At 44.6% G+C, this 70,868-nt stretch overlaps 4 protein-coding genes across 7 annotated transcripts in view; 3 read left to right on the top strand and 1 right to left on the bottom strand.

The window, feature by feature from the left end:
• LOC307033945 (C-type mannose receptor 2-like) overlaps nucleotides 1-4,502 on the top strand; it is a 6,995-nt gene extending 2,493 nt beyond the window's left edge. The window contains exons 2-5 of the mRNA XM_079672580.1: nucleotides 1,944-1,984; nucleotides 2,197-2,565; nucleotides 2,965-3,303; nucleotides 3,676-4,502. Coding sequence (XP_079528706.1) covers nucleotides 1,951-1,984; nucleotides 2,197-2,565; nucleotides 2,965-3,303; nucleotides 3,676-4,013 — 1,080 coding nt within the window. The 5' untranslated portion in view covers nucleotides 1,944-1,950 and the 3' untranslated portion in view covers nucleotides 4,014-4,502. The remainder of the gene's footprint in view (nucleotides 1-1,943; nucleotides 1,985-2,196; nucleotides 2,566-2,964; nucleotides 3,304-3,675) is intronic.
• Nucleotides 4,503-9,183: 4,681 nt separating this feature from the next.
• LOC307032053 (macrophage mannose receptor 1-like) lies at nucleotides 9,184-21,703 on the top strand. 3 transcript variants are annotated; one of them, XM_079669759.1, is made up of 6 exons: nucleotides 9,184-9,366; nucleotides 11,014-11,112; nucleotides 18,119-18,159; nucleotides 18,372-18,770; nucleotides 19,128-19,481; nucleotides 20,878-21,703. In XM_079669759.1, the coding sequence occupies exons 3-6, from the start codon at nucleotides 18,126-18,128 to the stop codon at nucleotides 21,213-21,215; spliced, it is 1,125 nt and encodes a 374-aa protein (XP_079525885.1). In that variant the 5' UTR covers nucleotides 9,184-9,366; nucleotides 11,014-11,112; nucleotides 18,119-18,125; the 3' UTR covers nucleotides 21,216-21,703. The 3 variants fall into 3 exon arrangements, with proteins under 3 accessions (XP_079525885.1, XP_079525886.1, XP_079525887.1); XM_079669760.1 differs by having other exon boundaries at nucleotides 18,086-18,159; XM_079669761.1 differs by lacking the exon at nucleotides 18,119-18,159.
• Nucleotides 21,704-24,566: 2,863 nt separating this feature from the next.
• On the bottom strand, nucleotides 24,567-35,039 carry LOC307032056 (C-type mannose receptor 2-like). The gene is made up of 5 exons (XM_079669765.1): nucleotides 35,009-35,039; nucleotides 29,787-29,885; nucleotides 28,268-28,663; nucleotides 25,510-25,854; nucleotides 24,567-25,096 (listed from the first exon to the last, which is right to left on the bottom strand). The coding sequence occupies exons 3-5, from the start codon at nucleotides 28,539-28,541 to the stop codon at nucleotides 24,762-24,764; spliced, it is 954 nt and encodes a 317-aa protein (XP_079525891.1). The 5' UTR covers nucleotides 28,542-28,663; nucleotides 29,787-29,885; nucleotides 35,009-35,039; the 3' UTR covers nucleotides 24,567-24,761.
• Nucleotides 35,040-38,421: 3,382 nt separating this feature from the next.
• On the top strand, nucleotides 38,422-43,031 carry LOC307032054 (macrophage mannose receptor 1-like). Of its 2 annotated transcripts, none has more exons than XM_079669762.1 (6): nucleotides 38,422-38,556; nucleotides 38,996-39,094; nucleotides 40,464-40,504; nucleotides 40,704-41,075; nucleotides 41,503-41,820; nucleotides 42,192-43,031. In XM_079669762.1, exons 3-6 carry the CDS (start codon nucleotides 40,471-40,473, stop codon nucleotides 42,527-42,529), a joined length of 1,062 nt encoding a protein of 353 aa, XP_079525888.1. In that variant the 5' UTR covers nucleotides 38,422-38,556; nucleotides 38,996-39,094; nucleotides 40,464-40,470; the 3' UTR covers nucleotides 42,530-43,031. The 2 variants fall into 2 exon arrangements, with proteins under 2 accessions (XP_079525888.1, XP_079525889.1); XM_079669763.1 differs by having other exon boundaries at nucleotides 38,497-38,622.
• Nucleotides 43,032-70,868: the final 27,837 nt, after the last annotated feature.

Genomic DNA, 70,868 nt, shown 5'->3' with positions numbered 1-70,868 from the left:
GTACTTTAAAGCGGCTCGGCATCGTTAACAATTTGCGAGTGATTTTTCAAATTGACCGTCTGTAGTAATAGTGCCGCGCACATATACCATCAGGACGTTACTGATGGGGTGCGGCTGCGAAGTGATACTGTTTGTATGCAAGTCCGCATCTAGGACGGATCTATGTATCACGGCTGTAGACCTGTTAAGTAATAAAGATACCTCATACAAAGGTCTACGGATACCTTATTACTCTCCATGACCTGCGGTCAACTATATAGCATACATTACTATTACACCGTCTTTCTTGAACAATCCGAAATGTTGCCAAACGTTTGATTTGTAGGTATTTTTCGGTGCGCTGTGTTTCTCTTTCTCCTCAACTTCTGTGTGTGTTGATAACTGAGACTCTCGTTCTCCGTAGTGGCGAAGCAAATATCAAAGATCGTCTGCTGAGCGTTGACAAGATGAGGGGATTTTATATGAATGAATCGGTTTTTTACCGATGCAAAGACGCTACGCAATCGATGCATCGCGAGTTCAACCCGGTTCAACCCAAACTGTAGCCGATGTGCACTCTTTCAACCGGTGCACTCGCATCTTGAACGTTTATGCCGGTGCACCGATGCGAATTGGTGAATCTTAACATCTCTAATCCCTACACAAATACAACAAAGAAATAAGGCATTGTCCCATATACTAGTTGTGTTATTAGAATGGACTGTATGAAATGAGGGATGATTCATAAAATAAGAACCATACAAAGTGGATATTGTGCCTTACCTCCAAGCGATGCTGGCGGAGAATTTGGCCCCCGTGAAGAGGGCTTCATTCTCCCAGCGCATCTGGATAAATTGCGTAGTCTGCTCCTTGCTCCCTATCAAAACAAAATTGTTGCAGTAAGATTTCTATAACAAAAGCAGTTAAATAAATAAATTAGCTTTATAATGAATCCCAACAATATAAAAACCAAACAGGGTTTAGAAATATTTTCACTTCATATTATTTTATGTATGTAATATAAAGAAGACATCTAACCCGTATATTTAAATACACAAATTAAATAGGTTTACTTTTCTTTCATGTCTTTTACTATTTGGGTGAGTTGAAACCCTATACTTACATTTAAAAACGAATCCAGCTGAAACCGTTGTAGCCGTTGATGGGACGTTACAAGCCATATTTTTTTTTTAAAACTCATTGGTCACCGTCACCCGTTGCATCCTGGGATATGGTAGACCGCGGAGTGTACATCAGATGTATCCTCTAAATCTGGGGAAAGAAGGGTGCATTTGCGGGCCGCATTCGGAGGAGTCTTGTCATTTTTTTGAATTGGGACAGCCTTCGTTTGGCGGAAGTCACGTATGCGGACTCCGAGTGCATGCTCAGGAGGATGCGGCCGCTGAATTGGGACACAGCTATTGTCTCAGCCAAGTACCCCCTGACCGACCCCGAACATTTTTGATCGAAAAAGCCTATATAAATAATTACAATATAGTGATTTTGCCTCAGTGTGGGATTTATTAACTCCTTCGTGCATGCATTTCAACAAACTAAGGATATTTTCATCTTCATGCATGAAAAAAAATAACATTACAACATTTTTATAAAACAGATTTTTTCAAGGAGTTGTACAATTGAAGTGATATTTTTAACAAACCAATTAACAAAATTATATATTGTGAAAAACTCTAAAATACAATACACACATTTGAAATGTTTCTTTGAGAGAGTTCATCCTCCTGACAGCCTGGTGGTGTGTGCCTGTTACTGCTGGTGCTGCTCAGAATTTGCATTTTCTTAACATTAACTTCCTCATTAAACTGCTGCACTGAAGGGAGTGGTGCAGTCTGTGTTTCTGGTCATTTGACTGACCCATTAGGTTTTTAAAATAATTTAATTTTAACTGACATAATTTATAAGATTTGTAAATGATCACTAACAATATTGGTTTCATCTAACAGAGCAAAGATGCAGTGGAGTCTCTTTGTGCTCATTCTGATGGGTAAGTGGATTCTAAATTAAATCATATCCGGAGTCATGAAACAGCTCACTCTCAATAACAATAAAAAGTGGAATAAGTGAACTCAGACCCTGTTAAGATGAAGGGGATGATGTAAGAGGTGGGGGTGATTCTAGTACTCATGAGTTTGATTTAATGATCAGATGCTTGTCATACTGTCAGCTCCATCACTGCAGAATTGTCTCTGTTTTTAGGTCAGTGTTCCTTCTTCACATGTCACCTCTATGAGTACCACTTCATTGAAGAGGAAATGCCCTGGGAGGAAGCCCAGAGGTATTGCAGAGAGAATTACACTGACCTGGCCATAGTGTTTGACATGAGAGACGTGGAGAGACTGACTAACTCTTCACAGACTACAGACGCCTGGATTGGACTGCACAGCATATCAAGTACCGAGAGGTCGTGGCACTGGTCTCTGCCGGGGGTGGAGTTCAGAGAATCTGAGACAGAATGGGAGACAGGTCAGCCGGATAATGGAACAAATGACGACTGTGTGATGATAAGAGGTCAACAATGGCACGATTACCCTTGTATGAATCACGTTGGGTTCATCTGCTACAATGGTGAGAACACATATCTAATGTTGATATTGTGTGTTAACCTCATGTCATACTGTGTAACAATTTTGAAAATTTAATCACATGTATTTTTCTGAATACATTGTTAAGACAAGAATATATTAAAAGTAAATGTTTGCTTTTCAGTTTTATATAACATTAATGGTAAATGTCATGATACAATTCTACACATTTGAAATACATTGTGTGTATACGACAGTGGTCAGGTACAGGCCTACTTGTAATGATGCAATGTAACATTATTAAACGTAACACTTTAATAGACTTTAAACTCAAATTGTGTTCATTTGTTCACATTTTTCCAACCAATTATTTTGTTTTATTTTTTATTGAGATTAATTCAATGTAAAATGTGTAATTAATTGTGTCTCTTTTTTCACACAGAACCAAATCAAACATACCACTGTATAACGGAGACCAAGAGCTGGCTTCAGGCTCAGAGCTACTGCAGAGAACATCACACTGACCTGGTCAGTGGAAGCAAACTGATCAATTCAACAGAATTCAAGGAAAACCTCAACAGATTGACAAATCCAGATGGCGAATTGTGGATCGGCCTGTTCAGAGACACCTGGAGTTGGTCAGATGGGAAGAATTTCTCTTTCAGACACTGGGAGGACTCATTTAAAGATGAAGCCTCAAAGAATTGTGCTATGACTACTTCAAATGGAAAATGGAGCTCCGACACCTGCACAAAGGAAAAACCCTTCTACTGCTATGACGGTGAGTTTTGAAGAATCTTTAAAAGTATTTTAGTTTTTAGTTATATATTTGTACACACATGTTAAATATCCTTTAGTGGAGACTGACAATTATAAAACCATGAAAGAGCAGAAAGTAATGGATATAATTTAGTCGTGTTTTTGTCCTCACATCTTTTTATCCTGGCTTTTACAAAAGGTGCTACGCCATGTGTTGCATTAGTTTTCTTCATCAATGGTTTTCATACTATTTCTATATATTGTACTTGTGTTTTTAGAGATTTCTATTTATAATAACAACAAATGATGATTGCATGGTGCTATGTGATTGAAATTCATTGTTTTTCAATAAATGATTAATCTAAGTAAAAAAAAAAATCCATTTCAATGACAGACAAAGTGATCCTGATCAATGAGAGTAAGACTTGGGATGAGGCCCTGACTTACTGCAGAACGAACCACCGTGACCTGGTCTCCATCACTGACCATCACCAGCAGAAATGGGTCAAGAAGAAAGCCAAGATGGCCGACACTGAGTTCGTCTGGCTGGGAATGCGCTACACCTGCACTATGGATCTGTGGTTCTGGGTCATTGATCGTCTGGTCTGCTTTGACAACTGGGCCCAACAAGGAATGGATGCGCAGTGTGGCATGGCTGCAGTCATGAAGAGAGATGGAAAGTGGTACAAAAAGGCTGACAATGAAAAGTTTCATTTCATCTGCGCTAAGTAAACCCATTGGTATATTTACTGCAACAAGCTCACTCTTCTCTAATATGTATCTGCTCTCTGGGTTTATTGAATGGCTCTAGTTCAAATATAGAAATCACAGCCTGAAGAGGGGAGACACTAAATTACTAACAGATTACTAACTGAGGTTGAGAAAAATGGGCAACACTAAATGTAACATGTGCCTCTGTGAACATCTGAATTACTTTATGATATGGACTTGTTGTAGTAGTTATTGATATAATTCATGTATATTTATCCTCTCAAAGTGTGAAACCTGTAATCATCATTTGAATTGTTGTCTTTTATGTTTATGAGAAAAAATATATAAAAAGACAAATCTATAATGTTTTGCTTTTCATAAATATTTTACGTTATGGTTGAAATGTGGTGATGGTTATAATATGTGTATCACTATTTTTGTCATATTTACCTAAATGGAGTTTTAACTGGATGTTTAATTGTCTAAAACTGAATAAACGATCTGACCCAGAAACAAGGTGTGGTTCTTTCGTCCACTGGCTTTAAATAGTCATATTTTACATTTACCTAAGAGGTGCTTATTGGACAGTAAACACATATATAATGTATGGTTATGTAATCGAAAACAAATCAAATGAGGACTGTGTTTGAGTTCACTGACAGATTAGATTATTGATTTAAGTAAACAGGAATTATTCATAGAAGTGGAAGATGTTTTTGTTGTTGTGGTTATCTTTCAACACTAGAGGACGCAGTTGAGCTCTTCTGTTGGTGCCTGCTGTCGTTGGGATTTGCCCACTATAAGAACACATGTATTTATATCTTCCAAACAATTTAAAAATAACTTTCAAATAAAACATTTGCTAAATAGAATTAATTAATTTGACAATAAAAATATGTTAATAACCATCTATGGCATGAGTTTTTATTTTTGGGGTAGAAATATCTGTGGTGATCTAGGGGGTCCCTAATGACATATCCATCAGTAGCGTGGCGTGGGGAAAAATTTAGGGGAAGCCAATTTTTTTGGAGGGGGGGGGGGGGTGGTCAATAACGTAACCAGATGAGTGATTTCAGCGCCCGGTAACATTTTACACACATTTGTATCATACAGATGCAGGACTTTTACACGCCTGTTATCTGACCGACAGGTCCGCACGCACTCTCCAGCTGAAACTCTCTCGTCTTATTAATTTAAGCATTTCTTATTAATGTATGCAGTCAAAATCCTCAAGTTTCTGCTTCAAGGAAGCACTCTGTGCAATGGTCTCTTTGTCCCATCCCTGCTCTGTCATTATCCTGTCAAAAGCGATACAGAGCGACCCGCGTCCTTCATGGATGGCCTGTACTGCGCGGCTTTTAAAGTTCCACCTCACAGCAGAACCCCCTGGTACACGCACAGCTCGATCAACTTCAGACAGTAGTGCTGATCTCTTACATGAACGTGAGAAAAAATTGTGGAAGGCATCGAGATTGGCCAAAAACAGTTTGGCTGCTTGAATGTTGTTTGTGCCTTAGCATAACAGTGGATGAATAGCGCATTGGGGCAGTGTGCTTTCACTAAAGCCTGAACGCCACCGTGCTGTCCGCTCATGCAGACATGAGCTCCGTCATAAGTCTGACAAATCAATTTGTTTGTTGGACTGTAGTTCCCGATGGCTCTCATGACAACTGATGTTACAGCTTTTGCGTCTCTTTCTAAGTCGACATCAAAAAAGCAGAGGAAACGTTCACACACACTGCCTTTTTCATTCACGTAGATTATGATAGTGAGTTGGCACTTATTGGAGATGTCTGATGTGTCATCCACTTGTACAGCAATGAAAGGACAAATCTTTATTTCTTTATCAGTCTCATCCTGGATACAACGAGCTATGCTCTCAATGATGTCATTTTGTATGGAGTTTCATCTGCTTTAATTTTTAGTTGCTGCTGTAGCGGAAGTTTAGTGAAGTTATGCTTAATTAAGTATGCCGAATCTCCTCCCTCCATCATGCTTCATTTGCTTGATCATTTCTAACGGCGGTGATGACAGTTACAGTACTACGTAGTAAAACTGATGTCGATGCGATTTGATTGGATTGTGAGGAAAGGGATTTTGCCTCACAATCCAATCAAATCGCCAGCCTCCAGGGGAAGCCGGAGGCGGCCTGCTTCCCTTGGCATGGCCCTGACCAATCACAGATTGGCAGGGGCATGACGTGGGCCTCATCTGATTGGTCAATCCCTCCATTTTTTTTCACCAAGGGAAGCCAGATTTGGCTGGCCTCCTCTCGCAACACTGAATGCAATCTACTGTTTCACCATAACATATAATCTAGAGGGGCGCTGTTTCACTCTTTGTAAAATACTCAATGAGAATGGGAGAGAGACGGAGAGACGGTCCGGCAGGAACACACAGCAAAGGAGAATTACCGAAACAAAACAAAGTGTTTTTATTTATTTATTTAAATTATAACTACAATCAGAAAAAACAGGGGAAGCCTGGCTTCCCTTGGCCTCCGGGAGAAAACGCCACTGATATCCATCATAATGTGTGGTCCTGTGGGTATCTGTGCAAGTGTGTGTGGTCATTCTAATTCAAGTGTTATCGTATGCTGAAGAATTTGGATTTCCTTTTATTTGAACTAGTGGACCAAAGCTGGCATTAGCGCATTCTCAAAGTTCAACTTTTCGTGAATATCAATGTAACAGTTGGGCTGCTTTTACGTGTTAGGAGAACACAGTGTCACGATTCTCATGTTATGTCACGTTTATAGTTTTTGCGGTTTTCCATGTCATGTTTTCCTTTGGGTTATTGTCTGGTCCTTTTCCCTGTGTTTTTCCTCTTGTCATTAGTTTCCCTGGTGTGTCTAATTGTCTGATTATGTTCACCTGGGCCCCTGAGGCACACCAGATGGCAATGGAGAAACCAGGTTTAGTTAAATTCTTACCTGGCTGGATTTTGGACTTCCTCTCAGTGTGTGATTCCCGGCCTGCTAGCCCCAGGCATGCTAGCTCCATGTCTCCCAATTCCCAACCTGGCACCATACGCCTTGGTGGGTTCCGTCTGAAGTCAACCCGTGCTTCTGCCCCAGTTCCTGCTCCTGTCCAGGAGTCATATTCTGGAACTCGTCTGGCTTATGGAGGTCCACGGAGTATTCAGGCGGCTGCTAAGAGGAGGAGTCGCAAGGCCAAGCTAGCAGCTCAAGCCCCAAGAGCCATGTTTCCGGCCCCAGAACCGGACCCTCCTGATGGATGTCCATCCGACGCCAGCTCCCCGTGTCTTATCGGCATACCGGCCGACGCCAGCTCCCCGGGTTCTGTTGGCGAACCAACCCACTCAAGTGTCGTTGGAGGTCCCGCAGACTACCCTTCTGCCGGGGGTCCTGCCAACCCCATGTCCTGAGCCGTTGGAGGTCCCGCAGATTACTCTTCTGCCGGGGGTCCTGCCAACCCCATGTCCTGTGCCGTTGGAGGTCCCGCAGACTACTCTTCTGCCGGGGGTCCTTCCAACCCCATGTCCTGTGCTGTTGGAGGTCCCGCAGACTACCCTTCTGCCGGGGGTCCTGCCAACCCCATGTCCTGAGCCGTTGGAGGTCCCGCAGACTACTCTTCTGCCGGGGGTCCTGCCAACCCCATGTCCTGTGCCGTTGGAGGTCCCGCAGACTACTCTTCTGCCGGGGGTCCTTCCAACCCCATGTCCTGTGCCGTTGGAGTTCCCGCAGACTACTCTTCTGCCGGGGGTCCTGCCAACCCCATGTCTTGTCACGTTGGAGGTCCCGCAGACTACTCTTCTGCCGGGGGTCCTTTCAACCCCATGTCCTGTGCCGTTGGAGGTCCCGCAGACTACTCTTCTGCCGGGGGTCCTTCCAACCCCAGGTCCTGAGCCGTTGGAGGTCCCGCAGACTACTCTTCTGCCGGGGGTCCTGCCAACTCCATGTCTTGTCACGTTGGAGGTCCTGCAGACTGCTCTTCTGCCGAGGGTCCTGCCAACCCCATGTCCTGTGCCGTTGGAGGTCCCGCAGACTACTCTTCTGCCGGGGGTCCTGCCAACCCCATGTCCTGTGCCGTTGGAGGTCCCGCAGACTACTCTTCTGCCGGGGGTCCTTCCAACCCCATGTCCTGTGCCGTTGGAGTTCCCGCAGACTACTCTTCTGCCGGGGGTCCTGCCAACTCCATGTCTTGTCACGTTGGAGGTCCCGCAGACTGCTCTTCTGCCGAGGGTCCTGCCAACCCCATGTCCTGTGCCGTTGGAGGCCCCGCAGACTACTCTTCTGCCGGGGGTCCTGCCAACTCCATGACTTGTCACGTTGGAGGTCCCGCAGACTACTCTTCTGCCGGGGGTCCTGCCAACTCCATGTCCTGAGCCGTTGGAGGTCCCGCAGACTGCTCTTCTGCCGGGGGTCCTGCCAACCCCAGGTCCTGAGCCGTTGGAGGTCCCGCAGACTGCTCTTCTGCCGGGGGTCCTGCCAACCCCAGGTCCTGTGCCGTTGGAGGTCCCGCAGACTACTCTTCTGCCGGGGGTCCTGCCAACCCCATGTCCTGAGCCGTTGGAGGTCCCGCAGACTGCTCTTCTGCCGGGGGTCCTGCCAACCCCAGGTCCTGTGCCGTTGGAGGTCCCGCAGACTGCTATTCTGCCGGGGGTCCTGCCAACTCCATGTCCTGAGCCGTTGGAGGTCCCGCAGACTGCTCTTCTGCCGGGTGTCCTGCCAACTCCATGTCTTGCCACGTTGGAGGTCCCGCCGACTACTCTTCCGCTGGGGGTCCTGCCAACTCCATGTCCTGTCGCGTTGGGGATTCCGCCGACTGCTCTCCTGCCGGGGGTCCTGCCGGTCCTGTGTCCTCTTCCATGGGGGATCTTGCCGACACCGGCTCCTGACCGGCCTCCGGAGCTGTCTGGTCTTCACCCCTCCTCGGACTCTGCCTTGCCCCCGGGCCGTCCGCCCGAGATTCTCTCCATGGACTCTGCCTTGCCTCCGGGCCGTCCGCCCGAATTCCCCTTTTTTGAACTCTGCCTTGCCCCCGGGCCGTTCGCCCTCCACCCGTCCTCCAGAACCCGTCCACCCACCCTGCTGGACTTTTGTTTTTTTGGGACGTCTGGAATCCGTCCCTTGAGGGGGGGGTTATGTCACGATTCTCATGTTATGTCACGTTTATAGTTTTGTAGGTTTGGGTGTTTTTGCGGTTTTCCATGTCATGTTTTCCTTTGGGTTATTGTCTTGTCATTAGTTTCCCTGGTGTGTCTAATTGTCTGATTATGTTCACCTGGGCCCCTGTGTTTTCTCCTCCCTCCTCACCTGTGTCTTGTTGTGTGATTGAGTCTTGTGTGTATTTAAGTTCTGGGTTGTCTGTCTGTCTTGGTCGGTTCGTCTTGTTCCCTGACTAGTTCTGCGGTGAGTGTTCTGTTTGTCATTGTACATAGATATCATAGCCTTGAAATAAAGGAAGTTTCAGTTTATATCTGCATTTGGGTCCTGCTTGTTTCACAAACCGTGACACACAGGAAGGAAGTTGTGAGTTATTTTGATCTTGCTCTCTTTAAGTTAAGTCAAAGGCTTTGTGTTATACATGAAATATACAGCAGGTGAAACATGTATTCAGGTCTCTTTATCAGAATAAGGACATGAAAACAGTGATGCCAGACTGTATTAAAAAGGTGGACACTGTGACGGTTGTCATGGCAGAGTTATTCAAATAGGAGAGAAATGTGGGATAGGTCTGTTTAGGTGTGCTGCAAACCATAGCGTGCACTCATTTGACTTGTGATGTGTTTGCTCCAAAGTCAATTGTGAGCAGTCTTTGTTCTTGTTGTGCAGTTTTGATATGTTCATGTAAATCTGATGTTAATATTCCGGGAGCCTTCCTGTGCCACACAGCGACTGCCCGAGTGCTCTGTACAATGCCTGGCTGGATCAGTCAGTAATCCCTACTGTATTATGTATATTTATATTTAATATTTTACTTTAAACCTGATCTGTGAAGCTAGATAATTACCAGTTAAATAAGTGGTTGTTATCACTATCTTTCTTGAAATCAGGCAATAGTTTCCAATTGTTCCATATCAAGTCTTCAGGTTTTTTATAAGGTGTCCCACACTGGCTTACACTTGGTCCTATTTGTTTAGAGAAATTGTTTCTCAAAAGTATCTTGTTTATGCACGATTATTGCTATTTATTGATCTTGACATATTTTAGGATAATACTATTGAATAGTTATTGGTGTATAAAATGCCTGCACATTTATTTGAATATTCAATAGTTCAATAACATGTATGCTATTAAGAGCACTAAACAGTTCTCCCATTGAAATGGAAACTGGAGTTACCGCCTGGAACTTGTAGCTTCTGCCAACCAGTCATGAAGCAGTTTACATCCATGTCTGTCCAACATGTCATCGATTCATAATTTCATCCCATCAGAAAGTTGAGTGACTTTGTTACAGTTAACATATTAATTATTGTTACGGCCACAAAATCGTGTTTTGTGAGGTCTCAGAGACTTTTGGCCTCTTGATCACAATCAAAGGTCAAACATGTGACAGAAATTGGTTCGTCCTTGAGTCCAAGTGGAAGATTGTGCAAGACTTGAATGAATTCCTCACGTTCTCCTGAGATATAGCATTCACAGGAATGAAATAGCTGGATGGACAGACTCATAAGAATAGAGACAACAAAGAGATAATGTTTTTGACTTGTGTTTCAGAATAAAGAAACTATGTGACTGAAATTAAAATAATATTGACACACTTGTAATATGAGGGGCTCAAAAACAGCCAGAATGGTCTCTTAAAGCTGTTTGACATACTGTATGTTAAAAAGCAATATCCTAACAAAAATATAAAAGTATTAACATTCAATAGTTATCATTATTGCATATTTTGGAATGGTACCTTTCTTTCCGCGTGTCAGACAGTCAACAAGTAAGTGTGTTTAACTTTTTCCTCTGTTACATGGAAATGATATTCTTCCCATCAATGGATCCTACATCCACCCGATACACCTCCTGACATCTGAATTTTAATATTCAAATGTTTGTCCAAAGGTGGCTCAAAGAGAGCAGCGACCTCGTGGATATCTGAGTCTTCACCAGCACATCGAGAGAGACAGAGAGAGAAGCAGCTGACAGGACGACTCAGGAGAAGTAAGTGTGATTCTGTTCAGTCATTTTCATATTTTGTTTATTTTTGAGAGAGATATTCTCCTTCAGAATATTTTCCAAAGGGGAGGAACATTTAATGAATCACATCTCAATCAGAAGCAATGACATCTAAAACCCTTTTATGTTCATTTATTCCCTTGAATCATTTGTTTCTCTTGAAATCACTTGGTATATTGTATGTATTTGTATTAAAATCTCAATGTTTCATTTTGAATAATAAACTTTATCAAATGTTCAATTTGAAAAAAAAACATTTTCACAAAAAAAAACATGTCCACTAGACTCAGACATTACTCAGGGCTGAAAAACCCACTATTGTCCTGTGTTACGACTGATTAAACGGGTATGAACTCAAATGCACAACTCACAGAATTTAACAAAAAAAAGGTTTTATTCAAACCAAAGCTCAACGATAGTGGTACAAAAACAAACTCACTCTTAAAGAGGAAAAACACTAGGAGCATGAACAACAAAAATACTTAAACAAGACGTGGCTCAAAGCTCTGCTTGGGGTTAATCCTGGATTGCTAATGCTGGTGGTAGTCACAAGGAACGAAACGAACTGGCACAGGACAAAGGGAGACGAGGACAATAAATACACCAGGTAATGGAGAACAGGTGGAAACAATCAGGGGCGGGGTCGACAATCACAGGAATGGGAGACACACAAGGAAGGGAGGTCAGAGTATCTGAAACGAGAGGGCAGGTTACTATTCAAAAATAAAGGGGAAAATCACTAGACCAAGACAAAAACTAACTAACATAATTTGCGAGACATGACAGTACTCCCCCCTCTAGGGACGACTCCTGACGGCCCAGGAACCTGAGGGTGCTGGCGAAAAAAGTCATTCATGAGAGTTTGATCCTCAACAAATCTTGATGGGATCCAGGAGCGTTCCTCTGGTCCATAACCCTCCCAGTCAACCAGGAACTGTCTCCCTTTGCCTCTGTTCCGGACCGCCAACAGGCGCTTGACCGTATAGACCAGGCCGCCGTCGAGCATTCGGGGGGGTGGAGGGGGTTTGGCCGCGGGAACCATGGGGCTTTCCTTTACCGGCTTCAGTCGTCCCACATGGAAGGTGGGATGAACCCTCAGAGACCTGGGGAGACGAAGGCGAACAGAGACAGGGTTAATTACTTTGGCCACTGGGAATGGGCCTACGAACCTAGGTGCCAATTTTCGTGACACCACATGAAGGGGAAGGTCCCTGGTAGAGAGCCAGACCCTCTGGCCGGGCCTGTACTCCGGAGCTGGCCGACGCTTCCGATCTGCCGCCACCTTCATGCGTTCCCCACTCCTTAGAAGAGCCCTGCGGGTGGCGGACCAGATCCGGTGACAACGCCGAACCAGGGCATGGGCGGACGGGACTGTGACTTCCTTCTCGAGGTCCGGGAAGGTAGGAGGTTGATACCCATAGGCAGCCTGGAAGGGAGTCAACCCAGTAGGGGCCGTGGGGAGCGTGTTGTGGGCATACTCTACCCATGTGAGATGCCTGCTCCAGGAGGAAGGGTTCTGGAAGCTGAGGCAGCGGAGCCCAGTTTCTAATTCCCGATTAAGGCGTTCGGTCTGGCCATTGGACTCCGGATGGTACCCGGATGACAGGCTCACCGACGCCCCGATGAGGTTGCAGAACTCCCTCCAGAAGCGTGAGATGAACTGCGGACCCCGGTCTGAGACAATATCTTTGGGGAAACCATGGATACGGAACACATGAGTCATCATGATCTCTGCCGTCTCTTTGGCAGATGGCAGCTTGGGTAAGGCAATATAATGAACCATCTTAGAAAAACGGTCCACCACCGTGAGTACGGTGGTGTTACCTTCTGACATTGGGAGCCCAGTGACGAAATCCACGGAAATCTCAGACCAGGGCCGGCTGGGAACCGGAAGCGGCTGGAGCAGCCCCATCTGTGCCCTGGAGGATGTCTTGTTGCGGGCGCAGACAGGACAGGCCTCCACATACTCCCGGACCTCACGCTCCATGGATCTCCACCAAAAACGTTGCTTGATAAAGAATATGGTCCTCTTGACGCCAGGATGGCAGGTGAGCAGCGATGAGTGAGCCCAATGGACGACCTGTGGACGTACAGTAACAGGCACAAACAGACGGTTTGGCGGACAACCACTAGGTGCTGGGCTCTCACCGTTAGCTTGCTTCACCACAGATTCTATTTGCCAAGTGACCGCCCCTACCACACGGTTCAGTGGCAGGATGGATTCAGGCTTCTTGGCAACCGGCTCGGGGTCAAACAAACGGGACAGGGCATCCGGCTTGGCATTCTGGGACCCCGGCCTGTAAGACAGAGTGAAGTTAAAACGGTTAAAAAACAGAGACCATCTTGATTGGCGAGAATTTAGTCTTTTAGCCTTCCTAATGTACTCGAGATTCTTGTGGTCGGTCCACACTATAAAAGGGAGCTGAGCCCCCTCCAACCAATGTCTCCATTCCTCCAGAGCAATCTTTACCGCCAACAACTCACGGTTCCCCACGTCGTAGTTCCGCTCTGCAGAGGAGAGTTTCTTGGAGAGAAAGGCACAGGGATGAAGTTTGTTGTCTTCCTTGGACCGCTGCGACAGGACAGCCCCCACCCCTTCATTTGAGGCGTCAACCTCTACAACGAAATGACGAGTTGGGTCGGGGATGATGAGGATGGGGGCTGAGGTGAACCTCTCCTTGAGACGGCGGAAAGCCTCCTCGGCCTGAGGAGACCATACAAAAGGCACCTGAGGGGACGTGAGAACATGAAGGGGAGAAGCAATGGCGCTGAAACTTCTGATGAAGCGCCTGTAAAAGTTAGCAAAGCCTAGAAAACGTTGCACCCCCTTGCGGTTGTCTGGCGTAGGCCACTTAGCCACCGCACTGATTTTGGCCGGGTCCATCTGGATCAGACCAGGAGCTATGATAAAGCCTAGGAAGGATACAGTCTTAGCATGAAACTCACATTTCTCTGCCTTCACATACAGTTTGTTCTCCAGGAGTTTTTGGAGGACCTGACGTACATGGTGAACATGAGAGTCTTTGTCAGGTGAGTATATTAAAATATCGTCAAGATATACAAACACAAAACGGTTTAAAAACTCCCTTAAAACATCGTTAATGAGTGCTTGAAAAACTCCTGGAGCATTGGTGAGACCAAATGGCATGACGAGATACTCATAGTGCCCTGTAGGTGTGTTAAAACCAGTCTTCCACTCATCCCCCTCACGAATTCTCACCAGATGGTAGGCATTACGCAAGTCTAACTTGGTAAAAATGTTAGAGTCTTGAAGTTGTTCAAAAGCAGTAGCCATGAGGGGGAGAGGATACCTGTTCTTTACCGTAATGTCATTTAAAGGAGAATAATCAATGCATGGCCTAAGGGACCCGTCCTTTTTTCCCACAAAGAAAAAACCCGCCCCAGCCGGGGAGGAAGACGGGCGGATCAGACCTGCACGAAGAGAGGTGTCAATGTACTCCTTCATAGCCTCCTTCTCCGGACCCGAGATGGAGTATAACCTACCCTTCGGAATTGGAGCCCCAGGTAACAGATTGATGGCACAATCATACGGCCTATGAGGAGGAAGGGAGGTGGCGCTCACTTTACAAAATACCTTGGCCAGGTCATCGTAACAGGGGGGAACAGATGTTAAATCTGGGGTTTGATTCTTGCGGTCCAGGCTATGTTGAGTATTAGTAACCCGATCGGTACTACATTCCCCAGAAACCCCTCCTACTGCCATGTTTCCCACACACTTAAAACAATCCTGTAAACACTCCTGCCCCCACCCCTTAATTTTACCTGACCGCCAATCAACATAGGGGTTATGCTTGGTTAGCCAGGGAAAACCTAGGATGAGAGGATGTTGAGCAGAATTAAACAGGTGAAACGACATGAGTTCACAATGATCATCAATCATGATAGTGACGGGTTCGGTCTTGTGTGTGACATGAAATAGAAGTTTGCCATCCAGAGCACTGGCTTTCAAAGGGGACGACAAAAGTTCAGTATTAAGTCTCAGTTCATGAGCTAATCCCCAATCCATCAGGCTTTCGTCAGCCCCAGAGTCAATTAACACTTTTTGAGAGTTACTTCTTTCATGGCAGATTACCTTTATGTTGGTCAACTTGCGGGGAGGAAAGTCTGCCGTGGAAAGACGGCTCACCAGTGCCCTCCCTTTCACTGGTGAGCCCCGTCTTTTACCGGGCATCCAGAGAGAAGATGACCTTGTTGACCGCAGTAAAAACATCTTCCCTCCAGCAGGCGGCGCCGCCGCTCCTCCGTGGACAGCTTGGCACGTCCCAGCTGCATTGGCTCCTCGGCCTTGTTGGGGGACGCTGATCTCTGGGATGGAAGGAAAGAGGAACGTGGCATGGCAGTCTCCTGAGAGTGAGAAGAGTAGGAGTGCCCTCTAGGGTGGAAATAGGGTAGTGCAGCCCTGTCCTTCTCCCGTTTCCTCTCAGCAAGTCTGTTATCAATCCTTATGGACATGGCAATGACAGAGTCTAGTTCCACTGGCAGATCCAAGGGTGCCAGCTGATCCTTAATAGGGTCAGAAAGCCCATTAATAAAGGCATCGAACAAAGCAGAAGAATTCCAGCCACTATCGGCCGCAATGGTGCGAAATTCCACTGCGTAGTCTGACACACTGCGTCTTCCTTGACTTAACTTGTAAAGAGCCCGAGCTGCTTCCCTGCCTGGGGACGTGTGGTCAAAAATGTTCGTCAGGGAGTCCGTAAACTGTCCCAAAGACTCGCATATCGGCGAGTCACGTGACCATTCAGCCGTAGCCCACGCCGCCGCTTGTCCGGTGAGATGGGAAATCATAAAAGCCACCTTGGATCTCTCCGTGGGAAAGGCTGTCGGTAGTTGGCTATAATGTAAGCTGCAATTCACCAGGAATGGACGGCAGTCATGGGATTCCCCGGAAAACTTCTCAGGCGGAGCCAGGCGGATTGACACGGTGTGGGAAGCGGGCGCCGGGTCCGCATTCGCTTCGGGTCCGGCCGGAGGTGGGTGTGAGGGCTCAGTCTTGAGGTGAGCGAGCAGGTGGTGGATCTGCCCCGCCAGGTGGTTAATCTGGTTTGTAACAGATGACTCGAACTCCCTCTGGCTGTCTGTGACGTGTGATACTCCCTGCTGGATGGCCGTTAACTGATCCTCCTGTTGAGCGAGGCGGCCTCCCTGAGAGCGAAGCGCTGCTCTCAGCTGTTCAGAGTCGGCTGGGTTCATGTTTAGGCCAGTTCGTACTGTTACGACTGATTAAACGGGTATGAACTCAAATGCACAACTCACAGAATTTAACAAAAAAAAGGTTTTATTCAAACCAAAGCTCAACGATAGTGGTACAAAAACAAAATCACTCTTAAAGAGGAAAAACACTAGGAGCATGAACAACAAAAATACTTAAACAAGACGTGGCTCAAAGCTCTGCTTGGGGTTAATCCTGGATTGCTAATGCTGGTGGTAGTCACAAGGAACGAAACGAACTGGCACAGGACAAAGGGAGACGAGGACAATAAATACACCAGGAAATGGAGAACAGGTGGAAACAATCAGGGGCGGGGTCGACAATCACAGGAATGGGAGACACACAAGGAAGGGAGGTCAGAGTATCTGAAACGAGAGGGAAGGTTACTATTCAAAAATAAAGGGGAAAATCACTAGACCAAGACAAAAACTAACTAACATAATTTGCGAGACATGACATCCTGCTTTAAAAAACGGTGGTAAATCTTAAATGTTTTATTGGAGACGATGTGTATACACAGCAATCTCACTCTCAGTTCAAATAAACACAATGTAATTTTCATTAGGGTAAATTCACCACTAATAAAATAATTAACACACATCTTTTAATCGGGCTTATAAAAGCAACAATACACAATTTAATTCAGCTAGGATTTCAGTGTATGTATCTGACAGTAGGAGTACATTCTAATGTGAATAAATAATCTACAAAATAAATCACCAGGAACATATTAATACTTATAGCTTCAACAAACAAACAAACATAACAAGTCAGTGTTGTTGTGTGGCACTAAACAGTTATTGTTAAGTTTTCAACTGGTGTTTCATTGAAATGAGACATTTCCATGTGCTACAAATAAATGTTATGGTCAAGTCAAAGTCAACTTTATTGTCAATATCAAAATATGTTTGTCCACACAGAAAGATCGAAATACTGTTTCCCACAGTCCCGAGGTATAAAATAATTAAAATACAAGAACACTCAATAATTACTAAAAAACACAAAATAACCGTTTACTTCAAGTAAGCAGGATATATATAAAAAAGATGATGAACATAGTGCAAATGAGAGTGCAACATATTTCCATAGCAGCGTAAAAGTGGCGTGTGTGTGTGTGTGTGTGTGTGTGTGTGTGTGTGTGTGTGTGTGTGTGTGTGTGTGTGTGTGTGGGTGTGTGTGTGGGTGTGGGTGTGGGTGTGGGTGGGTGTGGGTGGGTGTGTGTGTGAAAGTCCCGGTCCAGTGGGGGCAGGGTGGCGAGGGAGAGAGGTGGAAGGGAGAGAGGGGAGAGGTGGGAGGGAGGGAGGGAGAGAGTTCAGCCTCCTGACAGCCTGGTGGTGTGTGCCTGTTACTGCTGGTGCTGCTCAGAATTTGCATTTTCTTAGCATGAACTTCCTCATTAAACAGCTGCACTGAAGGGAGTGGTGCAGTCTGTGTTTCTGGTCATTTGACTGACCCATTTAAAAATAATTTAAATGTAACTGACATCATTTATAAGATTTGTAAATGATCACTGCACACTAACAATATTGGTTTCATCTAACAAGACAAATATCATCATTGTATTGCACTCTATTGTTAAGGTGTTATAGTTACTGTTGAAGTTTGATGCATCACATTGTTTGTGTTTTATTCAAATTAGATATTTTCATGTGCTAAAAAAAGAAATGTCACAATGTGAGGCTGTTTGTGCTGTTGATGCTCAACATTTGCATTTTTCCACTACAGATTTGCTCCCTCATTTGTTGTTTCATCTAACAGAGCAAAGATGCAGTGGAGTCTGTTTGTGCTCATTCTGATGGGTAAGTGGATTCTAAATTAAATCACATCTGGAGTCATGAAACAGCTCACTCCCAATAACATTACAAAGTTGAATAAGTGAACTCAGACCCCGTTAAGATGAAGGGGATGATGTAAGAGGTGGGGGTGATTCTAGTACTCATGAGTTTGATTTAATGATCAGATGCTTGTCATACTGTCAGCTCCATCACTGCAGAATTGTCTCTGTTTTTAGGTCAGTGTTCCTTCTTCACATGTGACCTCTATGAGTACCACTTCATTCCTGAGGGAAAGACCTGGGAGGAAGCCCAGAGGTACTGCAGAGAGCATTACACTGACCTGGCCACAGTGTCTGACATGAGAGGCGTGGAGAGACTGACTAACTCTCCACAGACTACAGACGCCTGGATTGGACTGAGGAGCATCAATGAAAGAGATATCAAAGAGTGGCACTGGTCTCTGCCGGGGGAGAAGTACAATCCTACAGAATGTGATCGAGGATGTGCGCCAGAATGGGTTCCAGGTGAGCCGAACAATGGAGGTGATGATCCTGAGAACTGTGTGGCGATTAAACCCTCCCAACAATGGTACGATGTCCATTGTTCTCGCAGCCAAAAGTTTATCTGCTACAATGGTGAGTATATGTCAATATTAACGCTATATACATTATATCATACTGTGTAACAATAGTTGAAAGATAACTCATGTTGTAGAGTTATATTTAATTAAAAGAAATGTTGCTTTTTACTTTTCACATAACATTATTGGTAACTTTGATGATACAATTCTACTTGTTTGAATACATGGTAATGGTAAAGTATAGGCCTATTTTTTGATTATGCAATCTACATTATTATACCCAACACTTTAATCAATCTGAAACGTAAGTGAGATCGTGTTCATATTTGTTTTACTTTTTTTTTTTTTAACATGATTTCAATAAGAGAAACTGATTTAAAAACGAGTAAAATGTGTATTTTTATTCTCACAGAAACAGGGGACCAGAAATACTTTGTAATTGATGAACCAAATCTGAACTGGCTTCAGGCTCAGAGCTACTGCAGAGAGCATCACACTGACCTGGTCAGTGGAATCACACAGATCAATTCAACAGAATTCAAGGAACGGGTCGAAGAATTCAACGATCAGGATGGCTCTTCTGACTTGTGGATCGGCCTGTTCAGAGACACCTGGAGTTGGTCAGATGGGAAGAATTTCTCTTTCAGACACTGGGATCCGGACTCATTTAAAGATAAAGACTCAAAGACTTGTGCTATGACTACGCCAAAGGGAAAATGGAGCTCCGACACCTGCACAGACAAAAAACCCTTCTACTGCTATGAAGGTGAGTTTTTCAAAAGTCTTTGAAAGTATTTATTATTATTATTTATATGTTTGTATATGTATGTTTAATATCCTTTTTTTCTTAATATAGATGAAAGCTCACCTGAGCCTCTCAGTCTGAGAGGCCTCTCTCTCTCTCTCTCACACACACACACACACACACACACACACACACACACACACACACACACACACACACACACACACACACACACACACACACACACACACACACACACACACACACACACACACACACACACACACACACACACACACACACACACACACACACACACACACACACACACACACACACACACAGCTGAGCTTGAGTGACACAAGCACACTTTTATTTCCATGCAACTCTCTGATTGGTCTGGTGTCTTGCCTCTGTTGCATTCACTGAACACGGGAAATTACACTCCTACCGTCCTCTCTAGTGTCTTGATGAGGTTCACGTAAAGCACGGTTCATGTATTATATTATTGAGGTAGAATATTATTTTACCAACAATGTGGAATTTATTGGCTACATATTACACAGATTATGCACAGCGGAAGCAGCAATAACCCTCAAATAATAATTCAGACAGGGGAGCTCCGCACCCCCTGCCTGCCGCTAGGGGGTGCTGCAGCGCCCTCAGCTCCCCCTTCCGGCGCCCATGCAGCGGAGCTGCAGGTTTCTGGGAGTTTTTTCCAGATATTTGTAGCATAATAACTGAACGCTGCTTTACCATGTTTAGTTCTGACTCTGGGGACAGAAAGCTGACCCGTCCCTGAAGACCTGAGAGATCTGGATGGTTCATAATTTAGCAGAAGATCAGAAATGTATTTTGGGCCTAAACCATTCATTGCTTTATAAACCAGCAGCAGTATTTTGAAATCAATTCTTTGACACACAGGAAGCCAGTGTAAAGACTTCAGAACAGGAGTGATGTGATCCACTTTCTTAGAGTTAGTGAGGACTCGAGCAGGAGCGTTCTGAATTAGGTGCAGCTTTCTAATAGATGTGTTAGTGAGACCTGTAAAGACACCATTACAGTAGTCCAGTCTACTGAAGATAAAAGCATGGACACGTTTTTCCAAATCCTGCTGTGACTTTAGTCTTTTAATCCTAGATATGATCTTTAGGTGATAGTAGGCTGATTTCGTCATTGTTTTAATGTGACTGTTGAAGCTCAGGTCAGAGTCCATGACTACACCTAGATTTCTACTTTTACCTGTTTTTTTTTAACATTGCACATATCATTGGTTTTCTAAATATATATGTATTTTTTTTTTTCGAGACTTTTATTCATTATAACAATGATTGCATGGTTCTATGTTATTGAAATTGAGTTGTTTTTCAATTAATGGTTAATCTACGTTTAAAAAAAATATCCATTTCAATTCCAGACAAAGTGATCCTGATCAATGAGAGTAAGACTTGGGATGAGGCCTTGGATTACTGCAGAGAGAACCACCATGACCTGGTCTCCATCACTGACAGACACCAGCAGAGATGGGTCCAAGAGAGAGCCAAGATGGCCGGCACTGAGTTCGTCTGGCTGGGAATGCGCTACACCTGCACTCTGGATCTGTGGTTCTGGGTCATTGATCGTCTGGTCTGCTATGACAACTGGGCCCAACAAGAAAAGACTGAGGGTTGCGACAGGGCTACAGCCATGAAGAGAGATGGAGAGTGGTACAAAAAGGCTGACAATGAAACGTTTTATTTCATCTGCGCTAAGTAAACCCATTGGTATATTTACTGCAACAAGCTCACTCTTCTCTAATATGTATCTGCTCTCTGGGCTTATTGAATGGCTCTAGTTCAAATATAGAAATCACAACCTGAAGAGGGGAGAAACTAAATTACTAACAGATTACTAACTGAGGTTGAGAAAAATGGGAAACACTAAATGTAACATTCGCCTCTGTGAACATCTGAATTACTTTATGATATGGACTTGTTGTAGTAGTTATTGATATAATTCATGTATATTTATCCTCTTAAAGTGTGAAACCTGTAATCTTCATTTGAATTTTTGTTGTGTCCTATTATATTTTTATGAGAAAAAATATATAAAAAGACAAATCTATAATGTTTTGCTTTTCATTAAATATTTTACGTTATGGTTGAAATGTGGTGATGGTTATAATATGTGTATCAATATTTTTGTCATATTAACCTTTATGGAGTTTTAACTGGATGTTTAAATGTCTAAAGCTGAATAAACGATCTGACCCAAAAACAAGGTGTGGTTCTTTCATCCACTGGCTTTAAATAGTCATGTTTTACATTTACCTAACAGGTGATTATTAGACAGTAAACACATATATAATCTATGGGTTTATAATTGTATAAACTTGTAAATTGATGGAGATATTTTTGTTGTTGTAGTTATCTTTTAACACTAGAGGGCGCTCTTTAACCTGATATTCTGTTGAAAATATGAGCCTGCTGTCAGTGAGATATGCCTATGAAAGTCACAGCAATGCTTGAATAAACATCTTACAAACTATTTCATTATGTCTTTTAAAATAGAAATGTGTTGAACATAAGTGTCTGGTGATATTAAAACGTGAGTCTCAATTTAACCCCATTAAATATGTTGGAAACTTTACTGCACACAGGTTCAGTTTTACACTATATTAAAATGTAAAAGTTTAATTAATATTAGCTATATAACACGTGGCAGAAAAATACCTAATAGTCCGCTTTTTTCAAAAAGTTCAGCAGAATATGAATCTTTCTACAGCTATAATAAAAATATATTATTTGCTGCCCTCTGGTGGACAAACCGTGTTCTGCTAGAGCAGCCTCCCTCGCTGACTTCCACCATCATGAAGTGTTGGTCCTCTGCTCCCCATCAAGGCTGCACCTACTTGGACACTAAAAACTCTCATGTTAGGATGCTATTCATAGAATTTAGTTCAGCGTTCAACATCATCACCCCCCAGCAGCTGGTTTGTAAACTAACAAACCTCGGCCTCAGCTGCTGGACTTCCTCACTGCCAGACCCCAATCTGTACGGGTCGGCAAAAAGACATCAGGCACCATCACACTCAGTACGGGGGCCCCCCAAGGATGTGTGCTCAGCCCCCTGCTCTTCACCCTGCTGACCCACGACTGCACACACACCCACAGCTCCAACCACGTCATCAAGTTTGCGTATGACACAACCGTAGTGGGTCTCATCAGCAACAACAATGAGACCCACTACAGGAGGGAGGTGAACCAACTGGCCACGTGGTGCATAGATAACGATCTCTTTCTCAATGTGGAGAAAACAAAGGAGATTGTTGACGACTTCAGGAGAACCTGCACCCAACACCCCCACACACTGACCATCGGTGGTGCTGCTGTGGAGCTGGTGAACAGCACCACATTCCTGGGGGTGCACATAACCGAGGACCTCTCCTGGACCAACAAGACCACGTCAATCAGCCAGAAAGCCCAGCAGCGCCTCTACTTCGTCCGTAAAGCCTCCCCGAACCATCATCATGCTCTCCTTCTACTGAGGCGCCACCGAGAGCATCCTCAGCATACCTCCACCTGCCTCTTCACTCTCCTGCCTTCAGAGAGGAAGTTCCGCAGCCTGCGGTCGAGCACCACCTGCCTAAAAAACTGTTTTTCTACCAGGCTGTCAGGAAGCTGAACTCTCTCCCCTCCCTCCCCCCTGCCCCCACTGGACTATAACACCCCACACACACAGACACTCAAATCCAGCACTGGACACTTTTTTTTACGTTGCTATGGACAGTCTTGCACTAATGCACATTTTCAAAGATATTGAAGTGACTGTTATTTTTGTATATATTGATTTTTGTGCTTTTATTTAGGTTGTAATATGTGCATATGTATAAATGTGTCTTTGATTATGTATATATAGGTATATACATATTTGCATACACATTTTTATATATATTTGTTTTTGTATTCGGGATTGTGGGAAACGGTATTTCGATCTCTCTGTCACACACAAACTGGAAGATTGACAATAAAGTTGACTTTTACTTTTTAACTTTGAAGGAGAACTGGTGGTTTGATGTCAACACTGAAAAAGGTTCAGAAGGATGAGGATGGAGGAGAGGGAGGCTGCTCTAGCAGAACACGGTTTGTCCACCAGAGAGCAGCAAAGAATACATTTTTAACTATGGAAAAATGTATATTAAGTTAAACTGTTTGAAAAAGGCGAACAATTATGTATGTTTCTGCCACGTGTTTTATAGCTCATATCCAATATACTTTTTTAATATCAATTTATATTCCAATTTTTCCATTGACAAGTATAAAACTCAACACATGTGCATTAAAGTTTCCAATACACTTATTGGGTTAAATTGACACTCATATTTAATTATCACGTGACATTTATTTTCAACAAAAAGTTATTATGAAATTGTTTGTAAGATGTTTATACATGCATTGCTTTCATAGGCATATCTCACTGACAGCAGGCACATCTTTTCAACAGAAAATCTGGTTCAAGTGCGCCTCCTAGTGCTGAAAGATAACTAGACCAACAAAAACATCACATTTTATGACTAATCAGCACATTTCCTGCTTTCTTAGTGTGCTTACTTTTTGGCAAGCACCTTCTTAGAAATCAAGAATTAAATCTATCAGTGACCTCAAACACAGTCCTTGTTATGTAGTTTGATTTGTAAGACTGACATCCATGGAGGAATCCCTTTACATTATAAACCCATACATTATATTATATATATGTTTTACTGTCAAACAATCACGTCTTAGGTAAATGTAAAACATTCATATTTAAAGCCAGTGGAAGAAAGCACCACATCCTGTTTTTTGGTCGAATCGTTTATTCAGCTTTAGACAATTAAAACTCAATGAAGGTAAATATGACGAAATAAGGTTTTACATATTTTACCCATCACCAAAAAGTTAAATATTTTATGAAAAGCAAAACATTATAGATTTAACACAACAACAATTAAAATGATGATTACAGGTTTCACACTTTAAGAGGATAAATATACACGCACGATATTAATAACTGCTACAACAAAAACATATCAAGTAATTCAGATGTTCACAGTGACAAAAACACGTTACATTCAGTGTGGCCCATTTTTCTCAATTTCTAATCCTCAGTTAGTAAAAATAAATGAATAATAATATGAATTAATAATAATTATTATGTTAGTAATTTAGTTTCTTCCCTCTTCAGGCTGTGATTTCTATATTTGAAATAGAGCCTTCAATAAACCCAGAGAGCAGATACATATTAGAGAAGAGTGAGCTTGTTGCAGTAAATATACCAATGGGTTTACTTAGCGCAGATGAAATGAAACTTTTCACGGTCAGCCTTTTTGTACCACTTTCCATCTCTCTTCATGACTCCAGCCATGCCACACATATCCATTTGGTCTGGGGCCCAGTTGTCATAGCAGACCATACGATCAATGACCCAGAACCACAGATCCAGAGTGCAGGTGTAGCGCATTCCCAGCCAGACGAACTCAGTGTCGGCCATCTTGGCTCTCTCTTGGACCCATCTCTGCTGGTGAGGGTCAGTGATGGAGACCAGGTCATGGTGGTTCTCTCTGCAGTAATCCAAGGCCTCATACCAAGTCTTACTCTCATTGACCAGGATCACTTTGTCTGTAATTGACATTTGTTTAGTTAGGGTTACCATGTATTGCAAAACAAATCTCAACTTCAATAATATAGCACCTTTCATATAAGGATCATTTTGTTAAAAATAAAAAATAGAGTTGCTTAAGTTAAAGAGATACAAATACAATGAAAACCAATGACAAGGAAAAATCAGGCCAGAAATGATGCGGCACCTTATGTAAAAGCCAGGTTTAAAAGATCTGTCAGATATTTAAAACTTCTCTTTCACGTTTTTAAGTAATTTTAAGTAAAATAATATTTTTTCCATAAGAATAAAAACATTATCCAGATCTGTAATTGTCTGTGTATTATACATATTTTCTCCACAAAAGGATATTCAATATACATGTATAAATATTTAAAAGAAAAAAACATTTAATGACTTTTCCAAAACTCACCGTCATAGCAGTAGAAGGGTTTTTCCTCTGTGCAGGTGTCGGAGATCCATGTTCCATTTGAAGTAGTCATAGCACAAGTCTTTGTGGCTATATCTTCAAATGAGTCCGGATCCCAGTGTCTGAAAGAGAAATTCTTCCCATCTGACCAACTCCAGATCTCTCTGAACAGGCCGATCCACAAGGAGCCATGCTGATCGTTGAATTCTTCGACCCGTTCCTTGAATTCTGTTGAACTGATCTGTGTGATTCCACTGACCAGGTCAGTGTGATGTTCTCTGCAGTAGCTCTGAGCCTGATGCCATTTCTTTGATTCATCAATTACTAAGTATTTATGTGGGCCTATTTCTGTGAGAATGAAAAGACACATTTTACAAGTTTCAAAAATAACTTTTTCTTACTTAAATCATGTTAAACAAAGATGTAAAAAAAAGTATACGAACACGATCTAAGTTTCAAATGGATGAAAGTGTTGGGTATAATAATGTAGATTGAATAATAAAAAAAATAGGCCTATACTTTACCATTACAATATATTTAAACAAGTAGAATTGTATCATCAAAGTTACCAATAATGTTATGTGAAAAGTAAAAAGCAAAAACTGTTTTCATTAAATGTAACTCTACAGTGTACAACTTGAGTTATCTTTCAACTATTGTTACACAGTAGTTCGGCCCGACGCGTGAGCTATTGCTTTTATAAAACGGTTACCGAGTGTGGCAATATGAAAGAAAAATACACACTCTAATTTAAAAAATGTTCATTAGTAAATAATGATGTTCAAAATAAAATAGTCCCTCCGTTGCCTTCTGCACAAAACATAGTGCAAGGTGGTTGCTATGCAACAACACTAACAGCAAGCGAACATAATTAGACAGAGAGCGTTGATCCATTATTTGGCTGTTTATTTACATTAATGTGTATGTTGCTGTTTATTGTGCTTCCACTGAAAAACTGTCCAGCATCAGTAGCATGGCTTACGTGGTCACTTGTATACAGGGCCGCCTTAATGCACGGGCTGACCTGGGCTGAAGCCCAGGGGCCTACGGAGATCGGGGGCCTATCATGAGCCAATTAAAAAAAAAAAAAAAAAATTCAATTTTTATTTTTTTTTATTTCGGGTGTTTTCAAAAAAAAAGTTAAATAAACAAAGTCTTGGCTTTCAGAATATGAAACTTTCATTTCCAAAATCACACGATAAATACATTTTTGAAGCTTGTAAAGGGAAGACGACAGCTCTCCCTCGCCACTCTGCTGTTCCACAGCGCCGCCCCCCTCCCTCCACTGAAATTATGAATGTAAGGTGTATAGTAATCATAGATAACACAGCAAGGTCCGTTACAGTTTGTCTTCATCTGATTTAAAAAAAACAAAGTCTTGGCTTTCAGAATATTAAACTTGTTTCGGCAAACTCAGATGATAAATACAACTTTGAAGTTTGTAACGACATAATTACAAGCGGAGAACGGAGTAACTTAACGTCACAGCAGGCATAACAACAGCCGGTGTTTCTCGTGAGGGTTTTCCCCGGGAAACAAACACAATACACACAAACGCAAATATACACAAACACACACACGTCAGAATGAGAATATGTTTCACATGTGACTTATTCAAATTGCGAGTGATTGAGTGAAGAAAAAGTTTGAGTGGCGCTCGGAAAAGGAAATTGTTGAGGGAAAAGGAGTTTCGAGACAAGCAGCTGTTACAAAAAATGCCGAAGCTTACAGGTTATTTTAAACCTGTAGGCCAGGATGAGGAGGAAGGACAGATGAGTTCTGTACCGAGCGGTAGCGGTGCCGGCCGCGGGGCCTCGGAGACAAGTAGGCCGTCTGGTTCTGATAGCGATGGAGTAGCGGGAAAGGAAAAACAGACAGGAGGGACATTATCTGTTGGAGGAGATGGAGAGGACGACGAGGACTTGCTACGTGGAGGGGAGCCAACGGCAACCGGACAAATACATGAGGGAGGCCTGATACGTCACTCATATGGAGGAGAGGACCAGGCGCGTGTAGAGCAGAGTGGAGAAGTGCGATCACAGAGCCTGCCGAGGCTATAAATGACTTTGATTTGTTGTTTAAATAGGGGGCCTACAAAAACTATCAGCCCCAGGGCCTGATGGCAGGTTAAGGCGGGCTTGCTTGTATAGGTTGAGGTTGTTCGAGGCTGTTGCTTGGCGTTGCGAGAATATTGCTCCACTTTCTCCGGTCCCCGAGATTGGGCTTCCAGTAGCTCTGGAGAGAGCTTTCGCACCTGTGGCCACGAACGGTCATAATTTCTCTGCTTTGTTTCAAGACCCGCATCAGAAAGCTTTTGAATGGCCGTACTTTTCCAGTTGGTCTACCTGCTCTTCACGTAGCTCTGCATGTCGTAGTTTAGGTGCTTTTTCGTTGCTTGCTTTAAAAGTATCACAATCCATTATGTTAAACCTTCAAAAGTATCTAGATATCCCTGCCCTAATGCCAAAGGAACTGCACACTGAATATGTTTTGCCGTTTGATATCTATTTCTGGACCGTTGCGTCAAAAAGGAGGGCTTCTGCCCCGTTACTTCTCCGCTGCTTTCTTGTTTTCAGCCCAACGGTAGGCCTATACTGTTTTTCTCAGACGCGGAGGGATACTGACTTGTTGTGAAAAGTAACTTACAATTCTACGTGGTATAGGCTCAGTATATCACGGCTAAGAACCAATCAGATTGCTTGATTTGACTTGTCCGTTTTATAATATAATTTATATAGCGTTAATAGTGACATATACTCACCATTGTAGCAGATAAACTTATGGCTTTCAGAACAATGGCCATCGTGCCATTTTCTTGAGGTTTTAATCTCCACACAGTTCTCAGGATTGTCATCTGCATTGTTCGGCTGATTTGTTTCCCATTCTGGTTCACATCCTGGTTCACATTCTGTAGGATTGTACTTCTCCCCCGGCAGAGACCAGTGCCACTCTTTGATATCTCTTTCATTGATGCTCCTCAGTCCAATCCAGGCGTCTGTCTGTGGAGAGTTAGTCAGTCTCTCCACGTCTCTCATGTCAGACACTGTAGCCAGGTCAGTGTAATGCTCTCTGCAGTAACTCTGGGCTTCCTCCCAGGTCTTTCTCTCAGGAATGAAGTGGTACTCATAGAGGTGACATGTGAAGAAGGAACACTGACCTAAAAACAGAGACAATTCTGCAGTGATGGAGCTGACAGTATGACAAGCATCTAATCATTAAATCAAACTCATGAGTACTAGAATCACCCCCACCTCTTACATAATCCCCTTCATCTTAACGGGGTCTGAGTTCACTTATTCCACTTTTTATTGTTATTGTTATACTTTTCTTTTTTTCTCTCTCTCTTTTTTTGTTGTCCCTTTAGGGGCTCCGTAATACACCAAAGGCACACACCGTAAAATGTATTTTTAGCAGATGAAAAGGTCTTATTTGAATGAAACATTCAAACACCAGTTAGAAACTAATCAATAACAGTATAGTGCCGTACAACAACACTGACTTTGTTTTGTTTTTATCAATGCCATTATATTTTTATGGTTCTGTATTTTTATGTTTATTTATTCACATGTACTCCTACTATCAGAAACATACACTATGTTTTAGGTGTTGGTGAGACTTTATGTGTTCTTTAACCGGAACTGAGAAGTAATCTGAAATAAAATCGTTGCTTTTATAAGCCCGATTTAAAGATGTGTGATAATTTATTTATTATAGTTAAACTAACCCTAATGAAAACGACATTGTGTTTAGTTGAACTGAGAGTGAGATTGCTGTGTATACACATCGTCTCCAATAAAATATTTAAGATTTACCACCGTTTTTTAAAGCAGGGAAATAGTGGGTTTTTCAGCCCTGAGTAATGTCTACGGGACAGGCTGCATACATCGCCCACAAAGCTCTAAAAACCTAACATGAACCTGAAAGGTAAAACTCAGGGCAACAAATGTCCACTAGACTCAGACTGTTTTCTTTTCATTATAAATGTCCAGCGTTCTTGGTAAAGTGCCAACTTTTTGTAAAAAAAATAGTTTCAAAGTGAACATTAGTTACATTTTATGATTCAAAATGAAACATTGAGATTTTAATACAAATACATAAAAGTGATTTCAAGAGAAAAAGATTTAATGGAATAAACGAACATAAAAGGGTTTTAGATTTCATTACTTCTGATTGAGATGTGATTCATTAAATGTTCCTCCCCTTTGGAAAATATTCTGAAGGAGAATATCTTTCTCAAGAATAAACAAAATATGAAAGTGACTGAACAGAATCACACTTACTTCTCCTGAGTCCTCCTGTCAGCTGCTTCTCTCTCCGTCTCTCTTGATGTGCTGGTGAAGACTCAGATATCCACAAGGTCGCTGCTCTCTTTGAGCCACCTTTGGGCAAACATTTGAATATTGAAATTCAGATGTCAAAGAGGTCTGTCATGGTGGATATAGGATCCATTGATGGAAAGAATATTAATTACACAATGTAACAGGGAAAACAGTTGTTGGCTTTTTTAGAGTTATTTGTGATTCAAGATGAATTATTTAATCAAATGGGGTACATAAGATTAAAAAAATAAAAAAACTTTGACTTGATAATTTGGTTCACAACATTAGGCCTGTCCTCTCATCTCTACTAGAATAAGATAAGTGTGCATGTTTGGATGTTTTAACACTCCTTTGATGTACCTAATCTTGATATCCTTTTCATTACAGAGCTGGGAAAATGGTGTATTGATTGGATTCTGATGCGTGTAAGTCCAATTTTGACTGACTTTAGTTCTAAAGTTAATGTTAATTTGACTTCAACCCATAAGTAATTATTTAAATTAACTCTAAATTTCACATGATGATGGATTAGTGTTCCAAATGTTTTCCACTAATTTGTTTTACAACCAGGCCAAAGGTAAAGAGAGACATTGATGAGCTTGTGTCCCTTTTGTTAGTACGTGGTTCCATTTTGTTTATGGCCTTGGATGGCTTCACTAAAAGTCACCCAGTTCTGCCCTGCTAAAGTCCGGCTGAGTGCAGTCACAGAGATGCTATGGCTAATGGCTGCTCTACATAACATTAATGGTCTGGTGAGAATGGACACCATGTCCTGCTCACAGAGAGAATGACACTCCTCAAACTGCCGCACCTCCTCCTCCAAAGACTCAGGAGGCACACGAACATTACAGCCGTTGATACTGTCTCACGTGGGTCTGCTCCCCCCACTGAGCCATGAACTGAAAGCATGACATCTGCTTTAAACACTTGGAAGCCTCCCTGTCACACCAGCACCAACCCTTGGGTCAGTCAGATGACAATAACGGCTTCACCAACCTGGTCTCACCAGAATACGTGACTCCACCACGACTCCTTAACACCGCACGTACGTGGTGGAGTCACGGACTCTGCTACATTTACGTGTCTGCACCACGGAAACATCCCCAATGTAAAGTGAATGAGGCTCCTTTGTCGTGGTGCACACACGCATTTCTACAACGTCCCGCAGTGAGCTTTTATTCTATAAAACGTTTTTAAAATCTACTTTATAGCCATAGGCGGATTTTGCGGGCAAACATCCCCAATGTAAAGTGGATAGGCATTGTGCCCCCTCGTGGCTGAAATATGTTACTACATCTAAAACTGTTCCAATACAAATATTTCGTATATCATATTGTAATAAGGTAAGAAGACACTGGTTAATAATATTGTAGCATGTTCAAGTAACCAAGGGATATAGTAGTTATCAAATAAGTATAAGATGTGCACAGTTATGATACGTTGACATTATGGCAGATAATGTTAATATCCTTAATCATCCAGCAATCAGGATTAATTACACTACTCTTTAATGTATTACCCATGCACAGACAGACCTACAATTATGTTTCAAGGACTGGATTAATTTCAGTTTTGGCCCAAAACAAATATGTATAATAATTCGTATAACAATTATGTTGCATATTTGATCCTCAAATTAGAGAAGTATAGTTTAAAGAAATTGATATTCTATATTCAACATTAGATAAACACAGAAAAAATCTTTCCAAGTACCATAAGTAGATTTTCAGGTAAGCATGGCTAGAATAATTAATTGAGTTAAGTTGGTACAGATCAGTTGTAGCATTTACAAATGTATGAATTTAAGTTTTAAGAATGTTTAATCCTTCCTAGGTTTTTACAAAAGTCTTTGAATATTTGCATAACTTTTCCTTTTCAGATTGTTAAACATTTTGAGGATTGTTTAGGCCAGGGGTCCCCAAACTTTTTCCTGTGAGGGCCACATAAGTTTTCCCTTCTCTGATGGGGGCCAGGGTCAGTTTGTAACAGAAAAAGTGTGACGATCGCAGGGGTGCCTAAACGTAAACATTTATTGTTTTCTAGAAAGCCACACATTACCAAATATTAATAACCCTTTCCGGGATCTTCACAGAAAAAAAAGTCAGGAAATAAATAATAACACTATAATGAAATAAAAAACACTATTTATGAAATAAATAATAACCAAATAACCCTCTCTGGGATCTTCACAGAAAAAGTTAGGAAATAAATACCACTATTTGTGAAATAAATAATAACCAAATAACCCTCTCTGGGATCTTCACAGAAAAAGTTAGGAAATAAATACCACTATTTGTGAAATAAATAATAACCAAATAACCCTCTCTGGGTTCTTCACAGAAAAAAAGTCCATTGAACATTAACTTTCTGTTGTGCCGTGCACAATCTTAACAGGTAAAAGTTTAGCTTAGTTGTCAGAGCAGAATCTCTTACTCAAATGACTCATATGAGCAGTCTCTCAAAGTTCTTGTGTTCCTTCCTTATAATCCTTTTGTAGGTTCCAGTAGGCTTGTAGACACCGCTGTTTGCAGCTCTCTCTCATCAACTTCCCAGTGAAAACCACAAAGCAAGCAGGCTAAGAAACCAAACTAAGTGATACAGCACCTACACAGCACAATACATTTCACTAACAGTATGGTTGTGGAGATGGATTTTATCGCAGTAGATTTTATTATGATTACATTTGTTTATACTCAGAATGACTCATTCAAGTCAGAAAAGTGAGCTTACCTATGTATGTTCATCAGTGTGAACCGTGGGCCTGCATCTGGCTGGTGAGAAGTTGAATGTCAGTTTCCATTCTAGTCACAGCCAGTCTCAAACACTGATGCAGATGTTCATCTGTCAATCTTGATCAAATCTGAGTTTTCAGGTGTTTCATGTGTGAAAAGGTTTGCTCGCAAATATACGTGCTGCCAAAAAGTGTAAACATCTTCATTGCGTGTTTTTTTATGTTAGGGTATGTGTCGTTTGGGAGGGCGGCATAGAAGTCAATGAGACTGTTGGGCTTGAATGCGTCTTTCAGAACATCACAGTTCTGTAACTCGGCCAACTCAAACTGATAAGAAGGCTGGGCTTCATCGATGTCGGCAAGAAAGGGGTTCTGGAAAAGACGGATTTCTTTTGCATTAACATGTAGTATCCGGAATCGCACACCGAACTCCGCCTTCAGCATTTCCAGTGCTTCCACACAATTTTCAGCTGGGAACGGGACCGCTGGGTTCTCTGCAGAGAGGTTTTGGGTAGCAGGGAGATGGATGAAGTTGTGCTTTTTCACTTGTTCCAAAAGCAGCTCAAGTTTCACCTCAAATGCTTTTATGTGAGAATACATGTCGCAAATTAGTTTCCCCTGGCCTTGTAGCTGCAAGTTAAGGCTGTTCAGCATTTCTGTCACGTCTGTTAAAAATGCGAGGTGCCATTTCCATTCTGGGTCGATCAGCTCTGGGACCGTTTTGTCTTTTGAATGAAGAAATGCGTTAATTTCGGGAAGCAGCTCGTAAAAACGCCTCAAAACTCTGTCCACCATCGGAACCATCGGACTTCTGTGTAGTACAGCACATCGCCGTGCGCAGACTCCAGTTCAGACAGGAATTGTTGGAACTGCCTGTGTTTAAGTCCCTTTGCTCTGATGAAGTTTATGCATGACAGCACAACCTTCATAACAGAATCCCACTTCAACACTTTGCAGCACAGTGCTTGCTGGTGAATTAGGCAGTGGACTTGTAGCGGGGCGGTGAGACCCCGTTCTTCCATCTCCCGGTTCATGCGTCCTATTAGACCCAGAGACGCGCCCACCATACTAGGGGCCCCGTCAGTCGTGATGCTGGCAAGCTTTGACAAGTCTAGGTCCAACTCTTCCATAGTTTGGCATACTTTGCCGAAAATATCCTCCCCCGTTGTAGTCCCTTTGAGACTTTGGAGGGCTGCCAGCTCCTCGCACATCTCAAAGTTTGCGCTAACTCCACGAATAAAAATGAGCAGCTGCGCTGTGTCTTGCACGTCCGTGCTCTCATCAAGTGCTAATGAAAAAAAGTCAAATTCTTTCGTCTTCTGCTGCAACTGGGCATATACATTATCGCCGATTTCTTCAATGCGTCTGGTGATTGTACTTGCGGTGTTAAAGACATCTTTCTTCTCGTCACACACCTCTTCCACGACAGCATTCAAACATTTCTTGACAAACTCTCCATCAGTGAAAGATTTACCGCTGCTTGCTATCAGTTGAGCAACCCGAAAGCTGGGCCGAACGGATGACTGGTTCAGCTGAGCTTGGCGTACAAATGTATTCTGCTGATCTAACAGTCCACTTTTTAGCTTTGAGAGTTTGTCTGCTCGCATTTGGCCTTGCAAGTTATCATACTTGTCTTTGTGACGGGATTCATAGTGTCGGCGCAGATTGTATTCTTTAAATACCGCCACCGCCTCTTGACAGATGAGACAAACCGCCTTTTGTTTGCATTGAACAAAAAAATAATTGTTTGACCACTGCAGGTTAAATACCCTTCATTCTGAATCAATTTTTCTCTTACCTAACCTTTTTGCCATTATTCTGTTCTATTTGACAGGGGCTAGTCTAGGATTCGCATGGCCTGACTGAAAAAAAATCATAATGCGTCTCTGGTATTGTTCAGGGGGCCGGGCCAAATGTGGAGGCGGGCCGTATCCGGCCTTAGTTTGGGGACCACTGGTTTAGGCTGTCTCAATCATTGTGATTGAATGTTTCAGTCTTATTATGTTGTTCTTAATGTGATGTGGTGTTATGATTCTATCTTGTTATGCACAATGTTGATTAGTCTCTCTGAACTAGCTCAATACACGGGTCTGGGGTAGAGTTCTTCAGAATTGACGTGGCAACAGAAGTTTCCCCCGCATATGCAATATATATATATGAGAGGAACCAGTTACAATACGCAAGTGTGAATCAGTCAGTTCCTGCCACACAAGGGTATGGCAACCTAAACATTTATTATAAAGAGTTTCTGTAACTCTGTACACCCTTCGTGAAAGCTATAGAGGATTAAATGATAAGAAAGTATTAGAAATTAGAAATACTGAAGGAAAAAAGATACATTCACAATATAATGTGTACTCCCTTTAAAATGTTAAACCCATGTAACGTACAATAAATATCTCTGACCAATAAACTCTATCAAAATAAGAGACATAACAGAGGTTAAACTTACGCTGGTTTCTTCTCTCCTCGCTTCTCTCTCTGCGTCGTACTGGTTTAGACTTCTCCCAATACACGTTTAGTATGTAGCTAATTTACTGCCAGCATTTGAATATTACAACACAACATAGTATGATCTCTTTCCCGACCATTGATCCAAAGGAGAAGTCCATATCAGTTATGACAGGACATTTACATAAAGTAATGTAATGGAAAAAACCCAGAGATGGGACCCGGAAAGCTGACTGTCCAACACACGTGGTTTAGAAAAGGCTGAAAGCTACACTGATGAAAAGTTCGGAAATAATGGTTTTATCCACAAATTAAATACAATTCATATTAAGCTGATGTCCCGACGGTGTTTAACAACAGGGAAAATACAAAGTGTTTGTTTTGACCAATGGCAAAATATGAACCGAGTAATTGCTTTGTAATCAGCTTCATTTTACTCTTCTTTTTATATATTTATTTATGGTTTGTTCAGTTGTATTTTAGTTTTTTCTTCTTTCTTTGTTTACTTACCTATACTTCATATAATAATATGAGTTTTACATTCTGAGAAAAATACATCTGTTAATTAAATAAGCAGACAGGTACAACAAAATTAAAAAGAATGATGTAAGTGACCCTTCTTACAAATCAAACTACTTAATGAGGACTGTTTCTAAGTTCACTGACTGACTTAATTATTTATTTTTGAGTGAATGTGCAGCTTGTCAAAATGCATGCACCCTAAAAAGGAATTAGTCATAGAAGTGGAAGATGTTTTTGTTGTTGTGGTTATCTGTCAACACTAGAGGACGCAGTTGAGTGTGTGTGTGTGTGTGTGTGTGTGTGTGTGTGTGTGTGTGTGTGTGTGTGTGTGTGTGTGTGTGTGTGTGTGTGTGTGTGTGTGTGTGTGTGTGTGTGTGTGTTTGCCAACGTAGCCAGAATCTCTTTAACCTGATTTGTCCAGCCGGCACCTATCATTTCCTTATGTACCATTCATTTGCAATTGTAAAAAAAGTATAACAATTCACCAATATTCACGTAGGCATTTACATATCTAATCAACACGCGTGACATTTATCAAAAATATAATTTTTTTAAATGTGTCACAACGTCACCTTTTAACATTGAAATCTTTGACTTAAAGTAGGCTACTTAAAATGTTAAACGCATGTAACGTACAATAAATATCTCTGACCAATAAACTCAAAAAAAAAAAAAATCAAATTAAGAGACATAAAAGAGGTTACATTTACGCTGGTTTCTTCTCTCCTCGCTTTACTCTCTGCGTCATACTGGTTTAGACTTCTCCCAATACACGTTTAGTATGTAGCAGTGACGTGCGATGAGGTTCATAGCTGGTGAGGCTCTGACTCTTTCAGAGTCAGATTTACAAATATTATATTTTGACCTTAATCGAAATATTTGGTTATTTTCAAAACCTTTTTTAGTCTGATGCTTCGATTCATTTTAAACAGACCGTTCAACAAAAGGATACCCACAATCTAAATATTGGACTGTTCTCTCTTAGTAAATTCCCATTTTCATTACAATGGTGATCTTACCTTGACTTGAAGATGAAGTCTATGCTATCCTTCTGGACAACAATCTTTATTACTGTTTTTGTAAAAGTCCTCCTTATCTTCCTGTAGTTTCAAAAGTCTAGTTTGTTGTTTGCATGTGTCCTCGGGATTGAGAAACAGCGAGCGTCTACCGTCTCTGCGTAGAATAACAGTAGCGACAAGAACCTGTGGGCTCACGTGCGCCCCCTTCAGTGCGGCAGAGATTATGGCTGCCTCCCCTTGTGCTTTTTTCATTGCCGTTGTATGATGAGATGAGCCCAGGGAGCCTAAATATCATATATACGTGAAATAAGTTATTTAGAGACTATGGATGGCGAGGATAAATGTAATAAAGGGATCTGCAAACATTGCATTGGGGACATACAGTGAGATGGTAACAGGCATGCGCTTATGGCCCGCTTTCCAGCCAGTTTCTGTGGGTTGACGCAATCTGAGATGCCAGTCACCACACCTTACCTGGCTTTAGCGCACTCACAAAATAAGTGCCCGTGCTAAATTAGTGCCCGCGCTCCAGCCAGTTACTGTGGGGTTACGTGAGGCAGAGCACGTCACTGCCTCACTTCTCATCGCTCCCCGTAGTTGTAGCGGAGTTCGGCCAATTTGCTGATTTTGACTATAAAAAGCGATTGGAATCATACATAAATCACACTTACAACACAGATCAGTGGAGACATTTTATTATTATTACTATTTAGTTTTTCTTTAGTTGTTTTTCCTTTACATTGGAGTATGAGAGGTGAGACTCTGCCTCCCCTGACTGCACGTCGCTGATATTTAGCTAATTTACTGCCAGCATTTGAATATTACAACACAAAATATTATGATCTCTTCCACGACCATCGATCCAAAGGGGAAGTCCATATCAGTTATGACAGGACCTTTACATACAGTAATGTAATGGAAAAAACCCAGAGATGGGACCCGGAAAGCTGACTGTCCAACACACATGGTTTAAAACATGCTGAAAGCTACACTGATGAAAAGTTTGGAAATAATGGTTTTATCCTCAAAATAAATACAATTCATTTTTTGTTTACTTACCTTATGTACAAATATGAGGTTTAAATTCTGAGAAAAATGCCTCTGTTAATTAAATAAGCAGATACATAAAGAAGAATAGTGGAAGTGACCCTGGAGCTGCATTTTATACGGTGTTTTTCCAGTATTTTATGAGCCCTCAAAGCGTTTTACATAAACAAGTCAGCATTCACTCGTTGACACCCATTCATACAGAGGCAGATATTAACATTCAAGCACCGTTCAGTCTTACGTCCCAGAGGGGTTTCTTGGGGGAGAACGGAGACAATAACATACAACAACCAATACATTGAGGCAGTCGGAATAGAAGTAGCTGCAGTGGTGGTTCTAGATTGATTTGACTGGCGGGGCCGTGATGGGGCCAATCATTTAATGAGAGGCACATTTAATGCAGGAAGAAGGAGATTTAAAATGTTTTTGTTTAAAGTCATGTTATAATTTTTATTTTATAGTTTTAGTTACTTTGGACCAAGATACAGGACAATAAAATAAGTTTGGGATAATAAATACATTATTTATGCAGCCAAACTTAGGTTTTATTTAATTTATTGATACTTGTTGGTAATTGTTTTAGTCACAACATTTGTTCCAGTAACTTACTTATTAAATTATATTACTGAAAAAAAGCACAGTAACTTAGTATTTTACATTAATTGCATTATTATAGATTTATTATTTTGGAGTCAGGCCACAGGGGGGTCCAAGCTCCGCGTCACAGCCCCCTGTTGCCCCGCCCCCACTCGAAGTGCCAATGCCTACACACAATACAAGTTTTAACCAAACACTCCTGCACGTGCGCTTCACTTTGCATCAACCAATCGGCTCGCTCCTTCCCCAGTGTGAGTGGGACCCAGGTACCCGTCTACAGAAACGAGCCTGTTTGCGATCGTCACTCCAAATTGGTGCAACGAGCTCCCTGCTGATATCAGGACAAGGGTTTTCAGCGCTTACAGTACTTTAATACTTATCGGCCTTTTGTTCATGTATAGATACAAAAATTGAAACTGACCATGTGAAGGTTTAAAAAAATTCAGTAAAACTTGTGCACATTTTTTATATTTGACTAGAAACCCTTTCTCTTGTTGCTATATAAAATGTTAATTAAATGTTTGTTATCACTATCCTTCTTGTAGAACTTGGCAGTAATAACTCATCTTTTCAGATAAAGTGTTCTGAAACAATTAGAAATATAGACATTATAATGAATATATAAATATAATTAATATTATTAGTGGATATTTTTGCCGGACAAGTTTCTCTCATTTGTTAGAAAGTCAACAGGGCAGTGTGTATTTGCTGTGTATATGATATGCTTAGCAACAACGGATCCTGTCTCCACCATGATAGAAATCTTGACATCTGAATTTTAATATTCAAATGTTTGTCCAAAGGTGGCTCAAAGAGAGCAGCGACCTCGTGGATATCTGAGTCTTCACCAGCACATCGAGAGAGACAGAGAGAGAAGCAGCTGACAGGACGACTCAGGAGAAGTAAGTGTGATTCTGTTCAGTCACTTTCATATTTTGTTTATTTTTGAGAAAGATATTCTCCTTCAGAGTATTTTCCAAAGGGGAGGAACATTTAATGAATCACATCTCAATCAGAAGCAATGAAATCTAAAACCCTTTTATGTTCATTTATTCCCTTAAATCATTTGTTTCTCTTGAAATCACTTGGAATATTTATGTATTTGTATTAAAATCTCAATGTTTCATTTTGAATCATAAAATGTAACTAATGTTCACTTTAAAAAAAATTGGCACTCTACCAAGAACGCTGGACATTTATAATGAAAACTAAATATTTAGTCTGAGTCTAGTGGATTTTTTGTTCACCTTCCAGGTTCATTTAGGTTTTTAGAGCTTTGTGGGCGATGTATGCAGCCTGTCCCGTAGACATTACTCAGGGCTGAAAACCCCACTATTGTCCTGCTTTAAAAAACGGTGGTAAATCTTAAATGTTTTATTGGAGACGATGTCTATACACAGCAATCTCACTCTCAGTTCAAATAAACACAATGTAATTTTCATTAGGGTAAGTTCACCCCTAATAAAATAATGAACACACATCTTTTAATCGGGCTTATAAAAGCAACAATACACAATTTAATTCAGCTAGGATTTCAGTTGATGTCTCTGATGTAATATGAATGAATAATCTACAAAATATATCACAACCAACATATTAATACTTATAGCCTCGCCAAAAAAAAAGAACAAAAAGTCAGTTTTGTTGTGTGGCACTAGACAGTTATTGTTTAGTTTGCAACTGATCTTTCATTGAAATGAGACATTTTCATCTTCTAAAAATACATTTTACGGTCAAGTCAAGTCAAAGTCAACTTTATTGTCAATCTCAAAATATGGTGGGAGGGGGGAGAGGGGAGAGGTGGGAGAGAGGTGGGAGTTTAGCCTCCTGACAGCCTGGTGGTGTGTGCCTGTTACTGCTGGTGCTGCTCAGAATTTGCATGTTCTTAACATGGACTTCCTCATTAAACTGCTGCACTGAAGGGAGTGGTGCAGTCTGTGTTTCTGGTAATTGGACTGACCCATTAGGTTTTTAAAATAATTTAAATGTAACTGACATCATTTATAAGATTAGTAAATGATCACTGCACACAAACAATATTGGTTTCATCTAACAAGACAAATGTCATCACTGTATTGCACTCTATTGTTAAGGTGTTATAGTTACTGTTGAAGTTTGATGCATCACATTGTTTGTGTTTTATTCAAATTAGATATTTTCATGTGCTAAAAAAAGAAATGTCACAATGTGAGCCTGTTCGTGCTGTTGATGCTCAACATTTGCATTTTTCCACTCCATATTTGCTCCCTCATTTGTTGTTTCATCTAACAGAGCAAAGATGCAGTGGAGTCTGTTTGTGCTCATTCTGATGGGTAAGTGGATTCTAAATTAAATCACATCTGGAGTCATGAAACAGCTCACTCTCAATAACATTACAAAGTTAAGACCCCGTTAAGATGAAGGGGATGATGTTAGAGGTGGGGGTGATTCTAGTACTCATGAGTTTGATTTAATGATCAGATGCTTGTCATACTGTCAGCTCCATCAATGCAGAATTGTCTCTGCTTTTAGGTCAGTGTTCCTTCTTCACATGTCACCTCTCTGAGTACCACTTCATTCAAGAGAGAAAGACCTGGGATGAAGCCCAGAGTTACTGCAGAGAGAATTACACTGACCTGGCCACAGTGTCTGACATGAGAGACGTGGAGAGACTGATTAACTCTTCACAGACTACAGACGCCTGGATTGGACTGCACAGCATATCAAGTACCGAGAGGTCGTGGCACTGGTCTCTGCCGGGGGTGGAGTTCAAAAAATCTGAGACAGCATGGGGGACACGTCAGCCAGATAATGGTGCTACTGAGGAGAACTGTGTGGTGATAAAAGGTCAACAATGGTACGATTACCCTTGTGATAAGGAATGTGGGTTCATCTGCTACAATGGTGAGAACACATATCTAATGTTGATATTGTGTGTTAACCTCATGTCATACTGTGGAACGATTTTGAAAATATAATCACATGTATTTTTCTGAATACATTGTTAAGACAACAATATATTTAAAATAAATGTTTGCTTTTCAGTTTTATATAACATTAATGGTAAATGTCATGATACAATTCTACACATTTGAAATACATTGTGTGTACACGACAGTGGTCAGGTACAGGCCTACTTGTAATGATGCAATGTAACATTATTAAACGTAACACTTTAATAGACTTTAAACTCAAATTGTGTTCATTTGTTCACATTTTTCCAACCAATTATTTCAAATTTTTCCACACATTTTTTTGTCGGAAAACACATTTATTGAGACTAATTCACTTGTGAAAATGTGTAATTAATTGTGTCTCTTTTTTCACACAGAACCAAATCAAACATATATATGTGGATATGAGACCAAGAGCTGGCTTCAGGCTCAGAGCTACTGCAGAGAACATCACACTGACCTGGTCAGTGGATTCAAACTGATCAATGATATCGAATATCGGTGTGGCTCTTCTGACTTGTGGATCGGCCTGTTCAGAGACACCTGGGGTTGGTCAGATGGGAAGAATTTCTCTTGCAGACACTGGGAGAACTCATTTGAAGATGAAGCCTCAAAGACTTGTGCTAAGACTACTTCAAATGGAAAATGGAGCTCCGACACCTGCACAGACAAAAAACCCTTCTACTGCTATGACGGTGAGTTTTGAAAGAATCTTTAAAAGTATTTTAGTTTTTAGTTATATATTTGTACACACATGTTAAATATCCTTTAGTGGAGACTGACAATTATAAAACCATGAAAGAGCAGAAAGTAATGAATATAATTTAGTCGTGTTTTTGTCCTCACCTTTTTTATCCTGGCTTTTACAAAAGGTGCCACGCCATGTGTTGCCTTAGTTTTCTTTATAAATGGTTTTCAAACTATTTATATATATTGTACTTGTGTTTTTAGAGATTTCTATTTATTATAACAACAAATGATGATTGCATGGTGCTATGTGATTGAAATTCATTGTTTTTCAATAAATTATTAATCTAAGTTAAAAAAATATTAATTTCAATTACAGACAAACTGATCCTGATCAAAGAGAGTAAGACTTGGGATGAGGCCCTGACTTACTGCAGAGAGAACCACCGTGACCTGGTCTCCATAACTGACCCTCACCAGCAGAGATGGGTCGAAAAGAAAGCCAAGATGGCCGACACTGAGTTCGTCTGGCTGGGAATGCGCTACACCTGCACTCTGGATCTGTGGTTCTGGGTCATTGATCGTCTGGTCTGCTTTGACAACTGGGCCCAACAAGAAAAGGATGAGCAGTGTGGCATGGCTGCAGTCATGAAGAGAGATGGGGAGTGGTACGAAAAGGCTGACAATGAAAAGTTTCATTTCATCTGCGCTCTATAAACCCATTGGTATATTTACTGCAACAAGCTCACTCTTCTCTAATATGTATCTGCTCTCTGGGTTTATTGAATGGCTCTAGTTCAAATATAGAAATCACAGCCTGAAGAGGGGAGACACTAAATTACTAACAGATTACTAACTGAAATTGAGTAAAAGGGGCAACACTAAAGTTAACATACATTTGCCTCTGTGAACATCGGAATTACTTTATGATATGGACTTGTTGTAGTAGTTATTGATATAATTCATGTTTATTTATCCTCTCAAATTGTGAAACCTGTAATCATCATTTGAATTGTTGTTGTGTCCTATTATATGTTTATGAGAAAAAATATATAAAAAGACAAATCTATAATGTTTTGCTTTTCATAAATATGTTACGTTTTGGTTGAAATGTGGTGATGGTTATAATATGTGTATCACTATTTTTGGTATATTTACCTTTTGTGGAGTTTTAACTGGATGTTTAAATGTCTAAAACTGAATAAACGATCTGACCCAAAAACAAGGTGTGGTTCTTTCTTCCACTGGCTTTAAATAGTCATTTTTTACATTTACATAAGAGCTGATTATTGGACAGTAAACACATATATAATGTATGGGTATGTAATCGAAAACAAATCAAATGAGGACTGTGTTTGAGTTCACTGACAGATTAGATTCTTGATCGTTTAGAGTGAATGTGCAGTTTGTCAAGATGCACCCCAAGTAAAAAGGAATTAGTCATAGAAGTAGAAGATGTTTTTGTTGTTGTGGTTATCTTTCAACACTAGAGGACGCAGTTGAGCTCACCTGTTGGTGCCTGCTGTCGTTAGGATTTGCTCACTATAAGAACACATGTATTTATATCTTCCAAACAATTTAAAAATAACTTTCTAATAAAACATTTGCTAAATAGAATTTATTAATTTGACAATACAAATATTTTAATGACTATCTATGGCATGAGTTGTTATTTTTGGGGTAGAAATATCTGTGGTGATCTGGGGGGTCCCTAATGACATATAGAAGAAGAAGAATGAAGAATTCCTTTATTGTCATTGCACCAGGTACAACGAAATTTAAAAAGCAATCTTCGCAGTGCATTTCCACATAAAACGAATAAATATATATCTATATAAACTAGTGGTGGGCCGTTATCGGCGTTAACGTGCTGCGTTAACGTGAGACTCTTGTCGGCGATAAAAAAAAATATCGCCGTTAATCTATTCTCAAAGTTGGGTTGGGAGCTGGGTCTATACTACGCAAGCTATGATGACTTTCACCTTGATAATTTAGCGCGGATGTATACCTAGCCGAATTGCACTGTAGGGGGCGAGATCGAGTCTTTGACCTGTGTTTCTTCTACGGTCTATGGATCTGACCCCGGTCAAATCAGCCACATTAAACGTGACATGCTAACATGGATACAGCAGGTATGAAGCCGCCGGGTTTGCTTCAGGGGAAATTTATTTTTAAGAAGCTTCCCGATGGAAACCTCGACAAAAATAAGGTTGTTTGCACCTTGTGCAATGCGGAATTAGTTTACTGTAGGAGTTCATCCAGTCTCAAGTACCACCTAAACGCAAAGCATTCCTTAGCTAATGCGGAAGATGCCGGGCCGAGCACTGATGTAGCGCGGGGGAAGACTCGTCTTCAAACAACTATGTTTGAGTGCAACCGAGGCAAGCCCGTCAGCACAGCTCTATCAGCCAAGCTAACTAGTCTCCTCGCTCAGTGGATTGCCACCAGCTGCAGGCCCATTAGCGTGGTTGAAGATGACGGGCTCGAGCTTGTTCTCCAGGCGGCCACAGGTGACCCATCTTACAAACTACCTGCGAGGCGAACTATCATGAGGAGAATACATGACCAGCACGCAGAAGAGAAAGCTACGAAAGTTGAGAAGATGGTAGAGGCGAGGTCTGTAGCACTGACTGGGGACCATTGGACGTCCGTTAACAACGACAACTACATCGGCGTTACAGTACACCTCATCGATGCTAGCTGGGAACTTCACTCCTTCGCTTTAGGTATGCTACTGTTAGAAATTAAAATCAATGTTTTAATGGGGAAATGTAGTTTAAACATGCCGTCAGTTTTAATGCTCTTTTATACTGAAAAAACAGAAATTCTTGTGCACAAGCAGTTAAGCTTTTATTCTGAAAATCCCTCATCTACGGTTAGCATTTAGCATGTGGCTAATATACGATTTCCTGAAGAGGTGAATTTAGTAGCGAAATGATATAGAGTGGTGCAAACCGAAGCCTACTGACTTAACACTACAACTATAGATGTCGAGATACTACCATGCTGAATATTAAATGAAGGTACAGTTTATTTGAATACATTATTGTTTACAGACGAGAGTAGCATGTGACAACATCCGGAATGACCGGAAATCAAACGAGCCGAGAAGTATTGTTTAGAGTATTAATTACAGCGTTTAGAATGTGTTAAATGAAAAGTGATGAAAGAGAATATGGGGAGAAACGGCGTGTTAAGCATATAGTGAATGTGAAAAGAACCAATCCTCTGTTTAAATGCAACAACGGACATTGGAGACGAGGCGAGCCGGCTGGCGGGGAGGAGCCAGCAGAGGATATATAACAGCACCGGAGGAGAGATCCATTCTCTTCTCTTCCCTATCGAGAGCCAGATCACAGCTGTTTGTCTGACTGAACAATATCATGCTTGTGAGTGTGACCAACCCGCGCCTTTTTTAATTAAAGTACCCAATTGAACTTTCACAGAGACTCCATTTAGTCTCCTTTTAAAGCTTCTCTCCTGGACGGGAGAATAACGAACACAGTTAACACTACGTTATGTCATTTTAAATTACATAATTTAATTTCGTAGCCTTTTAATTACCACCACGTTATGTTTGGAATTAATCTAGATTAATCTAGATTAATTCCAAGAATACAGTGAGATTAATCTAGATTAAAAAAATTAATCTATGCCCACCACTAATATAAACATATAGCCTACACACACAAACATATGCTCACACATCCAAACCAACATGCATACATGCCCGCACATAATTTAAATACAGTTTACAATATAAAAAACACAGGGATGATATTTTGCATCTCTGATGTCGATCAGCCATGGGCGTAATTTCCACTGGGGACAGAGGGGACATGTCCCCCCCAGTTTTCAAAATCCCGTTTGTCCCCCCCCCCAGTTTTCAAATGTTTTTTTGTTTTTTTTTACGCAAGTAAAAGTGGTCATGGAGGAGCGTCTGTTTGTGCGTGGCAGGAGCGCATTTTTTGTGAGAGAGAGAGACAGAGAGAGACGGAGAGAGACAGAGAGAGTTACGGGGGTTGTTGTTAGCATCTGGTGCTAGCTCGGAGCTAACGGAGATGACAAGCTGTTTCAACAATAAGGAGAGGAAGAGTGCACAGGTGTGCCTTAGGCTGGCTACAATAAAAGGCCACTCTGAAACGTGGAGTTTTGCTTTATTGGGGGGGTCTGGGGGGGTCCGAAAACCAGTCAGTATTTGGTGTGAGGGTTAGGATTAGGGTTAGGGAATGTTCCGGTATTTGGACAAAATTAACATGGGATCACTCCGGTCAATGTACGTACTTCGTCTCACTGGAATATTAATGGCCAGATTGAATACAACATCGACCCAAATTCTCCGGTCAATGACAGGAGAGTTTTGAAAGTGACAAAACACTGTTCCACACATTTAAAAATACTTAATCAATGTTTACCCAGGATCCATGCACCTTTCCTGGCTTGTAAAATGTGGTGATGCGCCCTGGAGGTAGCGGGCAGGCTCTGTGCGTGGTGCTGAACCCCAGCCTGTCTATGTGGAATACAAAAACAAACAAAGACAAACACCTTTAAGGTCACCAGGGTCGTGAGGTTCTGGTTCTGGCGGTGTGCATGGAGGGGTTTAGTCCGAGTGAGGAGTGCTCGAGCGTGGGAGGATGTGTAAGGCAGAGGAGGGGAACAAAAAAAACCGAATACAAATAAGTTAAAGTGTGAACCTCCAGCAGGGCAGGTGCTGCTGCTGCTGCTGCTGCTGCTGCTGCTGCTGCTGCTGCTGCTGTGAAGGAGGACGAATATCGATGCTTGTGTTCGGACGGTAAAGCACCGCAAAATCCACCCCCCCTTAAAGGTTACCAGGGGCATGAGATTCTGCAGGGTGTGAACATCTGGGTTTAGTCCGTGGGGGAGTGCTTAAGTCCGGGGGCCCGGGGTCTCACGGTGCACGAGGTTATGGAAGTGCCACTGTTGCCGGAGGTCCTTAGTCCGTCCTTTGGGGCTCTGTCAGGGGCTACAGAGAGGTGGTTTTCCCGGTCCCTCTCCTGGAGGTATGAAATAACCTGAGCTCCATGTGAGGGAGCCATGCTGGAGCTGCTTAGTCCGTCCTTTGGTGGTCTGTGAGGGGCTAATGAGAGGTGTTTTCCCCGGTCTATTTGATGGAAGTCTGACACGAGCAGAGTGTGCGTGCTTTGAAACTAATCCACCCACACTTAGCATGCTATTTTAGGGTATAAATCGTACCTTGTCACCATGCATGTAGCTGCATTTAAAAAAAGCTTACAGCACCGGGTATTCCCAGGCGGTCTCCCATCCAAGTACTGACCCGGCCCGACCCTGCTTAGCTTCCGAGATCGGACGAGATCGGGCGTGATCAGAGTGGTATGGCCGTAAGCAAAGAGTTTGGAGGCATAGTTGCTTCTTGTAGATTGGCTTCAGAGAGGATATGCGGGTGCCAGGGCCGAGTGTGGGTGCTGAAAGGCGGACTGCCCACCTCCAATGTCGATGCCCAGCAGCTGTGGGCTCTGCAGGGGCCCCCAGGCCTGCCTGTGAGCCACATGTCTCCCCCTCTCCAGCCCCTGGGAGCTGCTCCCCGGGGTCCTGGAGAGGCATTTTCAGGCTCCTCTCTGCACTTGCACTTTCCCCCCCTTACACATGGCTTTTAAATGGATCATTTTGGATGCAAATGGTCCATGGTATCCTTACTCTCTGAAACAATCTGGCTCTTACCACACTGTGAGCAGGGTTTAATCCGATTTTCAGCACTCTTTCCCCCGCATAAACTAGTTTAAATCACCGTGGTCACTATGGTGGGGATTTAGGAATGTACCTGTGTGTGGTGCGGAGCTTCCCTGCGCTTTAAATCCATCGATTTGCCCTTTTTTGGGTTGTATTTTTGACTGTGAAAGCACTGTGCTCCCTGGGACGAGGCGCCCTCCTGTGGGGACACATGAGAACTGCACTCAAATCACTTTGTGCTTTTTAAACAGATTGAAATATTTTTGGGCCACTTTTAAAAACCGCTTTCTGACCTGGAAATCATTTCTAATCATCACCACCGTGATGGAGGGGCTGCAGGAATACTTTCCCCGCCTTGCAAACACTTAATCCTGGGTAAAATTATCGGATTAAAACAGTTTAACGCACTTTTAACACTCGTGTGCCCAGGATTCCTGCTCCTGGATCTCTGCATGTGTGTGTGTGTGTGTGTGTGTGTGTGTGTGTGTGTGTGTGTGTGTGTGTGTGTGTGTGTGTGTGTGTGTGTGTGTGTGTGTGTGTGTGTGTGTGTGTGTGTGTGTGTGTGCCTGTGAGTCTGAGGGCCTGAGAGCAGCGGCTCGGCCGTTTTCACACTTTTGTCCATCAGTTTGTTAACGAAGTGGACAGAGGCTGTTTTTTGCCCCTAAAAGTGACTTTTAATGGTGTTTTTTGTATTTAAATGATGGGTCTTATCGTTCTCCAGGGTCCCCGACACAATGCAACTAGTCTGGAGCTCGCTGGGGTCCCGCAAATGCTTTAATCACACTTTTGTCCATTTGCCTATCAGTTTGTTAACGAAGTGGACAGAGGCTGTTTTTTGCCCTTAAAAGTGACTTTTAATGGTGTTTTTTGTATTTAAATGATGGGTCTTATCGTTCTCCGGGGTCCCCGACACAATGCAACTAGTCTGGAGCTCGCTGGTGTCCCGCAAAATGCTTTAATCACACTTTTGTCCATTTTCCTATCAGTTTGTTAACGAAGTGGACAGAGGCTGTTTTTTGCCCCTAAAAGTGACTTTTAATGGTGTTTTTGGCATTTAAATGATGGGTCTTATCATTGCGGAGGGTCCCCGACACAATGCAACTAGTCTGGAGCTCGCTGGGGTCCCGCAAATGCTTTAATCACGATTTTGTCCATTTGCCTATCAGTTTGTTAACGAAGTGGACAGAGGCTGTTTTTTGCCCCTAAAAGTGACTTTTAATGGTGTTTTTGGCATTTAAATGATGGGTCTTATCATTCTCCAGGGTCCCCGACACAATGCACATAGTCTGGAGCTCGCGGGGGTCCCGCAAATGCTTTAATCACACTTTTGTCCATTTGCCTATCAGTTTGTTAACGAAGTGGACAGAGGCTGTTTTTCGCCCCTAAAAGTGACTTTTAATGGTGTTTTTGGCATTTAAATGATGGGTCTTATCATTGCGGAGGGTCCCCGACACAATGCAACTAGTCTGGAGCTCGCTGGGTTCCCGCAAATGCTTTAATCACACTTTTGTCCATTTGCCTATCAGTTTGTTAACGAAGTGGACAGAGGCTGTTTTTTGCCCTTAAAAGTGACTTTTAATGGTGTTTTTGGCATTTAAATGATGGGTCTTATCGTTCTCCAGGGTCCCCGAGACAATGCAACTAGTCTGGAGCTCGCTGGGGTCCCGCAAATGCTTTAATCACGATTTTGTCCATTTGCCTATCAGTTTGTTAACGAAGTGGACAGAGGCTGTTTTTTGCCCTTAAAAGTGACTTTTAATGGTGTTTTTTGTATTTAAATGATTGGTCTTATCATTGCGGAGGGTCCCCGACACAATGCAACTAGTCTGGAGCTCGCTGGGGTCCCGCAAATGCTTTAATCACACTTTTGTCCATTTGCCTATCAGTTTGTTAACGAAGTGGACAGAGGCTGTTCTTTGCCCTTAAAAGTGACTTTTAATGGTGTTTTGTGTATTTAAATGATTGGTCTTATCATTGCGGAGGGTCCCCGACACAATGCAACTAGTCTGGAGCTCGCTGGGGTCCCGCAAATGCTTTAATCACACTTTTGTCCATTTGCCTATCAGTTTGTTAACGAAGTGGACAGAGGCTGTTTTTTGCCCCTAAAAGTGACTTTTAATGGTGTTTTTGGCATTTAAATGATGGGTCTTATCATTCTCCAGGGTCCCCGAGACAATGCAACTAGTCTGGAGCTCGCTGGGGTCCCGCAAATGCTTTAATCACGATTTTGTCCATTTGCCTATCAGTTTGTTAACGAAGTGGACAGAGGCTGTTTTTTGCCCTTAAAAGTGACTTTTAATGGTGTTTTTTGTATTTAAATGATGGGTCTTATCGTTCTCCAGGGTCCCCGACACAATGCAACTAGTCTGGAGCTCTCTGGGGTCCCGCAAATGCTTTAATCACACTTTTGTCCATTTGCCTATCAGTTTGTTAACGAAGTGGACAGAGGCTGTTTTTTGCCCTTAAAAGTGACTTTTAATGGTGTTTTTTGTATTTAAATGATTGGTCTTATCATTGCGGAGGGTCCCCGACACAATGCAACTAGTCTGGAGCTCGCTGGGGTCCCGCAAATGCTTTAATCACACTTTTGTCCATTTGCCTATCAGTTTGCTAACGAAGTGGACAGAGGCTGTTTTTTGCCCCTAAAAGTGACTTTTAATGGTGTTTTTGGCATTTAAATGATGGGTCTTATCATTCTCCAGGGTCCCCGAGACAATGCAACTAGTCTGGAGCTCGCTGGGGTCCCGCAAATGCTTTAATCACGATTTTGTCCATTTGCCTATCAGTTTGTTAACGAAGTGGACAGAGGCTGTTTTTTGCCCTTAAAAGTGACTTTTAATGGTGTTTTTTGTATTTAAATGATGGGTCTTATCGTTCTCCAGGGTCCCCGACACAATGCAACTAGTCTGGAGCTCGCTGGGGTCCCACAAATGCTTTAATCACCCTTTTGTCCATTTGCCTATCAGTTTGTTAACGAAGTGGACAGAGGCTGTTTTTTGCCCCTAAAAGTGACTTTTAATGGTGTTTTTTGTATTTAAATGATGGGTCTTATCATTGTGGAGGGTCCCCAAGACAATGCAACTAGTCTGGAGCTCGCTGGGGTCCCGCAAATGCTTTAATCACACTTTTGTCCATTTGCCTATCAGTTTGTTAAAGAAGTGGACAGAGGCTGTTTTTTGCCCTTAAAAGTGACTTTTAATGGTGTTTTTTGTATTTAAATGATGGGTCTTATCATTCTCCAGGGTCCCCGACACAATGCACATAGTCTGGAGCTCGCGGGGGTCCCGCAAATGCTTTAATCAGGCGTTTTAACACTTTTCCCCACGAAAATGATTTTTAATCATTTTTTGGGGGCTATATAAATCAAATTCCGGTTAATGCCGAGCACAATCGTACCTTTTACTATTTTAATGTATTTGCATGATATATCTTTGGGCTATAAAAGTGACATATTTGGATGACTTTGTCAGTTTATGGAGCTTATCCCACAAATCCCGGATGATCCGGGCCAAATTTGGGAGCTCATAGGCAGCCTGCCATAGGCCCCCACCCGTGGAAAGAAAAAAAAATGAAAGAAAACGGTCAATTATATGTTAAAATAATCAAAAAATGAACTTTTAAAATTACATGGGAGAGGGGATCTGAGAATTGGAGAAGGGGAAAAGTGTTCGGCGCTTCGGGACGAAGCGCCGAACACTTTTCCCCTCCCCCGTTGCAAGGTACAACGGAGAGGGGAATCCAGACTTCCCCTCCTCCGTTGTAAAAAACCGTTCATGTTTTACAAGCTACCTTCTGCACGAAATCGGAAACCCGGTTTTTGAGAGGACTCAGAAAAAAAACGGGTGTGTAACTTCATGGAGGAATTCATCCGCTGTATGTGCACTTTGGCTTGGATACATTTTGTTGCCTGGAGACCCCCCTCCATGGTTCTTACCAAACTTAACGTTTTTGAACTGGGCTCTGGAGGAAGGTAAGGGGAGTTGACAGGGGACTCAATCCGCCTCATGAGGCACTATTTTCGGATACATTTCAACACTTTTAGCCCTTTTTCATGGTTCTCCAAAAAATAACTCTGACTTTTTCAGAGTGTGGAGGAAGGTGATGGGAGTTGACAGGGGACTTTACCTGCCTTATGGGGCACTATTCTCGGATACATTTCAACACTTTTAGCCCTTTTTGATGGTTCTCCAAAAAATAACTCTGACTTTTTCAGAGTGTGGAGGAAGGTGAGGGGAGTTGACAGGGGACTTTACCTGCCTTATGGGGCACTATTCTCGGATACATTTCAACACTTTTAGCCCTTTTTGATGGTTCTCCAAAAAATAACTCTGACTTTTTCAGAGTGTGGAGGAAGGTGAGGGGAGTTGACAGGGGACTTTACCTGCCTTATGGGGCACTATTCTCGGATACATTTCAACACTTTTAGCCCTTTTTGATGGTTCTCCAAAAAATAACTCTGACTTTTTCAGAGTGTGGAGGAAGGTGAGGGGAGTTGACAGGGGACTTTACCTGCCTTATGGGGCACTATTCTCGGATACATTTCAACACTTTTAGCCCTTTTTGATGGTTCTCCAAAAAATAACTCTGACTTTTTCAGAGTGTGGAGGAAGGTGAGGGGAGTTGACAGGGGACTCAATCCGCCTTATGGGGCACTATTCTCGTATACTTTTTTTCATTTTCACCCATTTTTTATGGAACTCCAAAAAGACAAGTTAGTCTTTTTTTTCCCCCTTCCTCTTCTGATTTCTCACTGATTGAATGGCAAACGTGACCCGCCATCGGAGGGCCTCCGCCGGCCCGGCCTCGTGCCGGTGCTCTGGCGGTCGGTTCCTCCGAACTGCGGGTTCAACTCTGATGGCCGGGAGGGACGAGGGAAACGTCGGGGGGGTCTGCTGGAGGCTCCTGCTGGAGGCTCCTGCTGGAGTCTTGCGTTCACTGGGACCTGGCTCGAAAAACTCGAAACCCTGACTCCAGTGCGGTGTTGCGGCCATGCGCCTCCGGGTACCAGACTCCCCTGCCTCCTCCGTGTTGCGTGGGCTGCGTGGGGGTAACCCTGCGTGTCCGTTACCCTAAGTGTCTCTTACCTCCCAGGCCGACCGATATGAAGCGTTTCCAAGACGAACCGTCTGACTCAGGGGTCCCACCACAGGTTCCGTAGCGGGGTGGAAGTTCCACCTCCCCACTTCGCCGCGGAATGCAAGACAAACACCTGTTTCTCTCATCCTCCACTGTGGCATAGCGGCCTTAGTTGGCTGCGGCATTCAGCAATTGGCCTTGCTCCGGGCACAGGACCCTACTTCATCAAACTACCTGTTTGATCCTGCGTAACAACCACATATATGCTTGTCTGCAAAGACATTGATCGAATGGCAAACGTGACCCGCCATCGGAGGGCCTCCGCCGGCCCGGCCTCGTGCCGGTGCTCTGGCGGTCGGTTCCTCCGAACTGCGGGTTCGACTCTGATGGCCGGGAGGGACGAGGGAAACGTCGGGGGGGTCTGCTGGAGGCTCCTGCTGGAGTCTTGCGTTCACTGGGACCTGGCTCGAAAAACTCGAAACCCTGACTCCAGTGCGGTGTTGCGGCCATGCGCCTCCGGGTACCAGACTCCCCTGCCTCCTCCGTGTTGCGTGGGCTGCGTGGGGGTAACCCTGCGTGTCCGTTACCCTGCGTGTCTCTTACCTCCCAGGCCGACCGATATGAAGCGTTTCCAAGACGAACCGTCTGACTTCCGGGGTCCCACCACAGGTTCCGTAGCGGGGTGGAAGTTCCACCTCCCCACTTCGCCACGGAATGCAAGACAAACACCTGTTTCTCTCATCCTCCACTGTGGCATAGCGGCCTTAGTTGGCTGCGGCATTCAGCAATTGGCCTTGCTCCGGGCACAGGACCCTACTTCATCAAACTACCTGTTTGATCCTGCGTAACAACCACATATATGCTTGTCTGCAAAGACATTGATCGAATGGCAAACGTGACCCGCCATCGGAGGGCCTCCGCAGGCCCGGCCTCGTGCCGGTGCTCTGGCGGTCGGTTCCTCCGAACTGCGGGTTCGACTCTGATGGCCGGGAGGGACGAGGGAAACGTCGGGGGGGTCTGCTGGAGGCTCCTGCTGGAGTCTTGCATTCACTGGGACCTGGCTCGAAAAACTCGAAACCCTGACTCCAGTGCGGTGTTGCGGCCATGCGCCTCCGGGTACCAGACTCCCCTTCCTCCTCCGTGTTGCGTGGGCTGCGTGGGGGTAACCCTGCGTGTCCGTTACCCTGCGTGTCTCTTACCTCCCAGGCCGACCGATATGAAGCGTTTCCAAGACGAACCGTCTGACTCAGGGGTCCCACCACAGGTTCCGTAGCGGGGTGGAAGTTCCACCTCCCCTTTTCGCCGCGGAATGCAAGACAAACACCTGTTTCTCTCATCCTCCACTGTGGCATAGCGGCCTTAGTTGGCTGCGGCATTCAGCAATTGGCCTTGCTCCGGGCACAGGACCCTACTTCATCAAACTACCTGTTTGATCCTGCGTAACAACCACATATATGCTTGTCTGCAAAGACATTGATCGAATGGCAAATGTGACCCGCCATCGGAGGGCCTCCGCCGGCCCGGCCTCGTGCCGGTGCTCTGGCGGTCGGTTCCTCCGAACTGCGGGTTTGACTCTGCTCCTGGGAGCGCATATGCTTGTCTGCAAAGAGGGACATGCCTGGTCCCGCCCAGGTGTTCTTCTACGGCTAGTGTCCAGCCAGCTGCGGTATCATCAAATTTGACCCGCCATCGGAGGGCCTCCTCCCCGGGTCCAGCTTCCGGTGCTTGGCGGTCGGTTCATCCAAACTGCGGGTTTGACTCTGCTCCTGGGAGCGCATATGCTTGTCTGCAAAGAGGGACATGCCTGGTCCCGCCCAGGTGTTCTTCTACGGCTAGTGTCCAGCCAGCTGCGGTATCATCAAATTTGACCCGCCATCGGAGGGCCTCCTCCCCGGGTCCAGCTTCCGGTGCTTGGCGGTCGGTTCATCCAAACTGCGGGTTTGACTCTGCTCCTGGGAGCGCATATATGCTTGTCTGCAAAGAGGGACATGCCTGGTCCCGCCCAGGTGTTCTTCTACGGCTAGTGTCCAGCCAGCTGCGGTATCATCAAATTTGACCCGCCATCGGAGGGCCTCCTCCCCGGTCCAGCTTCCAGTGCTTGGCGGTCGGTTCATCCAAACTATGGGTAATCCTGGAGCGGACAAAGATATGTGTATTTGCCTGAAGGATGGAAATAAACAAAGAATGATATTTTACAGGACATGATGGATATGTGTTTTTTCCAGGCTTTTTGGAAATAAACCAAATGTGATTTTGCAGTGCATTATATAGCTCATTTTACCCATGTGATGTTGTGCAGTACATTACTGAGCTCGTTTAACGATATGGTCTACTAGGCGAATTGGGATGCTGCCATGTCCCAACTGGTCTCCGGAGGAATATAAGGAGAGTTGACAGGGGACTCTGCCCAGTGCTCATGAACCAAATGAGGGGTGTGTTAGAGGGGAAAGGCTCTGGCTGTTTCTGCAGCCTCTGCATCTACCTTCTCTCCCCACCCCGATACCAGCGCGTGCCTGCTGTAAAAGGCAGGTGCACGGGCTCTCACTGCCACTAACTCTGAGCCTGGCTCCCGAGCAGCACGTTCTCCCCGGCAGTCCGCCAGCAGATGAAAAACACCCACCTCTCCGCCTCTTCCGAGGGACGAGGGAACCGCGCGGGGGGGTCTGCTGGAGGTTCCTGCCGGGTGCTCCGTACTGCGTTTCACCGGGACCTGGCTCGAAAAACTCGGAACTCTGACTCCAGTGCGGTGTGGCGGTCTCGCCCTGGCCGTCCACCGTGCGCCTCCGGGTACCTGATTCCCCTGCCTCCTCCGGGGGCAGGTGCGAGGGGTTCAATGCCTCCTCCCCCCGCTGGAGCCGGAGCGGGACGGAGTGCCCGGAGGTACTGTTACCCCCACGTTTTGTACCCAAAACTGTCTTGTGAGCTCGTGGCAGAACCATGAAACAAAAAACAATCAATGTATCGGACCCATCGCCAGCCGCGTTGGTGCGGAGGTGGGACCATTTTAACCAGGTGGTAACTCAAGTCCTCCCCTTGGTCCGTGTTCCCTGCATTGAAGCATCGGACCCATGGTTGCAATCACCAGTTGGCTAACGCATATAAACGGAGAAACAGAAAACCATTTAAATAGAATTCATTGTGTGTGTTTTTGGAAGGATGTTGACCGAATGCCCGGTGTGCAGTCTCCGCTATCTGGCTTTGAATAAGCACCTTAAGCACAAACATGCAGTGCGGAACCTGGATGAAAGAGGCATCATTCTTAAAATGGCCAGTGGTAGAATAAATGTTCGGACCAAACCCTGTCCCATCACAGGGTGTTCGTATGCTGGGAGGAAACTACACCGTCATGTAACTCGTGACCACCCTGAGTTCTCCCGAGATGAGGCACATCAGGTCATGGCAAGGCTGAAGCATAGTGTGGCCATGCAGTTGCTCCATGACCTCCGAGAGACTAATCCCATCATTGGAATGGCTACATTATTGGATATAGACAATGAGGAGGAATACCCGGTGCACCCTCCACCCTTCTCCCCACATACCGAGTGTGACGAAGAGGACTGCAAGCAGGTGAGGCTGGACAATGTGGCATTGAGGGCTCAGAAGGATGCCCTCATTGATGAGGTGAAGACCCTGCGCTCCAGGCTAAAACAGGGTCTAAAACCCAGGAAGCAGAATGCCACTGCTGCTCTGCTTGAGGAAGACGAAGAATGTATACGATTTAAGGGCGTAGCAATCCCAAGTACCCCCGACATGAACTCAGTAGCCTCCGGCAGCAATACCCCTCTCAAGACCCCGGTGAACACTGTCATGCGGTCCGACAAAGCCTCCGGTAGTGAGACCCCGGTGAAGACTGTCATGCGGTCCCCAGAAGCCTCCGGAAGCAAGACCCCGGTGAAGACTGTCATGCGGTCCCCAGAAGCCTCCGGAAGCAAGACCCCGGTGAAGACTGTCATGCGGTCCGACAAAGCCTCCGGTAGTGAGACCCCTCTCAAGTCTGTGATGCGATCCCCAGAAGCCTCCGGAAGCAAGACCCCGGTGAAGACTGTCATGCGGTCCGACAAAGCCTCCGGTAGTGAGACCCCTCTCAAGTCTGTGATGCGGTCCCCAGAAGCCTCCGGTAGTGAGACCCCGGTGAAGACTGTCATGCGGTCCCCAGAAGCCTCCGGAAGCAAGACCCCGGTGAAGACTGTCATGCGGTCCCCAGAAGCCTCCGGAAGCAAGACCCCGGTGAAGACTGTCATGCGGTCCGACAAAGCCTCCGGTAGTGAGACCCCTCTCAAGTCTGTGATGCGGTCCCCAGAAGCCTCCGGAAGCAAGACCCCGGTGAAGACTGTCATGCGGTCCGTCAAAGCCTCCGGTAGTGAGACCCCTCTCAAGTCTGTGATGCGGTCCCCAGAAGCCTCCGGAAGCAAGACCCCGGTGAAGACTGTCATGTGGTCCCCAGAAGCCTCCGGTAGTGAGACCCCGTTGAAGACTGTCATGCGGTCCCCAGAAGCCTCCGGAAGCAAGACCCCGGTGAAGACTGTCATGCGGTCCCCAGAAGCCTCCGGAAGCAAGACCCCGGTGAAGACTGTCATGCGGTCCGACAAAGCCTCCGGTAGTGAGACCCCTCTCAAGTCTGTGATGCGGTCCCCAGAAGCCTCCGGAAGCAAGACCCCGGTGAAGACTGTCATGCGGTCCGTCAAAGCCTCCGGTAGTGAGACCCCTCTCAAGTCTGTGATGCGGTCCCCAGAAGCCTCCGGTAGTGAGACCCCGTTGAAGACTGTCATGCGGTCCATAGAAGCCTCTGCGAGTGAGATCCCTCTCAAGTCTGTGATGCGGTCCCCAGAAGCCTCCGGAAGCAAGACCCCGATGAAGACTGTCATGCGGTCCGTAGAAGCCTCCTGTAGTGAGACCCCTGTATGCCAGAAGACCCGTGCGTCTGTCTCCAATAAGCTGAAAGCTAATCTGGCTAAGGACTGGCCCTCTTCCCAAAATCAATGGTGCACTGGGAAGGGACTGCGGAATACCATGCGTGAAATCACGTTGCCTAAAAGCATGGAGACGTACATTCAGACATACAGAGGTCATTGTGAGGGTCTTGCACCGACAGTAAAACGGAAAGAGAATTGTATGTCCAATGTCAGCCGGATAAAGAACTTCATAGTATTCATGGCCCATGGTGTTGACCGGCTGTCAGACTGGCTGTTTCTAAAAGACACAAAGAGGGTCCGTGGCTGGAGCAAGTATATTTCAGAGTCGGGCCGGACAGTCACAACATCGCTGTTGTTCCTAAAGACTGTGAACCATTTCCTGAGGTACTTGTCTGCATCAAAGCTCCGGGGGTGCAGGCTCACCCAGTCTGATATGACCAACATCATCAGAGAGGTGAAAGCCAACATTAACGATTTGAAAAAGTCTGTCACTCTCCACCAGTTTAAGGTGAAGAGGGACAAGCTGGATCGTCTGCCGAGCCAGGCGGAGCTTCTCGCCGCCATGGCGGCCGCTGAGAAGCGCATCCCTGATCTCCTTGACCTGATGGCTAGCAATCCGACCTCAATCACCCAGTACCTGCTATATGGCTATCTAACCCTCCATTGGAGCCTCCTGTATGGCCACCGTCCGGGTGTGTACGCAAACATGACCAACACGGAGGTCTTTGAGGCAGACAGAAGGGGCACTGCTGAGGGCTACATCATCCACGTGCAGGATCACAAGACTGCCAAGACATTTGGTGAAGCACAGCTGGTGCTTACAATAAAGGAGTTTAGCTGGGTCATGCGGTGGATGGGGATAAAAGAGGGCTTGTCGGGTCCTCAGAGTGAATTCTTCCTTTTCACATCGGGGAAGCAGGCTTCCAAGAACCTGAACGCTCACTTGAAGAGGGCTTGGGCTGATGCTGGGCTAGAAACAGCCGTCACCTTCACCATCTTGCGCACTGCCCTGGCTGACAATATCAAGCATCACCAAGATCCAGAAAGCAGGTCGATTCTGGCTAGGTTTATGTGCCACGACGTAAGCACTGCAGACCGGTTCTACGCGAATACGCCTGGAATAAAGGAGGCATTGAAGATCCGCTCCATGTTCAGGGCGGCGGCAGCAGCTGCAGCAGCATCATCATCAGAAGGAGGTCTACCACCGTCAGCTACCTCCGAAGAGGATTCAGGGGCGGAGAGCAGCGATACCTCTTCTTCAGGACCGATTGGTACTCCTGATGAGGGGAAAGGGGCCGTGGACTCAACCTTTTTTCCCCGGTGCACTGTACAAGTTAGACGGCTAATATGGCCCCCAGGCCCCTGTTAATCATGTTGTTATTATGTTTATTTTGTATACTGTTTTTGTAAAAGTGGTGTGATAATTAAATAAAAAAATAAAAAAATAAATAAAAAAAAACATTAGTATAACCTTGAAGGTTCCCAGGGGCAAATACAGTGCCTGTCATTTTGCAGGATATAATTTAACATGTAACCTCTCCTGGAAATGGACATACTCTGTGCATTTCCAGGAGAGGTTCCATGTTAAATTATATCCTGCAAAATGACAGGCTACAACTCTCTTCCAGATGTTTAAAAACACTTTCCCCGACCATTTAAACATTATTTCTGGCTTGTAAAGTGCGGTGATGAGCCCTGACAGTATCAGACTATTTAAAGGGTTACCAGGAGCATGAGAATATCCTCCAAAGAAGGGGTGGTAGTGTCATGAATAAGGCCGAATATGTATGCCGATGTGCGGACGGTAAAGCACCGCAAAATCCATCCCTTTAGGGTAACCAGGGGCATGAAGTTCTGTAGGGTGTGAACATCTGGGTTTAGTCCGAGTGAGGAGTGCTCGAGCGTGGGAGGATGTGTAAGGCAGATGAGGGTAACAAAAGGTGTGTGCAGGAGCAGGGAGAAAAGAGAAAATAAAAAGACTCAAAGTGTTCCACCTTCCATCAGCAGCAGCAGCAGCGGCGGGCAGGCTCTGTCCGTGGTGCTGAACACCTGCCTGTCTATGTGGAATACAAAAACAAACAAAGACAAACACCTTTAAGGTCACCAGGGGCGTGAGGTTCTGGTTCTGGCGGTGTGCATGGAGGGGTTTAGTCCGAGTGAGGAGTGCTCGAGCGTGGGAGGATGTGTAAGGCAGAGGAGGGGAACAAAAAAAAACGAATACAAATAAGTTAAAGTGTGAACCTCCAGCAGGGCAGGTGCTGCTGCTGCTGCTGCTGCTGCTGCTGCTGTGAAGGAGGACGAATATTGATGCTTGTGTTCGGACGGTAAAGCACCGCAAAATCCACCCCCCCTTAAAGGTGACCAGGGGCATGAGATTCTGCAGGGTGTGAACATCTGGGTTTAGTCCGTGGGGGAGTGCTTAAGTCCGGGGGCCCGGGGTCTCACGGTGCACGAGGTTATGGAAGTGCCACTGTTGCCGGAGGTCCTTAGTCCGTCCTTTGGGGCTCTGTCAGGGGCTACAGAGAGGTGGTTTTCCCGGTCCCTCTCCTGGAGGTATGAAATAACCTGAGCTCCATGTGAGGGAGCCGTGCTGGAGCTGCTTAGTCCGTCCTTTGGTGGTCTGTGAGGGGCTAATGAGAGGTGTTTTCCCCGGTCTATTTGATGGAAGTCTGACACGAGCAGAGTGTGCATGCTTTGAAACTAATCCACCCACGCTTAGCATGCTATTTTAGGGTATAAATCGTACCTTGTCACCATGCACTGTGCTCCCTGGGACGACGCGCCCTCCTGTGGGGACACATGAGGACTGCACTCAAATCACTTTGTGCTTTTTAAACAGTTTAACATATTTTTTTCTACATTTAAAAAACGCTTTCTGCCCTGGAAATCATTTCTAATCATTATTACCGTTATGGAGGGGCTGCAGGAACACTTTCCCCGCCTTGCAAACATTTATTCCTGGTTCAAATAATCAATTTGTTCCGCCTGCTTTGCGTCAGCACCTCTGCGGCTGTCGGATTAACACAGATGAATGCACTTTTAACACTCACGCAGCCAGAATTCCTGCTCTTTTCCTGGGTTACAAAGTGAGGTGACGCAGCCTGTCCTCTGAGTCTCCCCGCCTCTCATAGACTTATTTCTGGGTAAAAAAAGCCATGTGCTCCACCCCCTGGATCTCTGCATGTGTGTGTGTGCCTGTGAGTCTGTGGCTACTGTCCACATGCCCGCATTAGGAGGCACTATTTTCGGATACATTTTCTCATTTTCACCACTTTTCATGTTTTTATTATGTATATTGTTATATTATTATTATTATTATTATTATTATTATTATTATTGTATATATGTATACTGTGTATACTGTTTTTGTAAAAATCATGTGATTATTAAATAAATAATAAAACATGAATATAACCTTGAAGTTTCCCAGGGGCAAATACAGTGCCAGGTGTCAGACTATTTAAACAATGTTTACCCAGGATTCAGACACCTTCCCTGGCTTGTAAAATGCGGTGATGCGCCCTGGAGGTATCAGACTATTTTAAACAACTTTTCCCCACCTTTCAAACACTTGTTCCTGGGTTATAGCCTGTCATTTTGCAGGATATAATTTAACATGTAACCTCTCCTGGAAATGGACATACTCTGTGCATTTCCAGGAGAGGTTCCATGTTAAATTATATCCTGCAAAATGACAGGCAACAACTCTCTTCCAGACGTTTAAAAACACTTTCCCGACTATTTTAAACAACTTTTCCCCGCCTTTCAAACACTTGTTCCTGGGTTATAGCCTGTCATTTTGCAGGATATAATTTAACATGGAATCTCTCCTGGAAATGGAGATATTCTGTGCATTTCCAGGAGAGGTTCCATGTTAAATGATATCCTGCAAAATGACAGGCTACAACTCTCTTCCAGACGTTTAAAAACACTTTCCCCGACCATTTAAACATTATTTATGGCTTGTAAAGTGCGGTGATGAGCCCTGACAGTATCAGACTATATAAAGGGTTACCAGGAGCATGAGAATATCCTCCACAGAAGGGGTGGTGGTGCCGTGAATAAGGCCGAATATGGATACCGATGTGCGGACGGTAAAGCACCGCAAAATCCACCCCCTTTAGGTTAACCAGGGGCATGAAGTTCTGTAGGGTTAGGGAATGTTCCGGTATTTGGACAAAATTAACATGGGATCACTCCGGTCAATGTACGTACTTCGTCTCACTGGAATATTAATGGCCAGATTGAATACAACATCGACCCAAATTCTCCGGTTAATGACAGGAGAGTTTTGAAAGTGACAAAACACTGTTCCACACATTTAAAAACACTTAATCAATGTTTACCCAGGATCCATGCACCTTTCCTGGCTTGTAAAATGTGGTGATGCGCCCTGGAGGTAGCGGGCAGGCTCTGTGCGTGGTGCTGAACCCCAGCCTGTCTATGTGGAATACAAAAACAAACAAAGACAAACACCTTTAAGGTCACCAGGGTCGTGAGGTTCTGGTTCTGGCGGTGTGCATGGAGGGGTTTAGTCCGAGTGAGGAGTGCTCGAACGTGGGAGGATGTGTAAGGCAGAGGAGGGGAACAAAAAAAAACGAATACAAATAAGTTAAAGTGTGAACCTCCAGCAGGGCAGGTGCTGCTGCTGCTGCTGCTGCTGCTGCTGCTGCTGCTGCTGCTGCTGCTGCTGCTGCTGCTGCTGCTGCTGCTGCTGTGAAGGAGGACGAATATCGATGCTTGTGTTCGGACGGTAAAGCACCGCAAAATCCACCCCCCCTTAAAGGTTACCAGGGGCATGAGATTCTGCAGGGTGTGAACATCTGGGTTTAGTCCGTGGGGGAGTGCTTAAGTCCGGGGGCCCGGGGTCTCACGGTGCACGAGGTTATGGAAGTGCCACTGTTGCCGGAGGTCCTTAGTCCGTCCTTTGGGGCTCTGTCAGGGGCTACAGAGAGGTGGTTTTCCCGGTCCCTCTCCTGGAGGTATGAAATAACCTGAGCTCCATGTGAGGGAGCCATGCTGGAGCTGCTTAGTCCGTCCTTTGGTGGTCTGTGAGGGGCTAATGAGAGGTGTTTTCCCCGGTCTATTTGATGGAAGTCTGACACGAGCAGAGTGTGCGTGCTTTGAAACTAATCCACCCACACTTAGCATGCTATTTTAGGGTATAAATCGTACCTTGTCACCATGCATGTAGCTGCATTTAAAAAAAGCTTACAGCACCGGGTATTCCCAGGCGGTCTCCCATCCAAGTACTGACCCGGCCCGACCCTGCTTAGCTTCCGAGATCGGACGAGATCGGGCGTGATCAGAGTGGTATGGCCGTAAGCAAAGAGTTTGGAGGCATAGTTGCTTCTTGTAGATTGGCTTCAGAGAGGATATGCGGGTGCCAGGGCCGAGTGTGGGTGCTGAAAGGCGGACTGCCCACCTCCAATGTCGATGCCCAGCAGCTGTGGGCTCTGCAGGGGCCCCCAGGCCTGCCTGTGAGCCACATGTCTCCCCCTCTCCAGCCCCTGGGAGCTGCTCCCCGGGGTCCTGGAGAGGCATTTTCAGGCTCCTCTCTGTACTTGCACTTTCCCCCCCTTACACATGGCTTTTAAATGGATCATTTTGGATGCAAATGGTCCATGGTATCCTTACTCTCTGAAACAATCTGGCTCTTACCACACTGTGAGCAGGGTTTAATCCGATTTTCAGCACTCTTTCCCCCGCATAAACTAGTTTAAATCACCGTGGTCACTATGGTGGGGATTTAGGAATGTACCTGTGTGTGGTGCGGAGCTTCCCTGCGCTTTAAATCCATCGATTTGCCCTTTTTTGGGTTGTATTTTTGACTGTGAAAGCACTGTGCTCCCTGGGACGAGGCGCCCTCCTGTGGGGACACATGAGAACTGCACTCAAATCACTTTGTGCTTTTTAAACAGATTGAAATATTTTTGGGCCACTTTTAAAAACCGCTTTCTGACCTGGAAATCATTTCTAATCATCACCACCGTGATGGAGGGGCTGCAGGAATACTTTCCCCGCCTTGCAAACACTTAATCCTGGGTAAAATAATCGGATTAAAACAGTTTAACGCACTTTTAACACTCGTGTGCCCAGGATTCCTGCTCCTGGATCTCTGCATGTGTGTGTGTGTGTGTGTGTGTGTGTGTGTTTGTGTGTGTGTGTGTGTGTGTGTGTGTGTGTGTGTGTGTGTGTGTGTGTGTGTGTGTGTGTGTGTGTGTGTGTGTGTGCCTGTGAGTCTGAGGGCCTGAGAGCAGCGGCTCGGCCGTTTTCACACTTTTGTCCATCAGTTTGTTAACGAAGTGGACAGAGGCTGTTTTTTGCCCCTAAAAGTGACTTTTAATAGTGTTTTTTGTATTTAAATGATGGGTCTTATCGTTCTCCAGGGTCCCCGACACAATGCAACTAGTCTGGAGCTCGCTGGGGTCCCGCAAATGCTTTAATCACACTTTTGTCCATTTGCCTATCAGTTTGTTAACGAAGTGGACAGAGGCTGTTTTTTGCCCTTAAAAGTGACTTTTAATGGTGTTTTTTGTATTTAAATGATGGGTCTTATCGTTCTCCAGGGTCCCCGACACAATGCAACTAGTCTGGAGCTCGCTGGTGTCCCGCAAAATGCTTTAATCACACTTTTGTCCATTTTCCTATCAGTTTGTTAACGAAGTGGACAGAGGCTGTTTTTTGCCCCTAAAAGTGACTTTTAATGGTGTTTTTGGCATTTAAATGATGGGTCTTATCATTCTCCAGGGTCCCCGACACAATGCAACTAGTCTGGAGCTCGCTGGGGTCCCGCAAATGCTTTAATCACGATTTTGTCCATTTGCCCATCAGTTTGTTAACGAAGTGGACAGAGGCTGTTTTTTGCCCCTAAAAGTGACTTTTAATGGTGTTTTTGGCATTTAAATGACGGGTCTTATCATTCTCCAGGGTCCCCGACACAATGCACATAGTCTGGAGCTCGCGGGGGTCCCGCAAATGCTTTAATCACACTTTTGTCCATTTGCCTATCAGTTTGTTAACGAAGTGGACAGAGGCTGTTTTTTGCCCTTAAAAGTGACTTTTAATGGTGTTTTTTGTATTTAAATGATGGGTCTTATCGTTCTCCAGGGTCCCCGACACAATGCAACTAGTCTGGAGCTCGCCGGTGTCCCGCAAAATGCTTTAATCACACTTTTGTCCATTTTCCTATCAGTTTGTTAACGAAGTGGACAGAGGCTGTTTTTTGCCCCTAAAAGTGACTTTTAATGGTGTTTTTGGCATTTAAATGATGGGTCTTATCATTCTCCAGGGTCCCCGACACAATGCAACTAGTCTGGAGCTCGCTGGGGTCCCGCAAATGCTTTAATCACGATTTTGTCCATTTGCCCATCAGTTTGTTAACGAAGTGGACAGAGGCTGTTTTTTGCCCCTAAAAGTGACTTTTAATGGTGTTTTTGGCATTTAAATGACGGGTCTTATCATTCTCCAGGGTCCCCGACACAATGCACATAGTCTGGAGCTCGCGGGGGTCCCGCAAATGCTTTAATCACACTTTTGTCCATTTGCCTATCAGTTTGTTAACGAAGTGGACAGAGGCTGTTTTTCGCCCCTAAAAGTGACTTTTAATGGTGTTTTTGGCATTTAAATGATGGGTCTTATCATTGCGGAGGGTCCCCGACACAATGCAACTAGTCTGGAGCTCGCTGGGTTCCCGCAAATGCTTTAATCACACTTTTGTCCATTTGCCTATCAGTTTGTTAACGAAGTGGACAGAGGCTGTTTTTTGACCTTAAAAGTGTCTTTTAATGGTGTTTTTGGCATTTAAATGATGGGTCTTATCGTTCTCCAGGGTCCCCGACACAATGCAACTAGTCTGGAGCTCGCTGGGGTCCCGCAAATGCTTTAATCACACTTTTGTCCATTTGCCTATCAGTTTGTTAACGAAGTGGACAGAGGCTGTTTTTTGCCCCTAAAAGTGACTTTTAATGGTGTTTTTTGTATTTAAATGATGGGTCTTATCGTTCTCCAGGGTCCCCGACACAATGCAACTAGTCTGGAGCTCGCTGGGGTCCCGCAAAATGCTTTAATCACACTTTTGTCCATTTGCCTATCAGTTTGTTAACGAAGTGGACAGAGGCTGTTTTTTGCCCTTAAAAGTGACTTTTAATGGTGTTTTTGGCATTTAAATGATGGGTCTTATCGTTCTCCAGGGTCCCCGACACAATGCAACTAGTCTGGAGCTCGCTGGGGTCCCGCAAATGCTTTAATCACACTTTTGTCCATTTGCCTATCAGTTTGTTAACGAAGTGGACAGAGGCTGTTTTTTGCCCTTAAAAGTGACTTTTAATGGTGTTTTTTGTATTTAAATGATGGGTCTTATCATTCTCCAGGGTCCCCGACACAATGCACATAGTCTGGAGCTCGCGGGGGTCCCGCAAATGCTTTAATCAGGCGTTTTAACACTTTTCGCCACGAAAATGATTTTTAATCATTTTTTGGGGGCTATATAAATCAAATTCTGGTTAATGCCGAGCACAATCGTACCTTTTACTATTTTAATGTATTTGCATGATATATCTTTGGGCTATAAAAGTGACATATTTGGATGACTTTGTCAGTTTATGGAGCTTATCCCACAAATCCCGGATGATCCGGGCCAAATTTGGGAGCTCATAGGCAGCCTGCCATAGGCCCCCACCCGTGGAAAGAAAAAAAAATGAAAGAAAACGGTCAATTATATGTTAAAATAATCAAAAAATGAACTTTTAAAATTACATGGGAGAGGGGATCTGAGAATTGGAGAAGGGGAAAAGTGTTCGGCGCTTCGGGACGAAGCGCCGAACACTTTTCCCCTCCCCCGTTGCAAGGTACAACGGAGAGGGGAATCCAGACTTCCCCTCCTCCGTTGTAAAAAACCGTTCATGTTTTACAAGCTACCTTCTGCACGAAATCGGAAACCCGGTTTTTGAGAGGACTCAGAAAAAAAACGGGTGTGTAACTTCATGGAGGAATTCATCCGCTGTATGTGCACTTTGGCTTGGATACATTTTGTTGCCTGGAGACCCCCCTCCATGGTTCTTACCAAACTTAACGTTTTTGAACTGGGCTCTGGAGGAAGGTAAGGGGAGTTGACAGGGGACTCAATCCGCCTCATGAGGCACTATTTTCGGATACATTTCAACACTTTTAGCCCTTTTTCATGGTTCTCCAAAAAATAACTCTGACTTTTTCAGAGTGTGGAGGAAGGTGATGGGAGTTGACAGGGGACTTTACCTGCCTTATGGGGCACTATTCTCGGATACATTTCAACACTTTTAGCCCTTTTTGATGGTTCTCCAAAAAATAACTCTGACTTTTTCAGAGTGTGGAGGAAGGTGAGGGGAGTTGACAGGGGACTTTACCTGCCTTATGGGGCACTATTCTCGGATACATTTCAACACTTTTAGCCCTTTTTGATGGTTCTCCAAAAAATAACTCTGACTTTTTCAGAGTGTGGAGGAAGGTGAGGGGAGTTGACAGGGGACTTTACCTGCCTTATGGGGCACTATTCTCGGATACATTTCAACACTTTTAGCCCTTTTTGATGGTTCTCCAAAAAATAACTCTGACTTTTTCAGAGTGTGGAGGAAGGTGAGGGGAGTTGACAGGGGACTTTACCTGCCTTATGGGGCACTATTCTCGGATACATTTCAACACTTTTAGCCCTTTTTGATGGTTCTCCAAAAAATAACTCTGACTTTTTCAGAGTGTGGAGGAAGGTGAGGGGAGTTGACAGGGGACTTTACCTGCCTTATGGGGCACTATTCTCGGATACATTTCAACACTTTTAGCCCTTTTTGATGGTTCTCCAAAAAATAACTCTGACTTTTTCAGAGTGTGGAGGAAGGTGAGGGGAGTTGACAGGGGACTCAATCCGCCTTATGGGGCACTATTCTCGTATACATTTTTTCATTTTCACCCATTTTTTATGGAACTCCAAAAAGACAAGTTAGTCTTTTTTTTCCCCCTTCCTCTTCTGATTTCTCACTGATTGAATGGCAAACGCGACCCGCCATCGGAGGGCCTCCGCCGGCCCGGCCTCGTGCCGGTGCTCTGGCGGTCGGTTCCTCCGAACTGCGGGTTCAACTCTGATGGCCGGGAGGGACGAGGGAAACGTCGGGGGGGTCTGCTGGAGGCTCCTGCTGGAGGCTCCTGCTGGAGTCTTGCGTTCACTGGGACCTGGCTCGAAAAACTCGAAACCCTGACTCCAGTGCGGTGTTGCGGCCATGCGCCTCCGGGTACCAGACTCCCCTGCCTCCTCCGTGTTGCGTGGGCTGCGTGGGGGTAACCCTGCGTGTCCGTTACCCTGCGTGTCTCTTACCTCCCAGGCCGACCGATATGAAGCGTTTCCAAGACGAACCGTCTGACTCAGGGGTCCCACCACAGGTTCCGTAGCGGGGTGGAAGTTCCACCTCCCCACTTCGCCACGGAATGCAAGACAAACACCTGTTTCTCTCATCCTCCACTGTGGCATAGCGGCCTTAGTTGGCTGCGGCATTCAGCAATTGGCCTTGCTCCGGGCACAGGACCCTACTTCATCAAACTACCTGTTTGATCCTGCGTAACAACCACATATATGCTTGTCTGCAAAGACATTGATCGAATGGCAAACGTGACCCGCCATCGGAGGGCCTCCGCCGGCCCGGCCTCGTGCCGGTGCTCTGGCGGTCGGTTCCTCCGAACTGCGGGTTCGACTCTGATGGCCGGGAGGGACGAGGGAAACGTCGGGGGGGTCTGCTGGAGGCTCCTGCTGGAGTCTTGCGTTCACTGGGACCTGGCTCGAAAAACTCGAAACCCTGACTCCAGTGCGGTGTTGCGGCCATGCGCCTCCGGGTACCAGACTCCCCTGCCTCCTCCGTGTTGCGTGGGCTGCGTGGGGGTAACCCTGCGTGTCCGTTACCCTGCGTGTCTCTTACCTCCCAGGCCGACCGATATGAAGCGTTTCCAAGACGAACCGTCTGACTCAGGGGTCCCACCACAGGTTCCGTAGCGGGGTGGAAGTTCCACCTCCCCACTTCGCTGCGGAATGCAAGACAAACACCTGTTTCTCTCATCCTCCACTGTGGCATAGCGGCCTTAGTTGGCTGCGGCATTCAGCAATTGGCCTTGCTCCGGGCACAGGACCCTACTTCATCAAACTACCTGTTTGATCCTGCGTAACAACCACATATATGCTTGTCTGCAAAGACATTGATCGAATGGCAAACGTGACCCGCCATCGGAGGGCCTCCGCCGGCCCGGCCTCGTGCCGGTGCTCTGGCGGTCGGTTCCTCCGAACTGCGGGTTTGACTCTGCTCCTGGGAGCGCATATGCTTGTCTGCAAAGAGGGACATGCCTGGTCCCGCCCAGGTGTTCTTCTACGGCTAGTGTCCAGCCAGCTGCGGTATCATCACATTTGACCCGCCATCGGAGGGCCTCCTCCCCGGGTCCAGCTTCCGGTGCTTGGCGGTCGGTTCATCCAAACTGCGGGTTTGACTCTGCTCCTGGGAGCGCATATGCTTGTCTGCAAAGAGGGCCATGCCTGGTCCCCCCCAGGTGTTCTTCTACGGCTAGTGTCCAGCCAGCTGCGGTATCATCAAATTTGACCCGCCATCGGAGGGCCTCCTCCCCGGGTCCAGCTTCCGGTGCTTGGCGGTCGGTTCATCCAAACTGCGGGTTTGACTCTGCTCCTGGGAGCGCATATATGCTTGTCTGCAAAGAGGGACATGCCTGGTCCCGCCCAGGTGTTCTTCTACGGCTAGTGTCCAGCCAGCTGCGGTATCATCAAATTTGACCCGCCATCGGAGGGCCTCCTCCCCGGGTCCAGCTTCCAGTGCTTGGCGGTCGGTTCATCCAAACTACGGGTAATCCTGGAGCGGACAAAGATATGTGTATTTGCCTGAAGGATGGAAATAAACAAAGAATGATATTTTACAGGACATGATGGATATGTGTTTTTTCCAGGCTTTTTGGAAATAAACCAAATGTGATTTTGCAGTGCATTATATAGCTCATTTTACCCATGTGATGTTGTGCAGTACATTACTGAGCTCGTTTAACGATATGGTCTACTAGGCGAATTGGGATGCTGCCATGTCCCAACTGGTCTCCGGAGGAATATAAGGAGAGTTGACAGGGGACTCTGCCCAGTGCTCATGAACCAAATGAGGGGTGTGTTAGAGGGGAAAGGCTCTGGCTGTTTCTGCAGCCTCTGCATCTACCTTCTCTCCCCACCCCGATACCAGCGCGTGCCTGCTGTAAAAGGCAGGTGCACGGGCTCTCACTGCCACTAACTCTGAGCCTGGCTCCCGAGCAGCACATTCTCCCCGGCAGTCCGCCAGCAGATGAAAAACACCCACCTCTCCGCCTCTTCCGAGGGACGAGGGAACCGCGCGGGGGGGTCTGCTGGAGGTTCCTGCCGGGTGCTCCGTACTGCGTTTCACCGGGACCTGGCTCGAAAAACTCGGAACTCTGACTCCAGTGCGGTGTGGCGGTCTCGCCCTGGCCGTCCACCGTGCGCCTCCGGGTACCTGACTCCCCTGCCTCCTCCGGGGGCAGGTGCGAGGGGTTCAATGCCTCCTCCCCCCGCTGCGGCGAAAGCCGGAGCGGGATGGAGTGCCCGGAGGTACTGTTACCCCAACGTTTTGTACCCAAAACTGTCTTGTGAGCTCGTGGCAGAACCATGAAACAAAAAACAATCAATGTATCGGACCCATCGCCAGCCGCGTTGGTGCGGAGGTGGGACCATTTTAACCAGGTGGTAACCCAAGTCCTCCCCTTGGTCCGTGTTCCCTGCATTGAAGCATCGGACCCATGGTTGCAATCACCAGTTAGCTAACGCATATAAACGGAGAAACAGAAAACCATTTAAATAGAATTCATTGTGTGTGTTTTTGGAAGGATGTTGACCGAATGCCCGGTGTGCAGTCTCCGCTATCTGGCTTTGAATAAGCACCTTAAGCACAAACATGCAGTGCGGAACCTGGATGAAAGAGGCATCATTCTTAAAATGGCCAGTGGTAGAATAAATGTTCGGACCAAACCCTGTCCCATCACAGGGTGTTCGTATGCTGGGAGGAAACTACACCGTCATGTAACTCGTGACCACCCTGAGTTCTCCCGAGATGAGGCACATCAGGTCATGGCAAGGCTGAAGCATAGTGTGGCCATGCAGTTGCTCCATGACCTCCGAGAGACTAATCCCATCATTGGAATTGCTACATTATTGGATATAGACAATGAGGAGGAATACCCGGTGCACCCTCCACCCTTCTCCCCACATACCGAGTGTGACGAAGAGGACTGCATGCAGGTGAGGCTGGACAATGTGGCATTGAGGGCTCAGAAGGATGCCCTCA

The sequence above is a fragment of the Notothenia rossii genome (assembly GCF_949606895.1).
Source record: "Notothenia rossii genome assembly, chromosome: 3".
NCBI classification, from domain to species: Eukaryota; Metazoa; Chordata; class Actinopteri; order Perciformes; family Nototheniidae; genus Notothenia; species Notothenia rossii.
The sequence above is the reverse complement of the archived record's forward strand: the minus strand, read 5'-3'. Positions and strand labels throughout refer to the sequence as shown.

Bases quoted from the DNA above. Each gene is read 5' to 3' on its own strand.
- LOC307032054 (XM_079669762.1), top strand. From the start codon at position 40,471: ATGCAGTGGAGTCTGTTTGTGCTCATTCTGATGG. The intron at 40,505-40,703 runs GTAAGTGGATTC...CTCTGCTTTTAG, and splicing joins GTTTGTGCTCATTCTGATGG to GTCAGTGTTCCTTCTTCACA. The intron at 41,076-41,502 runs GTGAGAACACAT...TTTTTCACACAG, and splicing joins TGGGTTCATCTGCTACAATG to AACCAAATCAAACATATATA.
- LOC307032053 (XM_079669759.1), top strand. From the start codon at position 18,126: ATGCAGTGGAGTCTGTTTGTGCTCATTCTGATGG. The intron at 18,771-19,127 runs GTGAGTATATGT...TTATTCTCACAG, and splicing joins AAAGTTTATCTGCTACAATG to AAACAGGGGACCAGAAATAC. The intron at 19,482-20,877 runs GTGAGTTTTTCA...TTTCAATTCCAG, and splicing joins ACCCTTCTACTGCTATGAAG to ACAAAGTGATCCTGATCAAT.
- LOC307032056 (XM_079669765.1), bottom strand. From the start codon at position 28,541: ATGAGAGACGTGGAGAGACTGACTAACTCTCCACAGACAGACGCCTGG. The intron at 25,855-28,267 runs GTGAGTATATGT...TCATTCTCACAG, and splicing joins TAAGTTTATCTGCTACAATG to AAATAGGCCCACATAAATAC. The intron at 25,097-25,509 runs GTGAGTTTTGGA...TGTCAATTACAG, and splicing joins ACCCTTCTACTGCTATGACG to ACAAAGTGATCCTGGTCAAT.